At 46.1% G+C, this 72,089-nt stretch overlaps 2 protein-coding genes across 2 annotated transcripts; both read left to right on the forward strand.

Moving 5' to 3' along the window:
• Positions 1 to 10,570: 10,570 nt before the first annotated feature.
• On the forward strand, positions 10,571 to 39,464 carry LOC309553415 (E3 ubiquitin/ISG15 ligase TRIM25-like). Its single transcript, XM_082254604.1, has 2 exons — positions 10,571 to 11,475; positions 39,361 to 39,464. The coding sequence occupies exons 1-2, from the start codon at positions 10,593 to 10,595 to the stop codon at positions 39,375 to 39,377; spliced, it is 900 nt and encodes a 299-aa protein (XP_082110730.1). The 5' UTR covers positions 10,571 to 10,592; the 3' UTR covers positions 39,378 to 39,464.
• LOC309553416 (tripartite motif-containing protein 14-like) lies at positions 11,622 to 12,893 on the forward strand (the record flags this gene model as incomplete). Its single annotated transcript, XM_082254605.1, has 1 exon — positions 11,622 to 12,893. A coding segment is annotated over one exon (567 nt), but the record flags the coding sequence as incomplete, so codon positions are not given.
• Positions 39,465 to 72,089: the final 32,625 nt, after the last annotated feature.

Below are 72,089 nucleotides of genomic sequence, written 5' to 3' on the forward strand. Positions count from 1 at the left end.
ATGTGTATGAACGTGAGATGGGAGATTAGAGTGTCAGCTCCTGGGGACAGGGACTGGTGTGATGTATAATATAGAGGTGTATGAATGTCAGATGAGGAGATTAGAGTGTCAGCTCCTGGGGACAGGGACTGGTGTGATGTATAATATAGAGGTGTATGAATGTGAGATGGGAGATTAGAGTGTCAGCTCCTGGGGACAGGGACTGATGTGATGTATAATATAGAGGTGTATGAATGTGAGATGGGAGATTAGAGTGTCAGCTCCTGGGGACAGGGACTGGTGTGATGTATAATATAGAGGTGTATGAATGTGAGATGAGAGATTAGAGTGTCAGCTCCTGGGGACAGGGACTGGTGTGATGTATAATATAGAGGTGTATGAATGTGAGATGAGGAGATTAGAGTGTCAGCTCCTGGGGACAGGGACTGGTGTGATGTATAATATAGATGTGTATGAATGTGAGATGAGGAGATTAGAGTGTCAGCTCCTGGGGACAGGGACTGGTGTGATGTATAATACAGAGGTGTATGATTGTGAGATGAGAGATTAGAGTGTCAGCTCCTGGGGACAGGGACTGGTGTGATGTATAATATAGAGGTGTATGAATGTGAGATGAGATATTAGAGTGTCAGCTCCTGGAGACAGGGACTGGTGTGATGTATAATATAGAGGTGTATGAATGTTAGATGAGGAGATTAGAGTGTCAGCTCCTGGGGACAGGGACTGGTGTGATGTATAATATAGAGGTGTATGAATGTGAGATGGGAGATTAGAGTGTCAGCTCCTGGGGACAGGGACTGGTGTGATGTATAATATAGAGGTGTATGAATGTGAGATGGGAGATTAGAGTGTCAGCTCCTGGGGACAGGGACTGGTGTGATGTATAATATAGAGGTGTATGAATGTGAGATGAAGAGATTAGAGTGTCAGCTCCTGGGGACAGGGACTGGTGTGATGTATAATATAGAGGTGTATGAATGTGAGATGAGGAGATTAGAGTGTCAGCTCCTGGGGACAGGGACTGGTGTGATGTATAATATAGAGGTGTATTAATGTGAGGTGGAGCCCCCATAGTTACCGCACAGATATCAGCGCCGTGTGGGAGGAGATCAGACACATCCAGGGGGAGGAGTCAACTAACATAACCGACACCAACTGACACCAAAGTCAATCTAACTGATCCCTTCCCCCTCCAATGTCAGTCTCCCGAAACATTCTCCAGTGTATAGGGGGGGGGGGGGGAGGTCACATCACTGTACACACTGAGGGGTGACCTCTGCCTGATTGGACCATCAGAGATAATTCCCTTCCTCAGGGCCGCTGATAGGGGGGGACCACCAGTACTCCTGTAGGGGCCCAGGCACACAGCGGCGCAGCACTGGGAATCGGTGCAGTTGGGGGGGAGGGGGATGAGCAACTACAGAAGGAAGCCCTGTGTGGCTCTGGGCAGCAGCTGAATGCCAGTCTCTCCCCCTTCCACCAGCTTTCAGCTGCTGCAGGGAGAGACACATGCGTACGGCATCATTACTGTAATTGCTTCTGCAACACCCATCCCCCTCCCTGTTCTGCCTGCTCCTAATGGCTTTCCTGTCCTGTAAAAAAAAAATAAAAAAAAATAAATAATAATAAATAAATAATAAATAAAATAATAATAATAATAATAATTAAAAGTTGTAATAAATAACTAAAAAAGGGTGTAAAATAAAATAATTGTAAACATTATTAACATTTAAAAAAAAAAAATTTAAAAAACAATTAAAAATGGTCTAAATCACACGGGTTCTCTGGTATGTTTGTGTCCGCTAATAATTATTTTAATGTATTTTTAGTAAAAATATTGTCCTGTTAAATTTGGGGGGGGGGGGGGGGGGACTGTCAGGTAGGCTGTACGGGGATTTCTATCAGCAGCCCTGCCCCCTCCTCTACTCCACATAAACACATATAATGGATCCCTATATTGCAAATTCTTACATTGTATCTCGACACACAGAGAGCTCTACTGCCACCTTCTGTCCATTTGTCAGAAGTGCGCCACTACAGCCTCCATACTCCCACACTGAGCCCCACTGTTAAAGCGGAGTTCCGGGCACAGAAATTATATTTTGCTGAACATACCCCCGGGACAGTCAGGGTTAGTACATTCCACAATGGCTAGCCTCTGATCTGTCCCGGTTCGCACTTACCTTTTAGAAGAAATACTTACTTAGAAAATTTCTTCCACAGCGTTTCCATCTCTGTTGTGGGCAGCTGAAGCCGGCGCGGTCCTCTTCTCTGTCTTCTTCCGCGTCTTCGTGTCCCAGAATGCACTGCACCGGCCCCTCTCGTCACTTCCGGTGCGGCGCCGCATTCCTAAACAGCTTCTGGGCATTCCCAGAAGCTGTTTAGCAGGGGAATGCAGCGTCGCCCGTAAATGACGTGCGGGGCCGGTGCCGTCGCATTGATTCCTGGGAGCTATGACGTTTAGCTCCCAGGAATCATCGCGAGGCAGGAAGTGACGGGGTGAGCCTCGGCACTGGAGGAGGAAGCAGTCATAGGTGAGTATTTACGATCTTCAATAAAAAGGTGAGTAAACAAAAAAAATAAAAATAACTATCCAATTCCTTTTCAGGTGAGCTCTACCTAGCGGAGGGGCACAAAAAAAAAAAATCGTTTTTATGCCCGGAACTCCGCTTTAAGGCTCCATTCACACCTGGGCGTTTTCAGCTCCAAAAACGCTCAAAAGAAACGCTTCCAAAACGCCCAACAAGTAAAACCCCATTCATTTAAATGGCCCCTGTTCACATCTGAGCGTTTTGCAAAACGCCTGTAGCTGAAAAAAGTACATGAGCTTCTTTTTGGGCTGATTACCAGCGTTTTTGATAGATGTCAATGAAAAACGCCTGAAAAAATCGCGGTAAAATCGCGGTAAAAATCGCGGTAAAAAACGCTACGCTCAAGTGTGAATGCAGCCTAATGGTTTGTCTCCATGAACTGCCACCTTGTGGCCATTTATCAGAAGTGCACTATAATAATAAATGTATAATCTGCACACCTCTACTCAGTTTATTTTACATGAACTGCCACCTTGTGGCCATTTATCAGAAGTGCACTATAATAATAAATGTATAATCTGCACACCTCTACTCAGCTTACTTTACATGAACTGCCACCTTGTGGCCATTTATCAGAAGTGCGCCGTAATCATTTATTTTTAACCACTTCTGGACCAGAAGGATTTGCCCCCTTAACCACTTGCCGACCGCCGTCAGTATATTTACTGCCGCAGTCAGCTCCTCCTGGGCAAACCGATGTTGTACTACGTCACTCGCCCAGGAGCCTGTAGGGGGCGAGCGCACGCCGCCGGAGGCGCGCTTCTGCCCCCGCTCTTTCGAGGGCATCCCCGCGCGTGTGACTGGCGTCTCCGATGTCTGCCGGCCAATCGCAATCTCGCTCAGCAGAGGGAGAAAGACAGATGGCTGATGTAAACACAGCCGTCTGTCATTCTCCCTTAGATCATGACAGAGCCTATGCGATCCCGCTTACAGAGTTTAGACACTGCAGTTCTAATCTGCTATTTAACAAACACCAATTAAGGGGACAATTATTTTTAAGTTTTTCATTCATACGTTACAGTGAGATACACCCATTGCATACTGTTGTTGTATTCCGCTTTGCAAAAAAAAAACCCATTTAGGGAAAAAATAATAATTTGCAGCCTAGTCTGCATATGTTACAGTGAGATACACCCATTGCATACTGTTGTTGTATTCCGCTTATCAATAAAAACCCATTTAGGGATAAAAAAATTAATTGCGGCCTAGTCTGCATATGTTACAGTGAGATACACCCTTTGGATACTGTTGTTGTATTCCACTTATCAATAAAAACCCATTAAGGGGAAGATCCAAAATTAGATAAATATGAGGAGAAGGTCAAATAAGGGACGTGGCCTGGGTCGTGGTGCTGCTGGTGGAGCTCCTGTTACAAGGAGAGGGTGTGGTCAATCTGTGCCAGCTACATGCACAGGTGAAACACCTTTCTCAGCTGCGAGTAGGCGACAGAACCTGCAGCAGTATTTGGCAGGGCCTAATGAGCCTCTACAACTGTTGAGGCCAGAACAAGTACAGGGGATAGTAGATTGGGTTGCTGACAGTGCCTGCAGTTCCTTCACATCGTCTCCCATCCAGTCTTCTGCTGAAAGGTCAGAGTTGGCACCTGCAGCCAATGTCCATCAATCTTTCACCTCACCCCCTTGCAAATCAGCCAAGCAGTCTGAGCCCCAAGTCATGCAGCAGTCTCTTCTTCTTTTTGATGACTCTGTTAGCATTGTTTCCCAGGGCCATCCACCTATCCCTGCCCCAGAAGTGGAAGAGATTGAGTGTACCGATGCCCAACCACTTATGTATCCAGATGAGTACATGGGAGGACCATCGCAGCACGTCTCGGATGATGACGAAACACAGGTGGCAATTCCGAATTGTGGAGACTGACAAGGAGGGCAGGGGTGAAGACTGGGTGGAAGACGATGTGGAGGACGATGAGGTCCTCGACCCCACATGGAATGAACGTCATGCAGGTGACCTGAGTAGTTTGGAGGAAGAGGCGGTGGTCACACAGAGCCACCAGCACAGCAGAAGAGGGAGCAGGGTGCAAAAGCGGAGCAGCCGTGCCCTAGACACTACGCCTTCTACTGCCCAACGTAGCAAGGGACCGAGCTCACCAAAGCCAGCTCAAAGGAGTTCCCTAGCGTGGCAGTTCTTCAGACAATGTGATGATGACAGGACATGAGTGGTTTGCACCCTGTACAATCAGAGCCTGAAGCGAGGCATAAACCTTCTCAACCTGAGCATGACCTGCATGACCAGGCATCTAAGTGCAAAGCACGAGCTGCAGTGGAGTGCACACCTCAAAAACCAAGAAAGGTCTCTGCTTCCTCCTTCTTCCTCTTCTGCTGAAGCGAGGCCTCTTCATCCACCTCTGTAGTGACAGTGGCACCTGCCCCCCTGAAAACAGTGGATCCACCAGCAACACCACCACCTGGGTCACCAACCATCTCCACAATGTCCCGTGGAAGCATTCAGCTTTCTATCTCCCAAACACTGGAGCGGAAGAGGAAGTACCCCCCTACCCACCCGCGATCCCTGGCCCTGAATGCCAGCATTTCAAAATACCTGGCATTTGAAATGCTGGCATTCCGGCTGGTGGAGACGCAGAGTTTTAAAAGCCTTATGTCGGTGGCTGTCCCACAGTACGTCGTGCCCAGCCGCCACTACTTTTCCAGGCAAGCCATCCCTTCCCTGCACAACCAAGTGGGGGAAAAAATCAGGTGTGCACTGCGCAACGCCATCTTTAGCAAGGTCCACCTAACTACCGATACGTGGACCAGTAAGCACGGTCAGGGGCATTATATCTCCCTAACGGCACACTGGGTAAATGCAGTGGTGGCTGGGACTGAGGCGGATAGCAGTTTGGCGCATGTCCTTCCACCACCGAGGATTGCAGGGCGCTTCAGTTTGCCTCCTGTTCCTAAATCCTCCTACTCCGCTTCCTCATCCTCTACCGCCTCCTCTTCCGGTCAGCGTAACTCCTTCACCACCAACTTCAGCACAGCCAGGGGTAAACGACAGCAGGCAGTTTTAAAACTTGCCTGTTTGGGTGAAAAACCACACACCACGCAGGAGTTGTGGAGGGGCATTAAACAGCAGACCGATGAGTGGTTGCTGTCAGTGAGCCTCAAGCCCGGCCTGGTGGTGTGCGATAACGGGCAAAATCTCATAGCAGCTCTGGGCATAGCCGGTTTGATGCACATCCCTTGCCTGGCACATGTGCTGAATTTGGTGGTGCAGAGGTTCCTTAAAAATTACCCCGATATGTCAGAGCTGCTGCAGAAAGTGCGGGCCGTCTGTGCGGACTTTCAGCGTTCTCACCCTGCTGCTGCTCGCCTGTCAGCGCTGCAGCGTAACTTTGGCCTTCTCGCTCACCGGCTCATATGTGACGTGCCCACAAGGTGGAACTCCACCTTGCACATGCTGGCCAGACTGTGCAAGCAGCAGCAGGCCATAGTGGAGTTTCAGCTGCAGCACGCACGCGTGAGTCGCTCTGCGGAACAGCACCACTTCACCACCAATAACTGGGCCTCCATGCGAGACCTGTGTGCCTTGTTGCGCTGTTTGAGTACTCCACCAACATGGCCAGTGCCGATGACACCGTTCTCAGCTTAACAATCCCACTTCTATGCCTCCTTGAAAAAACACTTTGGGCGATGATAGAAGAGGATGTGGCACAGGATGACGAGGAGGTAACATTTCCAAGGCTTTCAGGGCAGTCATTCGCAAGGGGCTCCGAGGGTGGGTTCCGGCACACACAAACGGCAGGGACACAATTGTCCAGCAGGGGCACAGTTCTGGAGGATGACGAGGATGAGGAGGAGGAGATGGAGGAGGATATAGAACCATGTTCACAGCAGGGTGGCACCCAGGCCAGCTCATGGCCATCACTGGTGCGTGGCTGGGGGGATACGGAGGACACAGAGGATACACCTCCCACAGAGGACAGCTTTTCGTTGCCTCTGGGCAGCCTGGAGCACATGAGCGATTACATGCTGCAGTGTCTCCGCAACTACCGCTGAGTTTTCCACATAGTAACTTGTGCTGATTACTGGGTGGCCACGCTGCTGGAGCCCCATTACAAGGACAACGTACCGTCCTTATTTCCCTGACTGGAGTGTGATCGGAAGATGCGCGAGTACAAGCACACGCTGGTAGACGCGCTGCTGGTGGCATTCCCACCTGACAGTGGGGGCACAGTGGAAGCACAAGGCCAAGGCAGGGGAGGAGGAGGAATAGGTCGCCAACGCAGCCAGGGCACTGCCAGCACCTCAGAAGGCAGGGTTAGCATGGCCGAAATGTGGAAAAGCTTTGTCAGCACGCCACAACAAGCAGCAGCACCACCAGCTGATATGGAACGTCTTAGCAGGAGGCAGCATTTCACCAACATGGTGGAGCAGTATGTGTGCACACGCCTAGAGGGTCTGCCCCCTTCAACTTCTGGGTCTCCAAGTTGGGCACATGGCCTGAGATAGCCCTTTACGCCTTGGAGGTGCTGGCGTGCCCTGCAGCCAGTGTATTATCTGAACGGGTATTTAGCATGGCTGGGGGCGTTATCACAGACAAGCGCAGCCGCCTGTCCAGAGACAATGTGGACAAGCTCACATTCATTAAAACGAACCAGGCATGGATCCCACGGGACTTTTCCATACCTTGTGCAGAATAGACATGTATACCGGCCTTACCCAGCCATTGCTGGATTTGATCTTTCTTACTCTTTTGGGGTGTACCCTAATTTAAAAAAAATTAATCAAAAACAAAAACCAGTGTTGGCTACCTCGTCCTCCTCCTCCATCGCCGCCGCTTCCACCTACACCGCCATATCCTCCGCCACCTCAACCTCCTACTCCATATGGGCCTCGTCCTCCTCCTACATCATTCAAGATTATTATTTTTTATTTTTCTGTTTTTTATGTTATTTTAAGTTATTTTCCAATCCACGTTTGTTTGCAGAGCACTTGCCATGCTCTTAAGATGATTTTGCTGCCATTTGCAGCCCTGTAGCCCTTTCTATGTTTGTTTTAGAGGCATTTTAGTGCTCAAAAGTTGGGGTCTCCATTGACTTCAACGGGGTTTGGGATCGGGCTAAAGTTCGGGTTAAGTCCGGGTCACGTACCCGTACTTTTTTTTCAAGTTTGGCCGGACCCGCCGAACCAGGACATCCAGGTGTTTACTCAACTCTAATTATGAACTATGGTACGGTGCAATAATGCAAATACAAGAAGGTGTGGGAGTAAGGTGCATATAATTATTTACAGTACTCTGTGCAATTTATGAGAAAAAAACTATGAATCAATCTATAGTTCCAAAAAATTGTGTTGTGCAACAAAATAATAGTGCATAAATGGATCAAGGTGTCGGTGCTGTTACAATATTAGTAATCCATTAAAACAGTGCAAATAATCAATAAATAAATAAAGTCCATATATTCTTCTGATTTAAAGAGGAAGTAAACTTTTACCTATAAAAGTACCTGGAAAACGGTACCCAGAGCCCTGCAGAAAGTGAAGCGATCCCACTGGAAATAATAGAAAAGCGTATTATTTACAGTAATAAGGTGAGCGGCTTGCACACCTAGAGGTGATTAAACACTGAAGAGCCCCCACACTGCAAAGAGGTGTAATAGAGGATTTTGGATTATTTATTGGGATACCACCGCATGTTTTAACACTAAAGCACTGAAAAAATCAATTGGTTTTAAATCAGAAGAATATATGGACTTTATTTATTTATTGATTATTTTCACTGTTTTAATGGATTACTAATATTGTACCAGCACCAGCACCTTGATACATTTATGCACTATTATTTTGTGCAAAACACAATTTTTTGGAACTATAGATTGATTCATAGTTTTTTTTTCTCATATATTGCACAGAGTACTGTGTATAATTCTATGCAGGGCCGTCTTTCCGAATGGGCACGCCCGGCGGTTGCCCGGGGGCCCCACTTGCCAAGGGGCCCCACGTAGGGTGACAATTTACCCCGATCTGCCCCCCCCAGTTTAATTTACCTGGTGGTCTAGCCCCCCAGACCAGTTTGTTTCTCCGTGGGCGCCAGCTGCTGTAGTTTCAAGCTCTGAGCTACACTGGTTGCTAGGATGGCCAGCCGACTGGCATCTAGCAACCAGTGACGTCTGGAGGATAGGACCCGGCATGCACAGCGGGGGAGGATCCTCCTCGTCCTCCTCCGTGCCTAAAATGGCTCCACCCACCTCCTCCATTCATGTTCTGTGTGCGGCCGCTGTGGGAAGGTAATGACACTGCTGCTTTTTTTCAGGATGGCGGCCTTCCTCTTTCTGTGCTCAGAAGTGTGGCTCGGGTCCCCCTGGTAGTGAGGTATTTCGGGAGTCGAATAGGATAGCTGCAGTGGCAGCTCCTTCAATCCACGCTGCTCGCGGGAGGGGGCGGCGGCTGGCGGGAAGAAGGTGAGCTGCCTTGTGTGTGAGACTGGATAGGAGAGGGGATGGGACAGTTGCATATAGAGGAATTCATCTTTCAGTATTTCTCCTGCTGCCACTGAATGGCTGATTCTCCTCTCCTATGGAAAGATCAAATCATCTATATGCAGCTGTCCCATCCCCCTCCTATACAACTTGCTGGCCCCCTAGTGCTTTACAGCCCCCCCCCCCAGTGCTCTTAACACCCCCCAGTGCTCTTAACACCCCCCTAGTGCTCTTAACACCCCCCCTGCTCTTAACACCCCCCTCCCCAGTGCTCTTAAACACCCCCCCCATTCTCTAAACACCCCCCACCTGCTCTAAACACCCCCCTGCTCTTAACCCCCCAGTGCTCTTGCCCTCCCCAGAACTCTTTAGCCCCCCCCAGTGCTCCTTAGCCTCCGTGCTCTTTAGCCCCCCCAGTGCTCTTTAGCCCCCCCTCGTGCTCTTTAGCCCCCCCAGTGCTATTTAGCCCCCCGGTGCTCTTCAGCTCCCCCCTATGCTCTCTGGCTCCCCCAGTGCTCTCCACCTCCTGTGCTCTCTGGCAACCCCCAGTGATTTCCAGTTCCCCCCCTTCCCCCCGTGCTCTCCACCCCCCCTGGTTTTCCCTGTTCCCCCCCCCCCCCCCAGTGCTCTCCACCCCAATCGGAGCCGCCTTACCCACGCATCGGCTTCCCTGCTGCCAAGTGGGGGCAGGAGCGCGCCGCCGGCAGCGCACGCTTGCACCCTAGCTTCCTGCGCGCGACCGACGTACATCTACCAATAAATATCGCCTTATCGATAATTTGCATTTTTATTCTCGTGGGTGATTGTGTAGGCAGGGCCACAATGCACTGCATTGTCCAGGGGCCTACAAGGCTCTTAAGATGGCACTGATTCTATGCACTATATACGCACCTTACTCCCACACCTTCTTGTATTTGTATTATTGTACAGTACCACAGTTCATAATCGCTATAGGCACTTTATATTTATTATTGATTTATTATTTATTTATTACACTCAAGTCACTTTGTATGATCACCATATATATTCATTGAGTTTTATATATATATATATATAAGGAAAGCATTTTGCAATAATAATGAAGAGTTTTTTTAAATTTATTTATTTGATTAATTAACTTGGCGTGTACACCAACATCAGTTTAGAGAGTGTGACTGCACTGATTACACACAATATCCCTGAAGCGCACTATTCCCCAACAATATACTTATTACCAGACCGGTCTCTCCTATAGGGTGAGTCACAAGTGATCTGTTTCATACGAGTCATCCATTCACTGAAAAGAATCGATTCAAAAGAACGATTCCTTCCTGAACTGGACATCACTACTTTTATTGTCAATTGTTAGACGGACAATCTGGTTGTATTACAGGCTGGCTGGTCAGTGTGCTGGGAAATCTTCTGTTTGTGATGTGTAGGAGGATGTCACCCTTCCCCCCTCCCAATGCATTCCTCTCCGGTGTCACCCCTCCCCCCTCCCAATGCATTCCTCTCCGGGGTCACCCCTCCCCCATCCCATGGTGTCAGAGACTTTCAGTTTCGTTTCTCTTCTGCTGTCAGCGATGGCGTCTGCAGATCTGAGAGCTGAGCTGGAATGTTCCGTCTGTCTGAACATTTATACAGATCCTGTAACCCTGAGATGTGGACACAACTTCTGCCGGGTCTGTATTGATGGTGTGCTGGATACACAGGAGGGGTCTGGAGGATATTCCTGTCCTGAATGCAGAGAGAAGTTTCCGGATCGTCCTGCACTGCACAGGAACATAACACTACGTAACATAGCAGAGACTTTCCTGTCTGCTCAGCCAGATCGGGAGGAGTCCGGGGTCTTCTGTACTTACTGTGTGGACTCTCCTGTACCTGCTGTTAGATCCTGTCTGCTCTGTGAGGCCTATCTGTGTGAGAAACACCTGAGAGTCCACAAAAAGTCCCCAGAACACATCTTATGTGACCCCACCTTGTCCATGGAGAGCAGGAAATGCTCCGTCCATAAGAAGATCCTGGAGTATTACTGCACTGAGGATGAGATTTGTATCTGTGTGTCCTGCAGTTTGGCCGGAGAACATCGGGGACACCAGGTGGAGATGTTGGATGAGGCTTCTGAGAAGAAGAAGGAGACACTGAGGAATGTTCTGCAGCAACTTCTGACAAAGAGAGAGGAGACGGAGGAAAGAGTCCAGAGTCTGGAGGAGCACAGGAGGAAAGTAGAAGAAGAAGCAGCTGGTGACACCGAGAGAGTCACTGCCCTGTTTAGAGATCTCAGGAGACGTCTGGAAGACCTGGAGAAGAGAGCCCTGAGGGAGATCTCCGGGAGGGCAGAGCAGATCTCCATCTCCATCCGGGATCTGGAAATAAAGAAGGAGGAGCTGTCCAGGAAGATGGTGGACATTGAGGAGCTGTGTAACATGACGGATCCACTGACTGTCTTACAGGAATCAGACACAGGTGACTTGTGTGATACTGAGGATGGAGATAATGAGGACAGAGAGAGACATGAGGATCTCCTCCATGATGGAGGGGGTCTGGGTGTGGCGGGGGTCTTACACACAGGTTTATCTGATATAATAAGAGAGGTAAATGTATACTTCTATATACAGGGAGCTGCAGACATATTACTGGATGGAAATACAGCTAATAATTATCTACAGATATCAGATGACAGGAAAACTGTATCCAGGTCAGATAGGAAGCAGAATCACCCAGAAACACCGGAGAGATTCCAGGATTGGTCTCAGGTGATGAGCAGTCAGAGTTTCTCCTCAGGGAGACATTACTGGGATGTGGATGTCGGGGGGTCAGATTGGTGGACAGTCGGGATGTGTTACCCCAGTATAGACAGGAGAGGGAGGGACTCAGTGATTGGAAGGAATAAGAAGTCCTGGGGATTGGACAGGTATAATAATCAGTATTCGGTGATACATGACAGTAATAGGACCCCCTTACCCCCCAATCTCTCCAGTAACAGAGTCAGGATAGATCTGGATTATGAGGCCGGGCAGATCTCCTTTTATGATCTGTGTGACCCGATCCGACACCTCCACACCTTCACCACCACCTTCACTGAGCCCCTCCATGCTGGGTTATATGTATGGAGAGGTTGTATAAAGATATGTGGGGGGAGGGGGGGAGATGTGAGAACTCCGCCCACAGTGTGCTGACATCACAGGGATGGGCAGTGGGATTGGTTCATTGATCAGCCAATGATTGGAGGAAGTGGTGACTCCTGGGAGAATTATGATGGCTGCCATTGCAGGCCTCATTCTGAAAATGCTAGTTCCCTGGCTGTGTGTAATGTAAGAACATATAAAGTGATAGTAAAGAGAAAATAAAAAATGACAGATATGATGGCGTCTGTCACTGACATGAACACCGCAGTCTTTGTTTCTCGGAGTCCCCCTGTAACTTCCTTCTTTTACCTGTTTGGTTCTGCTGTTATTTCCCAGCTTCCTATAACAGAACAATCTGTCCAGCAGAAGTGGCAGTTAGAGGGTTGGGACAAACCATTTACCACTGACAGGGGTGCTTACAATGATCAGCTTTTATTCATTGATGTAAATCCTTTATCCCAAAAGGAGACACAAATGTTGGTGTAACGGCTTATAAAGTTATCTGGAGTTCTGCTTTTATTTGTTAGTCACTTATGTAAAGTTCATCTAAATCTACGAATCCATCCAACACCCCCCTCTCCAGACAATGCTGCTGTCCAAGGGGATCTCCACTGCCCCTCCCCCATAGATAGAGGAGCCACCCTAAGACAGGAAGTGTGTTACTGGCAGGATCACCAGGGGGAAATAAAGGGGAAAACAGAAAACTAATGCAGCCACCACATCTAAGGATTGGTAAGATCCAATATATCTTATTTTTGTTTTTTATTCCACTTTGAGTTTCCAACCCGGAACAAGCATGCTGGGAATAAGAATCAGAGAAGAGTCAGAATTCCTTATATCTATACTTGTTCCGGGTCTGAGACTGAGACAGTATCAGCATGACAGCCAGGGAACTAGCATTCTCACAAGGAGAGTTCATCAATGTCAGCCTCCATGATTCTCCAATGACAGCCAGGGAACTAGCATTCTCACAAGGAGAGTTCATCAATGGCAGCCCCCATGATTCTCCCATGACAGCCAGGAAACTAGCATTCTCACAAGGAGAGTAATCATAACAATGGCAGCCCCCATGATTCTCCCATGACAGCCAGGGAACTAGCATTCTCACAAGGAGAGTAATGGTAACAATGGCAGCCCCCATGATTCTCCCATGACAGCCAGGGAACTAGCATTCTCACAAGGAGAGTTCATCAATGGCAGCCCCCATGATTCTCCCATGACAGCCAGGGAACTAGCATTCTCACAAGGAGAGTAATGGTAACAATGGCCGCCCCCATGATTCTCCCATGACAGCCAGGGAACTAGCATTCTCACAAGGAGAGTAATGGTAACAATGGCAGCCCCCATGATTCTCCCATGACAGCCAGGGAACTAGCATTCTCACAAGAAGAGTAATGGTGACAATGGCAGCCCCCATGATTCTCCCATGACAGCCAGGGAACTAGCATTCTCACAAGGAGAGTAATGGTAACAATGGCAGCCCCCATGATTCTCCCATGACAGCCAGGGAACTAGCATTCTCACAAGGAGAGTTCATCAATGGCAGCCCCCATGATTCTCCCATGACAGCCAGGGAACTAGCATTCTCACAAGGAGAGTAATGGTAACAATGGCCGCCCCCATGATTCTCCCATGACAGCCAGGGAACTAGCATTCTCACAAGGAGAGTAATGGTAACAATGGCAGCCCCCATGATTCTCCCATGACAGCCAGGGAACTAGCATTCCCACAAGGAGAGTAATGGTAACAATGGCAGCCCCCATGATTCTCCCATGACAGCCAGGGAACTAGCATTCTCACAAGAAGAGTAATGGTGACAATGGCAGCCCCCATGATTCTCCCATGACAGCCAGGGAACTAGCATTCTCACAAGGAGAGTAATGGTAACAATGGCAGCCCCCATGATTCTCCCATGACAGCCAGGGAACTAGCATTCTCACAAGAAGAGTAATGGTGACAATGGCAGCCCCCATGATTCTCCCATGACAGCCAGGGAACTAGCATTCTCACAAGGAGAGTAATGGTGACAATTGGACCCCCATGATTCTCCCATGACAGCCAGGGAACTAGCATTCTCACAAGGAGAGTAATGGTAACAATGGCCGCCCCCATGATTCTCCCATGACAGCCAGGGAACTAGCATTCTCACAAGGAGAGTAATGGTAACAATGGCAGCCCCCATGATTCTCCAATGACAGCCAGGGAACTAGCATTCTCACAAGGAGAGTAATGGTAACAATGGCAGCCCCCATGATTCTCCCATGACAGCCAGGGAACTAGCATTCTCACAAGGAGAGTTCATCAATGGCAGCCCCCATGATTCTCCCATGACAGCCAGGGAACTAGCATTCTCACAAGGAGAGTAATGGTAACAATGGCCGCCCCCATGATTCTCCCATGACAGCCAGGGAACTAGCATTCTCACAAGGAGAGTAATGGTAACAATGGCAGCCCCCATGATTCTCCCATGACAGCCAGGGAACTAGCATTCTCACAAGGAGAGTAATGGTGACAATTGCACCCCCATGATTCTCCCATGACAGCCAGGGAACTAGCATTCTCACAAGGAGAGTAATGGTAACAATGGCAGCCCCCATGATTCTCCCATGACAGCCAGGGAACTAGCATTCTCACAAGAAGAGTAATGGTGACAATGGCAGCCCCCATGATTCTCCCATGACAGCCAGGGAACTAGCATTCTCACAAGGAGAGTTCATCAATGGCAGCCCCCATGATTCTCCCATGACAGCCAGGGAACTAGCATTCTCACAAGGAGAGTAATGGTAACAATGGCAGCCCCCATGATTCTCCCATGACAGCCAGGGAACTAGCATTCTCACAAGGAGAGTAATGGTAACAATGGCCGCCCCCATGATTCTCCCATGACAGCCAGGGAACTAGCATTCTCACAAGGAGAGTAATGGTAACAATGGCAGCCCCCATGATTCTCCCATGACAGCCAGGGAACTAGCATTCCCACAAGGAGAGTAATGGTAACAATGGCAGCCCCCATGATTCTCCCATGACAGCCAGGGAACTAGCATTCTCACAAGAAGAGTAATGGTGACAATGGCAGCCCCCATGATTCTCCCATGACAGCCAGGGAACTAGCATTCTCACAAGGAGAGTAATGGTAACAATGGCAGCCCCCATGATTCTCCCATGACAGCCAGGGAACTAGCATTCTCACAAGAAGAGTAATGGTGACAATGGCAGCCCCCATGATTCTCCCATGACAGCCAGGGAACTAGCATTCTCACAAGGAGAGTAATGGTGACAATTGGACCCCCATGATTCTCCCATGACAGCCAGGGAACTAGCATTCTCACAAGGAGAGTAATGGTAACAATGGCCGCCCCCATGATTCTCCCATGACAGCCAGGGAACTAGCATTCTCACAAGGAGAGTAATGGTGACAATTGGACCCCCATGATTCTCCCATGACAGCCAGGGAACTAGCATTCTCACAAGGAGAGTAATGGTAACAATGGCCGCCCCCATGATTCTCCCATGACAGCCAGGGAACTAGCATTCTCACAAGGAGAGTAATGGTAACAATGGCAGCCCCCATGATTCTCCCATGACAGCCAGGGAACTAGCATTCTCACAAGGAGAGTAATGGTAACAATGGCAGCCCCCATGATTCTCCCATGACAGCCAGGGAACTAGCATTCTCACAAGGAGAGTTCATCAATGGCAGCCCCCATGATTCTCCCATGACAGCCAGGGAACTAGCATTCTCACAAGGAGAGTAATGGTAACAATGGCCGCCCCCATGATTCTCCCATGACAGCCAGGGAACTAGCATTCTCACAAGGAGAGTAATGGTAACAATGGCAGCCCCCATGATTCTCCCATGACAGCCAGGGAACTAGCATTCTCACAAGGAGAGTAATGGTGACAATTGCACCCCCATGATTCTCCCATGACAGCCAGGGAACTAGCATTCTCACAAGGAGAGTAATGGTAACAATGGCAGCCCCCATGATTCTCCCATGACAGCCAGGGAACTAGCATTCTCACAAGAAGAGTAATGGTGACAATGGCAGCCCCCATGATTCTCCCATGACAGCCAGGGAACTAGCATTCTCACAAGGAGAGTAATGGTAACAATGGCAGCCCCCATGATTCTCCCATGACAGCCAGGGAACTAGCATTCTCACAAGAAGAGTAATGGTGACAATGGCAGCCCCCATGATTCTCCCATGACAGCCAGGGAACTAGCATTCTCACAAGGAGAGTAATGGTGACAATTGGACCCCCATGATTCTCCCATGACAGCCAGGGAACTAGCATTCTCACAAGGAGAGTAATGGTAACAATGGCCGCCCCCATGATTCTCCCATGACAGCCAGGGAACTAGCATTCTCACAAGGAGAGTAATGGTAACAATGGCAGCCCCCATGATTCTCCAATGACAGCCAGGGAACTAGCATTCTCACAAGGAGAGTAATGGTAACAATGGCAGCCCCCATGATTCTCCCATGACAGCCAGGGAACTAGCATTCTCACAAGGAGAGTTCATCAATGGCAGCCCCCATGATTCTCCCATGACAGCCAGGGAACTAGCATTCTCACAAGGAGAGTAATGGTAACAATGGCCGCCCCCATGATTCTCCCATGACAGCCAGGGAACTAGCATTCTCACAAGGAGAGTAATGGTAACAATGGCAGCCCCCATGATTCTCCCATGACAGCCAGGGAACTAGCATTCTCACAAGGAGAGTAATGGTGACAATTGCACCCCCATGATTCTCCCATGACAGCCAGGGAACTAGCATTCTCACAAGGAGAGTAATGGTAACAATGGCAGCCCCCATGATTCTCCCATGACAGCCAGGGAACTAGCATTCTCACAAGAAGAGTAATGGTGACAATGGCAGCCCCCATGATTCTCCCATGACAGCCAGGGAACTAGCATTCTCACAAGGAGAGTTCATCAATGGCAGCCCCCATGATTCTCCCATGACAGCCAGGGAACTAGCATTCTCACAAGGAGAGTAATGGTAACAATGGCAGCCCCCATGATTCTCCCATGACAGCCAGGGAACTAGCATTCTCACAAGGAGAGTAATGGTAACAATGGCCGCCCCCATGATTCTCCCATGACAGCCAGGGAACTAGCATTCTCACAAGGAGAGTAATGGTAACAATGGCAGCCCCCATGATTCTCCCATGACAGCCAGGGAACTAGCATTCCCACAAGGAGAGTAATGGTAACAATGGCAGCCCCCATGATTCTCCCATGACAGCCAGGGAACTAGCATTCTCACAAGAAGAGTAATGGTGACAATGGCAGCCCCCATGATTCTCCCATGACAGCCAGGGAACTAGCATTCTCACAAGGAGAGTAATGGTAACAATGGCAGCCCCCATGATTCTCCCATGACAGCCAGGGAACTAGCATTCTCACAAGAAGAGTAATGGTGACAATTGGACCCCCATGATTCTCCCATGACAGCCAGGGAACTAGCATTCTCACAAGGAGAGTAATGGTAACAATGGCCGCCCCCATGATTCTCCCATGACAGCCAGGGAACTAGCATTCTCACAAGGAGAGTAATGGTGACAATTGGACCCCCATGATTCTCCCATGACAGCCAGGGAACTAGCATTCTCACAAGGAGAGTAATGGTAACAATGGCCGCCCCCATGATTCTCCCATGACAGCCAGGGAACTAGCATTCTCACAAGGAGAGTAATGGTAACAATGGCAGCCCCCATGATTCTCCCATGACAGCCAGGGAACTAGCATTCTCACAAGGAGAGTAATGGTAACAATGGCAGCCCCCATGATTCTCCCATGACAGCCAGGGAACTAGCATTCTCACAAGGAGAGTTCATCAATGGCAGCCCCCATGATTCTCCCATGACAGCCAGGGAACTAGCATTCTCACAAGGAGAGTAATGGTAACAATGGCCGCCCCCATGATTCTCCCATGACAGCCAGGGAACTAGCATTCTCACAAGGAGAGTAATGGTAACAATGGCAGCCCCCATGATTCTCCCATGACAGCCAGGGAACTAGCATTCTCACAAGGAGAGTAATGGTGACAATTGCACCCCCATGATTCTCCCATGACAGCCAGGGAACTAGCATTCTCACAAGGAGAGTAATGGTAACAATGGCAGCCCCCATGATTCTCCCATGACAGCCAGGGAACTAGCATTCTCACAAGAAGAGTAATGGTGACAATGGCAGCCCCCATGATTCTCCCATGACAGCCAGGGAACTAGCATTCTCACAAGGAGAGTAATGGTAACAATGGCAGCCCCCATGATTCTCCCATGACAGCCAGGGAACTAGCATTCTCACAAGAAGAGTAATGGTGACAATGGCAGCCCCCATGATTCTCCCATGACAGCCAGGGAACTAGCATTCTCACAAGGAGAGTAATGGTGACAATTGGACCCCCATGATTCTCCCATGACAGCCAGGGAACTAGCATTCTCACAAGGAGAGTAATGGTAACAATGGCCGCCCCCATGATTCTCCCATGACAGCCAGGGAACTAGCATTCTCACAAGGAGAGTAATGGTAACAATGGCAGCCCCCATGATTCTCCCATGACAGCCAGGGAACTAGCATTCTCACAAGGAGAGTAATGGTGACAATTGGACCCCCATGATTCTCCCATGACAGCCAGGGAACTAGCATTCTCACAAGGAGAGTAATGGTAACAATGGCCGCCCCCATGATTCTCCCATGACAGCCAGGGAACTAGCATTCTCACAAGGAGAGTAATGGTAACAATGGCCGCCCCCATGATTCTCCCATGACAGCCAGGGAACTAGCATTCTCACAAGGAGTGTAATGGTAACAATGGCCGCCCCCATGATTCTCCCATGACAGCCAGGGAACTAGCATTCTCACAAGGAGAGTAATGGTAACAATGGCCGCCCCCATGATTCTCCCATGACAGCCAGGGAACTAGCATTCTCACAAGGAGAGTAATGGTAACAATGGCCGCCCCCATGATTCTCCCATGACAGCCAGGGAACTAGCATTCTCACAAGGAGAGTAATGGTAACAATGGCAGCCCCCATGATTCTCCCATGACAGCCAGGGAACTAGCATTCTCACAAGGAGAGTAATGGTGACAATTGCACCCCCATGATTCTCCCATGACAGCCAGGGAACTAGCATTCTCACAAGGAGAGTAATGGTAACAATGGCAGCCCCCATGATTCTCCCATGACAGCCAGGGAACTAGCATTCTCACAAGGAGAGTAATGGTAACAATGGCCGCCCCCATGATTCTCCCATGACAGCCAGGGAACTAGCATTCTCACAAGGAGAGTAATGGTAACAATGGCCGCCCCCATGATTCTCCCATGACAGCCAGGGAACTAGCATTCTCACAAGGAGTGTAATGGTAACAATGGCCGCCCCCATGATTCTCCCATGACAGCCAGGGAACTAGCATTCTCACAAGGAGAGTAATGGTAACAATGGCCGCCCCCATGATTCTCCCATGACAGCCAGGGAACTAGCATTCTCACAAGGAGAGTAATGGTAACAATGGCCGCCCCCATGATTCTCCCATGACAGCCAGGGAACTAGCATTCTCACAAGGAGAGTAATGGTAACAATGGCAGCCCCCATGATTCTCCCATGACAGCCAGGGAACTAGCATTCTCACAAGGAGAGTAATGGTGACAATTGCACCCCCATGATTCTCCCATGACAGCCAGGGAACTAGCATTCTCACAAGGAGAGTAATGGTAACAATGGCAGCCCCCATGATTCTCCCATGACAGCCAGGGAACTAGCATTCTCACAAGGAGAGTAATGGTAACAATGGCCGCCCCCATGATTCTCCCATGACAGCCAGGGAACTAGCATTCTCACAAGGAGAGTAATGGTAACAATGGCAGCCCCCATGATTCTCCCATGACCGGTGCCCTTTATATATAATAAATGTGATTTATGATGATCTCCTTCCAGGGACAGTCCCGGGATTTGGAGGATTCTCCCGGGAAATGTTGCTGATTTTATGAATAATTCTCCATATTTTTCTATTATGATTTATATTACAGAGTCAGTTCACCTTCATGGTAATAATAATCGGTGACGGATATTTTATTCCTCATTTTCCTCTTTCTATCGATGTCGGCTGTTTTCAGTCCTGGAAATTCTGTAAAACTCCAGAAATAAATCTGCAGATCGGTGTCTGGGATTATTGTTTGTGGATGTGCTGCTTGGCAGAATGGTGTCACCGAAAGAAAAATGTCCCTGTGTCTATGGTGTCACCGAAAGAAAAATGTCCCTGTGTCTATGGTGTCACCGAAAGAAAAATGTCCCTGTGTCTATGGTGTCACCGAAAGAAAAATGTCTGTGTGTCTATGGTGTCACTGAAGGAAAAAAATGTCCCTGTGCTATGGTGTCACCTAAAGAAAAATGTCCCTGTGTCTATGGTGTCACCGAAAAAATGTCCCTGTGTCTATGGTGTCACCGAAAAAATGTCCCTGTGTCTATGGTGTCACCGAAAAAATGTCCCTGTGTCTATGGTGTCACCAAAAGAAAAATGTCCCTGTGTCTATGGTGTCACCAAAAGAAAAATTTCCCTGTGTCTATGGTGTCACCGAAAGAAAAATGTCCCTGTGTCTATGGTGTCACCGAAAGAAAAATGTCTGTGTGTCTATGGTGTCACTGAAGGAAAAAAATGTCCCTGTGTCTATGGTGTCACCGAAATAAAAAAAAATTCCCTGTGTCTATGGTGTCACCGAAAAAAAAAATGTCCCTGTGTCTATGGTGTCACTGAAAGAAAAATGTCTCTGTGTCTATGGTGTCACCGAAAGAAAAAAAAATGTCCCTGTGTTTATGGTGTCACCGAAAGAAAAAAAATGTCCCTGTGTCTATGGTGTCACTGAAAGAAAAATGTTCCTGTGTCTATGGTGTCACTGAAAGAAAAATGTCTCTGTGTCTATGGTGTCACCGAAAGAAAAAAAAATGTCCCTGTGTTTATGGTGTCACCGAAAGAAAAAAAATGTCCCTGTGTCTATGGTGTCACCGAAAAAAAAAATGTCCCTGTGTCTATGGTGTCACTGAAAGAAAAATGTCTCTGTGTCTATGGTGTCACCGAAAGAAAAAAAAATGTCCCTGTGTTTATGGTGTCACCGAAAGAAAAAAAATGTCCCTGTGTCTATGGTGTCACCTAAAGAAAAATGTCCCTGTGTCTATGGTGTCACTGAAAGAAAAATGTTCCTGTGTCTATGGTGTCACCGAAAGAAAAATGTCTGTGTGTCTCTGGTGTCACCGAAAGGAAAATGTCCCTTTGTCTATGGTGTCACCGAAAGAAAAATGTCTGTGTGTCTATGGTGTCACCGAAAGAAAAATGTCCCTGTGTCTATGGTGTCACTGAAAGAAAAAATGTCTGTGTGTCTATGGTGTCACTGAAAGAAAAAAATGTCCCTGTGTCTATGGTGTCACCGAAAAAAAAATGTCCCTGTGTCTATGGTGTCACTGAAAGAACAAATGTCTGTGTGTCTATGGTGTCACTGAAAGAATAAAATGTCTGTGTGTCTATGGTGTCACCGAAAAAAAAATGTCTGTGTGTCTATGGTGTCACCGAAAGAAAAATGTCCCTGTGTCTATGGTGTCACTGAAAGAAAAATGTCTCTGTGTCTATGGTGTCACTGAAAGAAAAATGTCCCTGTGTCTATGGTGTCACCGAAAGAAAAATGTCCCTGTGTCTATGGTGTCACCGAAAGAAAAATGTCTGTGTGTCTATGTTGTCACTGAAAGAAAAAAATGTCTGTGTGTCTATGGTGTCACCGAAAGAAAAATGTCCCTGTGTCTATGGTGTCACCGAAAGAAAAATGTCTCTGTGTCTATGGTGTCACTGAAAGAAAAATGTCCCTGTGTCTATGGTGTCACCGAAAGAAAAATGTCCCTGTGTCTATGGTGTCACCGAAAGAAAAATGTCTCTGTGTCTATGGTGTCACTGAAAGAAAAATGTCCCTGTGTCTATGGTGTCACTGAAAGAACAAACGTCCCTGTGTCTATGGTGTCACTGAAAGAATAAAATGTCTGTGTGTCTATGGTGTCACCGAAAAAAAAATGTCTGTGTGTCTATGGTGTCACTGAAAGAAAAAGTGTCTGTGTGTCTATGGTGTCACCGAAAGAAAAATGTCTGTGTGTCTATGGTGTCACCGAAAGAAAAATGTCCCTGTGTCTATGGTGTCACCGAAAGAAAAATGTCTCTGTGTCTATGGTGTCACCGAAAGAAAAATGTCTCTGTGTCTATGGTGTCACTGAAAGAAAAATGTCCCTGTGTCTATGGTGTCACCGAAAGAAAAATGTCTGTGTGTCTATGGTGTCACCGAAAGAAAAATGTCCCTGTGTCTATGGTGTCACCGAAAGAAAAATGTCCCTGTGTCTATGGTGTCACCGAAAGAAAAATGTCTCTGTGTCTATGGTGTCACTGAAAGAAAAATGTCCCTGTGTCTATGGTGTCACTGAAAGAAAAATGTCCCTGTGTCTATGGTGTCACCGAAAGAAAAATGTCTGTGTGTCTATGATGTCACCGAAAGAAAAATGTCCCTATGTCTATGGTGTCACCGAAAGAAAAATGTCCCTGTGTCTATGGTGTCACCGAAGGAAAAATGTCCCTGTGTCTATGATGTCACCGAAAGAAAAATGTCTGTGTGTCTATGGTGTCACTGAAAGAAAAATGTTCCTGTGTCTATGGTGTCACTGAAAGAAAAAATGTCCCTGTGTCTATGGTGTCACTGAAAGAAAAATGTCCCTGTGTCTATGGTGTCACCGAAAGAAAAAATGTCCCTGTGTCTATGGTGTCACTGAAAGAAAAATGTTCCTGTGTCTATGGTGTCACTGAAAGAAAAATGTCCCTGTGTCTATGGTGTCACCGATGGAAAAAATGTCCCTGTGTCTATGGTGTCACCGAAGGAAAAATGTTCCTGTGTCTATGGTGTCACTGAAAGGAAAAATGTCTGTGTGTCTATGGTGTCACCGAAAGAAAAATGTCCCTGTGTCTATGGTGTCACTGAAAGAAAAAATGTCCCTGTGTCTATGGTGTCACCGAAAGAAAAATGTCCCTATGTCTATGGTGTCACCAAAAGAAAAAAAATGTCCCTGTGTCTATGGTGTCACCGAAAGAAAAAAATGTCCCTTTGTCTGTGGTGTCACTGAAAGAAAAATGTCTCTGTGTCTATGGTGTCACTGAAAGAAAAATGTCCCTGTGTCTATGGTGTCACTGAAAGAAAAATGTCCCTGTGTCTATGGTGTCACCGAAAGAAAAATGTCTGTGTGTCTATGATGTCACCGAAAGAAAAATGTCTGTGTGTCTATGATGTCACCGAAAGAAAAATGTCCCTGTGTCTATGGTGTCACCGAAAGAAAAATGTCCCTGTGTCTATGGTGTCACCGAAGGAAAAATGTCCCTGTGTCTATGATGTCACCGAAAGAAAAATGTCCCTATGTCTATGGTGTCACTGAAAGAAAAAATGTCCCTGTGTCTATGGTGTCACTGAAAGAAAAAATGTCCCTGTGTCTATGGTGTCACTGAAAGAAAAATGTCCCTATGTCTATGGTGTCACCGAAAGAAAAAATGTCCCTGTGTCTATGGTGTCACCGAAGGAAAAATGTTCCTGTGTCTATGGTGTCACTGAAAGGAAAAATGTCTGTGTGTCTATGGTGTCACCGAAAGAAAAATGTCCCTGTGTCTATGGTGTCACTGAAAGAAAAAATGTCCCTGTGTCTATGGTGTCACTGAAAGAAAAAATGTCCCTGTGTCTATGGTGTCACCGAAAGAAAAATGTCCCTGTGTCTATGGTGTCACCAAAAGAAAAAAAATGTCCCTGTGTCTATGGTGTCACCGAAAGAAAAAAATGTCCCTTTGTCTGTGGTGTCACTGAAAGAAAAATGTCTCTGTGTCTATGGTGTCACCGAAAGGCTACGGTAAAATGGCGCAGGGAGTGGAAGTGACGTTCCCCCCACATCATTTTGAATACAGAATTAAGGGGATGGAAAAGAAACACCAAAACGAAGCCCCAGACGAATGGATTTTGCTGGAAACATGCTGGGCATGGTCGCCCCCTGAAGACTTTATTGTTACCACCCCTTTGGGAGTATTATACGGATCTTCAATGTCAGGGACTTCTATTCTTCACTGCTGTGATTTTTATCAGTTTATCCACTTTAAGACCGAAGGATTTTCCTGCTCAATGACCAGGCCACTTTTTTCAACTTGGCGCTGTGCGACTTTAACTGACAATTGCGCGGTCATGCGACGCCGTACCCAAACGAAATTTATATCCTTTTTTTGCCACAAACAGAGCTTTCTCTTGGTGGTATTTGATCACCTCTGCGCTTTTTATTTTTTGTGATATTAATATTAAAACGCAAACATTTTGCCAAAAATTGACATTTTCTACTTTGACAGTTAAAAAATATCCAATATATTCAATTTTTGTCATATATTTTGGCCAAAATATATTTAGCTACATGTCTGTGACAAAAAAAAAATGTCAATGAGCGTATTTTTATTGGTTTGCGCAAAAGTTATAGCGTCTACAAACTATGGTGTAAATACTGAAATTTACGCAGCTTTAATTTCTGACTGCCTATCTCATTTCTTGAAGTGCTAAAATGGCAGGGCAGTACAACCCCCCCCCCCCCCCCAAACTACCACTTTTTGGAAAGTAGACATCCTAAGGAATGTTCTGAGAGACATGTTGAGCTCATTGAATATTTCATTTTTTTGTCACAGGTGTTTGAAAAATGACTAAAAAAAAGTTGTCATTGAAATGATATATTGCTCACACATTCCATGGGTATATGTGTAATTACACCCCAAAATATATTCTGCTGCTTCTCCTGAGTACAAGGATACCACATGTGTGAGACTTTTTGGGAGCCTAGCTGTGTACGGGACCCCAAAATCCAATCACCACCTTCAGAATTTTAAAGAGCGTAAATTTCTCATTGCACTTTCTCACTGCCTATCACGGCTTCGGAGGCCCTGAAATATCAAAATAGCACAAACCCCCCCCCCCCCCCAAATGACCCCATTTTGGAAAGTAGACACCCCATGTTATTTGCTGAGAGGCATGGTGAGTCCATGGAATATTTTATATTTTGCCACAAGTTTTGTGAAAATTATATTTTTTTTTTTAACACAAAGTTGTCACTAAATGATATATTGCTCACGCATGCCATGGGCATATGTGGAATTACACCCCAAAATACATTCTACTGCTTCTCCTGAGTACAGGGATACCACATGTGTGATACTCTTTGGGAGCCTAGCTGTGTACGGGATTGTGCTATCTTGGCATTTCATGGCCTTCAAAACTGTGATAGGTAGTGAGGAGTGAAATCAACAATTTATGCCCTTAGAAAGCCTGAAGGTGGTGATTTGTTTTTGGGGTCCTGTACAGTGCTGTATCTTGGCCTAGGCCAACAAGGCCCAGGCCTAGGGCAGCACTTTGTAGGGGGGCAGCAAAAAATTTGGACTTGTGTTTGCTGCCACTGATTATTTCACTTATTTGTATAGGGACTATGGACTTTCTATTTATTATACAAATAAGTTACATAATCCTAGGATTACAATCAGTGGCAGCAAACACAAGTTCAAATATTTTAAAAGAACTGATGGGACTGCACTGATATGGCAGCACTGATATGCTGCACTAATGGTCGCTAATATGCTGCTCTGATGGCCACTAATGAGTTGCCAATGGTGGGTACTGATAAACTGCACTGATGGGCACTAATGAGGCTGCATTGATGAGGCTGCACTGATGGGCACGAGGCGGCACTGATAAGCTTCACTGATGGGGCTGGACTGATACGGTGCCCTGATGGGCATTGATATGTTGCACTGATGGGCACTAATAGGCTGCACTGATGGCCACTTATGAGGCGGCACTGATAAGCTGTACTGATGGGCACTGATATGATGCACTGATAGGCTGTACTGGTGGCCACTGATGGGGCTGCACTGTTGGCCAGTGAGGAGGCTGCACTGATGGGCTCTGATAGACTGTGGTTGTGGTTTGTGATTAACAAATGACAGGGCGGGTCATAAACAGGAAGGAGTGTTGCCTTTACAGGAAGGGGTCGGTCATATTTCAAATAGGGGGTGCACAAGTTTTGTCAGGCCTAGGGCAGCACAAAACCTAAATACACCACTGGTCCTGTACGCGGCTAGACTGCCAAAAAGTCTCACACATGGGGTATCCCTGTACTCAGGAGAAGCAGCAGATTGTATTTTGGGGTGTCATTTCACGTATACCCATGGAATGCGTGAGCATTATATGATTCAGTGACAACTTTGTGTAAAAAAAAAAAACAAATTGTCATTTTCTGAAACTTAGGGCAAAATATAAAATACTCCATGGACTCAATATGCCTCTCAGCAAATAGCTTTGGGCGTCTGCTTTCCAAAAAGGGGTCATTTGGGGGGTGTTTGAACTGTCCTGGCATTTTATGCTCAATCTTAGACACATATCACCCACTCTTCTAACTACTTGAAGACCAAGCCTTTTCTCTGACTTTTTGTTTACATGAAAAAATATTTTTTTTTTACTAGAAAATTACTTTGAACCCCTCAAACATTATATATATATATATATTTTTTTTTTAAGCAGAGGCCCTACAGAATAAAATGGTGGATGTTGCAATTTTTCATCAGATCAGGCCTGACTCTGCTAACGCAGCGGTTTTGTGTGATTTGTGTTTTTTGTAAGTGACAGTAATCTATTGATTACTGCACTTGCCTGGGTAGGGTGGGCTGGGAGGAGGGGCTAAATGCAGGTGCTGGCAGGAATCAGTGCTGATCGTGCAAACACCGCGTTTTGGGAACACTAAACTATGGGTACGCTAGTATAGTTCTGATTAGATATTGATCTGTTCAAACGCTATACTAGTAATGGAGGTGTGTGTGTGTGTGTGTGTGTATGTATGTATGTGTGTGTGTATGTGTGTTAGTGTAATTGACTCTAACTGACACTAAATAACGGTGGTGTGGTGGGACCCTGACGCTAACTAGCCTAACTAGCATCACCCGTGATACTAATACAGTGTTCGGTAATCACTGTATATAGTGAACACTGTGACAGGGCAGTGAAGGGGTTAACTGGGGGAGATCAAGGGGTTAAACCTTTTTAAGGGATGTATGGCGGGTAGCCTAAACTTATTTGGGCCTAGCGCAAGCGCAAACTGGGGTCACAAGTGACACTAATACAGTGATCAGTAGTTATCTGACATACTGTATATATTAGTGCACTGTGTGATAGGGAGTGAAGGGGTTAACTGGGTGAGATCAAGGGGTTAAAAGTTTATTAGGAAATAGATGGCGGGTGCCCTAAACCTATTTGGGCTTAGCGCAAGCGCAATTTAGGGTCACAAGTGACACTAAATACAGTGATCAGTAGTTACCTATATACTGTATTTAGTGCACAGCGTGATAGGGAGTGAAGGGGTTAACTGGGGGCGATCAAGGGGTTAAAACTTTATTAGGGGATAGATGGTGGGTGCCCTAAACCTATTTGGGCCTAGCGCAAGCGCGATTCAGGGTCACAAGTGACACTAAATACAGTGATCAGTAAAAGATCTGTATACCAATGTATATAGTGTACACTGTGAGGGGTTTGGAGGGTGATCAGGGGTGATCAAGGGGTCAAAGTGTGTCTATGTGAGGTGGTGTTAGTGTGGTGTTGGTGGAACTCACATTTTTTATGTCTCTCTGTCTTTTCCTGGAACCAAAAGGGCTCCAGGAGGGAAAATTACATCACTTCCCCTGCCTGTGTTTACATTACACAGGCAGGGGACATGATGCCATTGGGCAGGACCGATCACCAGATCCAGACCAAAAATAATTGGTCTGCATCTTGTGACTGATTAGTTCTGAGACCAATCACACCAGGATCAGCTCGCAGGGCACACGGGAGCGTGCCCTGGAGCCGTGAATGCGCGTGACGTAGGTCTACATCGCCAGAGCTAGCCGAGCCGCTCTGCTGCAGTAGCAGCAACGTGAGCAGTCGGCAAGTGGTTAAATTCAGCCTTCAAAGCTGCCAATTTCTCATCCTCTTTATCAATCCGCATCAGCTTATAAACAATCCTCCGTCTAAAGGCAGACAGTGACTCATCTCCCCTTGGGCCATGCCTAGTATCTTCCACGGACTGAGGCCTAGTCGCAGGCCTATGTAGGGGGCCCTTGCCAGGGTCCTCCCCAGGATCCAGCATCCCTCCTGGGACAGAGAAGCAACTCTGGCCCCCGTTTTCTGGAAGCACACGAGCTAAGGAACCAGCAACCTCACGCCTCACTGGCAAGTAGAGTTGCAGTTTCCCACCATTTCTGTGCTGAGTTCCCAGGTCTGTACACCTGCTGTGCCCATTATTAGGGGTTCCCACCATCCCTGGGATGAGTTCCCAGGTCTGTACACCTGCTGTGCCAATTATGAAAGGGTTCCCACCATCCCTGTTCTGAGATCCAGGGTGTGCACACCAGCTGTGCCCATTATGAGGGGTTCCCACCATCCCTATGCTGGGTTTCCTGGGTCTCTACAGCATGCTGCCTCCATAATTCCTTCTCCTCTTGGTCAGCATTATCTCAATCTAGTGGTAACCAAACCAAAGATTCTGAAGACCATTTCATTTCACCCTCCTGGAGGTACATGAAGAAGAAGGGGCTCATCACAACAACATCTGAATGTGGGAGGAAGGTGCGGAGGAAGAAGGGGGAGGGACATGTTTAAGGACTGAACTACCACAAAGATGCCTCTTGGTAACCAGCATGTCAGCACAATGCATTTCAATGCACATTATGTGTAATGTAGTGTGTTGTGTTTAGAATGGCGCCTTAAAGCAATAAACTAACCCCAAGAACAAATATGTCATTTATTATGTCTTACCTGTCCTTACATGGGTGACTGCATTCGTTTTCTTTTTCAGGTATTTTTTTCTTTATTTTTACATGATTATTCTGCCAGTGATACACATCCTGTCCTAAAATGACAACACTCACTCACCATACTCTATACAAGAGCAGTCACCTGGGGACAGGACTATAGAGCATAGCCTCCTTTCTTCATCTCCATAACATAGGGTATGTGTTCTGTAGTCCTCAGAGATAACTGGGAACAATGTAACTGAGAGGAGGAGGGGGCTGATAAGGTTGGGTTCACTGGAGGGGAAGGAATTCGGAAGGATGGATGAGGAGGAGCCTAAGTAGGATCGGTGCACCAAAGGTAAGGACACTGAATAGGATAGGTGCACTGATGGGGAGGGGAGTGAGAAGGATAGGTGCCATACAGGGGAGGGTTCTGAAGACAGGTGCACTGCAGGGAAGGGTTCTGAGAAGGACAGGTGCACTGCAAGGGAGGGTTCGGAGGAGGATAGGGTCACTGCAGGGGAGAAGAAAGGAGGGTAGTGAAGTTGCGATGATAGGAAAATATCAAGAGTCTAGTATTGATGGTACTTTAAAGGTGCTTTGAAGGAGCTTGGACTGCAGGGAGACTTTGTAGAGGTTCTATGCTTGGCATTTACCGCGGTCCAAGAGAGATCCACAGTAGTGTAGTACAGGACATTATGGCATGGTTCATAGATAAACTGTAAGAGGAAGTTTATCCAAGAATGGGGACCATTTATGCTGGAATCTAAGACGTGTGCGCTGGTCGGCAAAGAGCAAGTCCAGTTTCTCCAATCCGAGGAGGTTTGTGAGATCCATTTTTTAAATCGTTTATATTGGGGCAATCCTGGGAAATCCATTTTTTGAGAATAGTCCTCCTGGCTGACATGTAGCATGTAGTGATCCATGCTTTATTGTGATGGAGAACTCTGAGTTGAGGGACTTAAAGGTAATGTTTCACATTGTCAAATGAGCCAAACAGCAGAAGAAATAAGTCGTCATGTGGATCTAAACCATTGATGGGGTGACAAATAGTTCTACTTGTTTCCAAAAGTTCCGGATTTATGAGCAACACCAGAGTTTATGAAGGAGGGACGGTTTATGATCTCCACACAGTTGACAAAGTGAAGGTTCAGGGGCCTCTTTAGAGCGTAAATATGGTATATAGCTTCAGTGGAGAATTTTAAACTGCTGCTCTCCCAGGAATTAGTTGGATACAATATTTCAGGTGGTGTTGTAACCCGAGAGTATGAACTTATGGGTATCCGGGTGTTGTAGGTCTTTGATCCAGGTAGAAGGGAAAATATAGGTCGTGGTAGACAACAAGGTATTGGACAACGATTTGTAGAGTTCTGATATTTTATGAAAGCCTCTATCTACAAAGGTGTCCAATATTGAGCTTTTGAAGCGTTGGTCTCTGGGTGGGCACAAAGCTGAGGCTCTGCTTGTTGCCTGAAGAATGTAGAGTAGATGTGATCTAGGTAGGTCAAATCTGGATAGAGTCTGTATGGGGAGTAGAGGTTTCCCAATTGGGATATCAAAGAGCTGGGCAAATTCCGAAAGGCCCTGTTGTGTCCATGAGGCAAAAGGTGAGTATTGTTGGGCTTGCGGAAACAGAGGGTGACCACAGATTGGGAGATGGATGGACATGTGAGGGGAAATCCCCAGCAATTTCTCTCCAAACTATAACAGTGTCTTGGATCATGAGGGTTTGTTTTAAGTGCAGAAGTACATCTCTGATCCTGCAATGCAACAATGCGGATAACTCATAAGGGCTAGACAACTAAGCTTCAATATCATAGTTTGAGTGTTTAGAGGTTTTGTTAATCCAGTCAAACCCCGCTCTCAGAAGGCAAGCAAGATTGTAGAGTCTAACATTGGGAAGATTAACCCCTCCTGCATGTTTAGGCAATTCCAATTTTTGTAGGCCTATGCGGGTTTTGCGACCTTTCCACAAGAAGGTCGACAGAGCCTTGTGTAATTTCTGTATGTCCTTGTGTTTCAACAAAAGAGGTATGGTTTGATGGGGGTACAAAAGTTTTGGGAAGCTAACCATTTTATAAAGATGACTCCTACCGAATAGAGACAAGGGAAGCTCTGACCATTTTTCCAATTCGGAGGTAATTTTGTGTATGACGGAAGGAAGTTAAGTTGGTATAGGGGGGAGGAGGATTTTCCTATCTTTATTCCCAGATATGTAATACACTGTTTGGCCACAGAGAAGACCGACGGCGGGACCCAATCTGGGGTACGTGATCGATAGAGTGGGGGAATTTCACTTTTTGCGTAATTAATTTTTAAGCCCGAGCAATGGCGAAAAGTGTCAAAAAATATTTTGGATGTGCAACATATCTGCTGAGGGATTAGATGTAGAAATCAGTATGTCATCTGCAAATAGTGCCGTGCAAAGCTCCTGATAACCCAACTTAACACCATGGAGGTCAGGGTTGGAGAGTAAATATCTGGAAAGGGGTTCTATGGCCACATTGAATAGCAAAGGGGAAAGGAGGCAGCCTTGCCTTGTACCTTTTGTGTAACCTAATCGTGTTGGAAACGAGCCCGTCAGCCACTATCCTAGCTGAAGGGGCAGAGTACAATGTGTGAATAAGGTGGATGAAAGGACCTGAAAAGCCAAATTTCGATAAGACCAGGTCAAGCCACTGAAAACTGATGTTATTGAAGGCTTTCTCGAGGTCCATTGAGATGATGGCCATATCCCTCGTTGGATTTGTTCTAGCCATTTCGAGAACAGTTAAAACTTTTCTGATGTTTGAAGACGCAGCTCTGCCCTGTGTGAAACCTGCCTGTGTTGGGTAAATGAGGGAAGGCATGATATGTGCCGGTCTGTTAGCAATGATTTTAAAGAGCAGTTTAGAGTCTAGATTGAGGAGGGAAATAGGAAGGTAGGACCCTGGATCTGTCAGGTCTCTACCCTGGTTTGGGATAAGTTTGATGTGTGCTTGCAGACCAGTAGGTAAATAAGGGTGACCGTCAGGGATATTTTGAAATACAGATTGAAGAGTCAGTGCCAGGGTGTCAAGCGTCGATTTGTAGAAGTCAGGTGTATAACCATCAGGGCCCGGAGCTTTACCTGGGGACAAGGCTTTAACAGTCTTACAGATTTCATCCATGAAAATCGGGGAGTTTAGGGTAGCTAGAAGCCAGTCAGTGATAACGGGGAGGGAAACTTTGTCTAGAAATTGCTTAGCAAGGGGTTCATTAATTGGGTCTTTCCCGTATAACGCGGCATAGAATTGCTTCGGAATTGAGTTGACGTCTTTAGGGGTATCAACCAAATTGCCCTGATTACCTCTCAATTTGGCGATGTGGGCGGGGGGGGGGGGGTATGGGGGCCTTTGCAAAGTCGTGCTAGTAATTTCCCTGGTTTATTGCCAAATTTATGGTACTTGAGATCTAGAAAAGATCTGTGAATTTTCTCCTGCGCCTCTGCCCATAAGTCGAATCGGTCTTTGGCCTTACGCCAATCTTCTCTATGCGAGTTATGAATGGCCAGTGAAGCCTGTGACAGGCGCAGAGATTTACTCGCCTCCAGATATTCTTTTTGGATCTTCTTCTTATGGTTAGAGGCACACAAGATGATTTTACCCCTCAGTACCGCCTTTCCTGTTTCCCAAAAGGGAATAGGGTTATTGATATGCTTGCAGTTTGTGTCAGTGTATAACTCCCAGGCGTCCTTGATAATTAGCCTGAGGGTTTCCTCTTGTGCCAAGTACCAGGGGAACCACCATGTCTTCAAGGGAGTCCGGGGCGATAAACCTAAGAGCGTGACTGAGATTGGTAAATGGTCAGAGATGGCCATGTCGTGGAGACAGGAGTCCGAAGCTTTGGTCAGGAGAAGAGGGTTTAGGATGGAGTAGTCAATCCTGGAGAGTGAATTATGTGGTGGGGAGAAAAAGGTATACAGTATTCTCTTTCTGTAGGATGCAATATCCTCTAAATGTCTAGAAGTTGCAGACTGTCTGACAACTGCAATAGGTGAGATGTAGTCTGCGGGGATTGCATTGTGGTTCGGTGGGCGTCTGGGGATCTGTCTTCCTGTGTGTTTAAAACCAAATTAAAATCCCCTGCTACCATAGAGGGTAAATGGATATGGGGGGCTAAGTGGGACATCAGCTTTTGAAAAAACTGTTTGGTAGGGGAATTGGGAGCGTATACCATGGGCAAAGTCCATTCCTGGTTACATATCCACAAGTGAGCTGTGAAGATTCGACCTTCATTATCAGCATGTGTCTGTAGTATTTCACAAGGAAGATTTTTATGTATTAGGAAAAGGACCCCTGCTTTGCCTTTCAAAGCAGGAGATCCAGTAACCTGCCCTACCTACAATTTACACATACGAAGGAAGTCAGTGGTGGTAAGGTGTGTTTCCTGTAGAACCACTATATCAGCTTTCAGACGTTTTAGATGTCTAAGAATTGCCATACATTTGTTGGGTGATCTCAATTCTTTTACATTCCATGAAGTAACTTTCATAAATCTAGTATCATGTCAGGGGGGCTTATTATCATGTTGGGGTACAGTGTGATGTCTATGAAGAGAAAGTGCGGGTCTTGGCCTAAAAGTAGTGTCTAAATGGTATGAAGGGGTAAGTGGAAAGAGAAAATAGTGAGAGATGGGGGTTGTGAGAGGGATAACTAAACAGTACATAGGCAGCAAACTAATACAAAACAAAAGGGTACAAACCCTGTGAAGGTCGTACTTCTCTTATTTCCACATGTAATACACCAGTACAAGCAGCATTAACGGGGGAAGCTGTAATTCTTGCCCACATGCGGCGGGTGAGTCCCAGCAATAGTCAGATCAAGCAGACAGAGGAAGAACGGAGCCGGAAACAGCTCCGATGGTTAGAATTTGGGAGAGGCAGAATATGGCGTCCCGTGGTTATGCAGAACCTGTGCAACAAGGGAAAAATAAGAAAAATCAAAAACAAATATCAAACGTAACAGACAACCATACTGGATGAAAGCCTAGAACAACGGGAGAAATTAACCGAGCTATTTAGCCCTACAAGGAGCCCCTGACAGCAGTGTATGCCAGGTTTCTCTGCTAGGGGAAGACAAACTTGGATAATATTGGGGTTCTAATATAACAGGTCAGCATGTAACATTGTTGCGGCTTAGGGAGCCAGAGAGACGCAGTTTCTTGGACGGATATTTTCTTGGGCTATGTTGATCTCTCGGGTTACCAGAGAGTTTCTTTGAAACCTCTTGGGGAAATAGTCGGCGAATAGGAGCAGTTTGAATCCACCCAGTTGTAGAGATTTGGAGTTCCTGAACGATTTCAAAATGTTAATTCTGTCAGAGTAGTTCAAGTATCTAACAATGACTGGGCGAGGAGTGGGCCTTTCATTGGAGGGTGCTCCTAAACGGTGGACTCTTTCCCCAGGCCCTGGGTATGCGTGTAGCCCATATATTAGTTAGTGTATCCGCACTGAACGATTCTAGGAGGTCTATTACTCGCAGATTATTACACCTCGATTGTTTTTTCCAAGTGATCCAATTTGTCCAATATGTATTGCTGCATCTGTTTAGTCTGTTGTTCTGTGGTAAAGGAATGTTGCACCTCATCTTCTATCTCTGAGACTCTGTGCTCCAGCTCCGAGGGCAGTATGGCATGCTCACCTTACTGCTTCCTCAGCTGTGTGATCCCTGCTGCTATGGCTCTGTGTACAGCAGACGTTATGGTAGGGGACAAGAGAGCTGCCACTGCCTGAGCTATGCCTGCATATTGGTCTTCGGGAGGTGTTGTTGGCATGACTGCTGGCTGTGCTTGATCTTGAGGGGCTGACCGGCCATGGGAAGCATCCACCCCGTCTGCCATGATGGCAGGAGTCGGGCCCTGTGAGGAGCTGTCTGTGCGAGCGCTCGTAGTGGCAGCAGGGGGGCCATGGAGCGCAAATTTGTCCATCCGCCAGCAGCCCCAGAAGTTTGTGTGACAGTAGGTGAAGGATCGAGACTCACCCACCGTACAGCAGCTCAGTTGTACCAATTTCATAGGCTGGATCAGCCGTAGCCGTTGCTTCACACTCCCTCACATGCGGCGCCGGAACCGGAAGTGCAGGGGAGGGTTCTGAGGATAGTTGCACTGTAGAGGATGATTCTTAGGATAGGTGCACTGCAGAGGAGGGTTCTGAGAAGGATAGCTGCTCTGTAGGGGAGGGTTCTGAGAAGGATAGGTGCACTGCAAAGGAGGGTTCTGAGGATAAGTGCACTGCAGAGGAGGGTTCTGGAAAATGTAGGTGCACTGCAGAGGAGGGTTCTGAGAAGGATAGCTGCTCTGTAGGGGAGGGTTCTGAGAAGGATAACTGCACTGTAAGGGAGGGTTCTAAAAAGAACAGGTGCACTGCAGGGAAGGGTTCTGAGAAGGACAGGTGCACTGCTGGGGAGGGGAGTGAGAGGTATTGGTGTACTGAAGGGGAGGGGACTGTGGTGGATGGGTGCACTGCAGGGGAGGGGACTGGGAAAGATACTGAAAGTGGCCTTTTCTTTGAAAGTGAACTTGTCACAAACCCGGGCAGTCCCTTCTGAGTATACAATTAAATACCCAGAAACCTCCTTTAGTGGATGTGTTCTGTAGATCCAGACAGACTGACAGCTAAAGCAACATCTGGACTATTCCTATACCCTCCGCCTACACCTTGCCAATCCTCCCTATTGGTTCCTAAATAATATGGGTGTCAAATTTTGTATGTCACTCCCGGACAGACCCTTTGTTGATGCGCTTATCATCCTCTGCAGTGCATCCGGAAAGTATTCACTGGATTAGGCCCCGTTCACACTGGGGCGATCCGACTTCCCGGGGCGACCTCTGAAGTTGTGGTGCGAGCAGCGCGCCGCGACCTCGGAGCGGCCGGCACGGACTTCATAACATTGAAGTCTATGACGGTCGCTCCGGGTTGCCCCAAAGAAGCTCCGGACCCTTTTTCTAAGTCGGAGCGACTTGTGTCGCTCCTAATAGAACGGGTCCGCAGCTTCTCTATGGAAGGCGACCTACGGCGACCAGGTCGCCTCACAGGTCGCCCCAGTGTGAACGGGGACTTAAATTCATTATTTCCCTTAAAATTCCAAAAACAATCCCTCATAATGACAACATGAAAGAAGTTGGTTTGAAATCTTTGTTAATTTATTAAAAATAAAAAATGAAATAAATCCCATGTATATAAGTATTCACACCCTTTGCTCAATACTTTGGTGAAGCTCCTTTGGCACCAATTACAGCCTCAAGTATTTCTGAGTATGATGCTACAAGCTTGGCACTCCTATTTTTGTGCAGTTTCTCCCATTCTTCTTTGCAGGACCTCTTAAGCTCCATCAGGTTGGATAGGGGGGCATCGATGCACAGCCATGTTTTAGATCTCTCCAGAGATGTTCAAGTCTGGGCTCTGGCTGGACCACTCAAGGACATTCATAGAGCTGTCCCGTAGCCACTCCTTTGTTACCTTGGCTGTGTGCTTAGGGTCGTTCTCCTGTTGGAAGATGAACCTTCACCCCAGTCTGAGGTCCAGAGCGCTCTGGAGAAGTCTTTCATTAAGGATGTCACTGTACATTGCTGCATTCATCTTTCCTTTGATCCTGACTAGTCTCCCAGTTCCTCTCACTGAAAAGCATCCCCACAGCATGATGCTGCCACCACCATGCTTCACTGTAGGGATGGTATTGGCCAGGTGATGAGCGGTGCCTGGTTTCTTCCAGACATGACGCTTAACATTCAAGCCAAAGAGTTCAATCTTTGTTTCATCAGACCAGAATTTTGTTTCTCATGGTCTGAGAGTCCTTCAGGTGTCTTTTGGCAAACTCCAGGTGTTGCTGTCATGTGCCTTTTACTGAGGAATGGCTTCCGTCTGACCACTCTATCATACAGGCCTAATTGGTGGAGTGCTGTAGAGATGGTTGTTCTGGAAGGTTCTCCTCTCTACACAGAGAAATGCTGGAGCTCTGTCAGAGTGACCATCAGGTTCTTGGTCACCTCCCTCACTAAGTCCCTCCTCCCCCGATCGCTCAGTTTGGCTGGGCGTCCCGCCCTAGGGAGAGTCCTGGTGGTTCCAAACTTCTTCCATTTACGGATAATGGAGGTCACTGTGCTCATTGGGACCTTCAATGCTGCAAAAATGTTTCTGTACCCTTCCCCCGATCTGTGCCTCCATACAATCCTGTCTCCGAGGTCTAAAGATAATTGCTTGGACTTCATGACTTGGTTTGTCCTCTGACATGCACTGTTACCTGTGGGACTTGATTTGGAAAGGCACACACCTGTCAATATAATGTCCAATCACCTGAATTTACCACAGGTGGACTCCAATCAAGTTGTAGTAACATCTTGATGGAGGATGATCAGTGTAACAAGACGCATCTGACCTCAATTCTAAATGTCATGGCAAAGGCTGTAAATTATTTTTGTGCTTGGGATTTTTTCGTTTTTTTTATTTTTAATAAATTTTCAAAAATTTCAAACACATTTCTTTCGCATTGTCATTATGAGGGATTGTTTGTAGAATTTTAGGGAAAATAATGAATTTAATTAATTTTGGAATAAAGCTGTAACATAACATAATGTGGAAAAGTGAAGCGCTGTGAATACTTTCCGGATGCACAGCGTTATTTCTGATATACCGCCCCCCTCGCCCCTTTAATCTCCTGCTGTTACCAGGCCCCTGGCATGCAAACACACTGCAGGACAGAGGACCAAAATCTAGACTGTCCCCTCCGAATCGGGACTGTCCCCCCTCCTCTACATGTTTTATTCTAAATAACAGGTTTTTCTTTTCATCATGTGGAGCAGCAATTGCACAAATTTTTATTTATTTATTCTGATCAAAACAAAACAAAAAAAAAATATATATACATATATAAAATATACAAATTTTCCTTTTATTAATCAGATCAATGACACATCATAGATGAATATGTTGGTTTTATTTTCAGCCAGCAGGTGGCGATCTAGTATTCTTTTCCTAGGTAAGCCTTCCATCCTTCTCAGTTGTGCTGAAGGAAATTCCCATTATTTACACAGTTCATATTTTCATTACAGCAGTGACTCCGCCCTCATCCCAGAACTAACTCCACCCTTATCCCAGCACTGACTCCGCCCTTATCAAAACAGTGAACCCACCCTTATCACAGCACTGACTGCACCCTTATCACAGCACTGACTGCACCCTTATCACAGCACTGACCCCACCTTTATCACAGCACTGACTCCACCCTTATCACAGCAGTGAATACACCCTCATCACAGCACTGACTCCACCCTTATCCCAGCACTGACTCCGCCCTTATCACAACAGTGAACCCACCCTTATCACAGCACTGACTGCACCCTTATCACAGCACTGACCCCACCTTTATCACAGCACTGACTCCACCCTCATCACAGCACTGACTCCACCCTCATCACAGCACTGACTTCTCCCTTATTGTATGATAGGAAGTTTCAATAAGACAGACGAGTCTCAAAGCAACCAGTTATACTGTGCGGTCTCTTTAGCTAAGACACAGAGCTCTGGGGGTCCTTTGTTATGTGTGATATTATATATAATAAAATTGACCCCACACCCTTTTCCCTTGTAGGGTTCTCAGATAATTAGGAAAGTTAAAACCAGAGCATCTTCATACATTCTGTTCATTCTATGTATGACAAAAATTATCCTCAGCCAAAGCCCCCTATAGGGGGAGGTGCCACATCCCGGGAGAGCAAATACAACAAAAGAAAGGGGTTCCCCTAAGGGGTTGGGACTTTGAAGGCACTCAGAGTAGTATAAAACAGGTAGAGATATAAGGTTTTTTAGATAAAATGTCAAAATTTTATTAAATAACAGTAGGGGTCTAAAAACAACAAGATATTGAACATGTACATAGAATATAGGCAGGCAGAAAATACAATACAGTACAGCTACAGAGACGTGCAATTGGATTCACAATCAAATACCCAACATACATAGAAGTATGTTAGGAACAATTAGATATATATAATAAGATATATCTAATTGTTCCTAACATACTTCTATGTTTCTATTATAGAAATTTATGTGAAATATTTTATATTACCCCTGAAGAAGAAGCGAACAGCTTTGAAACGCGTTGGGTATTTGATTGTGAATCCAATTGCACGTCTCTGTTGCTGTACTGTATTGTATTTTCTGCCTGCCTATATTCTATGTACATGTTCAATATCTTGTTGTTTTTAGACCCCTACTGTTATTTAATAAAATTTTGACATTTTATCTAAAAAACCTTATATCTCTACCTGTTTTATACTACTCTGAGTGCCTTCAAAGTCCCAACCCCTTAGGGGAACCCCTTTCTTTTGTTGTATTCTATGTATGACAGGTACATATTTCATATGATCCATTATAAAAGAAAAGTCCATGGATTGGCTGGGATATCCTCCAATCAGTGATTGCTCGCAGCTTGGGACTGTTGTTGGCGCCTGCGCTCTTCAATCAGAAGGTCCTGAAAGAAACAGAGGAGTTCCGGTCACCTGATATAAATATCCAATAACTTCCAAATGTCAACTTTAGGGGGTTTTAATCTAAAGGAAAAATTGTGTTTCTTTTTGATGGAACAGGGCAGGGTTGGACCCTCTGTCAGGATGGTGACTGTCCCCAGTGAGGAGATTCCCCCCCCCCCAAATTTGTCCTGGTAAAGTGATGGGAAAATCCCATATTTTGAGTTGTCACCAGAAAAGGAAAAGAGAGGAATCACATAATGGGGACACCTGTTCTGGTGACAACTGTCTCAGATACAGTAAGTGTACAGAGGACACGGGACAGATAACACAGGAAGTATACAGAGGACACAGGACAGATAACACAGGAAGTGTACAGAGGACACGGGACAGATAACACAGGAAGTGTACAGAGGACACGGGACAGATAACACAGGAAGTGTACAGAGGACACGGGACAGATAACACAGGAAGTGTACAGAGGACACGGGACAGATAACACAGGAAATGTACAGAGGACACAGGACAGATAACACAGGAAGTGTACAGAGAACATGGGATAGATAACACAGGAAGTATACAGAGGACACAGGACAGATAACACAGGAAGTGTACAGAGGACACGGGACAGATAACACAGGAAGTGTACAGAGAACACGGGACACATAACACAGGAAGTGTACAGAGGACACAGGACATATAACACAGGAAATGTACAGAGGACACGGGACAGATAACACAGGAAATGTACAGAGGACACAGGACAGATAACACAGGAAGTGTACAGAGAACATGGGATAGATAACACAGGAAGTGTACAGAGGACACGGGACAGATAACACAGGAAGTGTACAGAGGACACGGCACAGATAACACAGGAAATGTACAGAGGACACGGGACAGATAACACAGGAAGTGTACAGAGGACACAGGACAGATAACACAGGAAATGTACAGAGGACACGGGACAGATAACACAGGAAATGTACAGAGGACACGGGACAGATAACACAGGAAGTGTACAGAGGACACGGGACAGATAACACAGGAAGTGTACAGAGGACATGGGACAGATAACACAGGAAGTGTACAGAGGACACGGGACAGATAACACAGGAAATGTACAGAGGACACGGGACAGATAACACAGGAAGTGTACAGAGGACACGGGACAGATAACACAGGAAGTGTACAGAGGACACGGGACAGATAACACAGGAAGTGTACAGAGGACACGGGACAGATAACACAGGAAGTGTACAGAGAACACGGGACAGATAACACAGGAAGTGTACAGAAAACACGGGACAGATAACACAGGAAGTGTACAGAGGACACGGGACAGATAACACAGGAAGTGTACAGAGAACACGGGACAGATAACACAGGAAGTGTACAGAAGACACGGGACAGATAACACAGGAAGTGTACAGAGGACACGGGACAGATAACACAGGAAGTGTACAGAGGACAGATAACACAGGAAGTGTACAGAGGACACGGGACAGATAACACAGGAAATGTACAGAAGACACGGGACACATAACACAGTGTTATCTCAATCCTCACACACATTGCAGTGTTTTAAGGCTCAGACTCACAATGAGCAAGGTGCAGGCCATCAGCATGGCTTTCATGGAGACATGGAGGTCTATCGGGAAATTGATAGCATAGTTGTCTTTATAGCTGAATATCTCCTTGGATAACCCCCGCCACACACGTGTGATGACCCCAATTTGTGTGGTTTTGTCAGCAGATAGAACCTGGAGAGAGAAGACCGGGGATAATGATGACCACCGGAGTGTTTACATGGAGAACCTCAACCATAAGAGGTGAGGACATCACACTTCTCCTATATAAATATTACAGTTCCTATTCCCAGTAAACTCTCCAAATATATTTGAAACTGCATATACTGGACTAAGTATGAAACTTTCCATAAAGGATTCCCATACCTCATAATTATCCCATTTTGGGGAGACGCATTCAGTTTTATAGAGCCCCTCCCCCATTAATTAATCTCTCCTTTCTAAAATCTCTCAGAGCAATGTCCATGAGTAAGACTGCTTCCCACCTTTATAAATCTCCATACTTCCTTCTCCTCCCTTTCACACAATGAAGGACATTATAATGTTGGAGAAGAAGGTTAAAGCTGACGAGTTAAAGTCAAAAAATCTTCATTTTGGAAGATTTCCCCTCTATTCCTCTATTCTCAACTCAATTTTTTGGTATTCATAACATTTTCTTGACTTTGCCATAAACATGTTTCCTGTGGTGGAGGTGACTGCAACTTTTTACTGATTATCTTCAATGGACATCATTCCAAAAAGTACCAAACCTGAAGGTTCAGAGGTGACCAGAATGGTGAACAACACAGAGAACTGGAAAGTGCATTCTGGCAATTGAATATGACTGTACTATATAACACAAATATTTCTGGATCCCTGACCATCACACCTATATGAGCTTGTTGGACATCCCATTCAAAACTCATGGCATTTAATGTAGAGCTGTCCTATCAGCTTTAACACCCTCCACTTTTCTGGGAAGACTTTCCACAAGATTTTGGAGGGTGTCTGTGGCAATTTGTGTCCATTGTCGAGGTCAGGTACTGATGTTGGATGAGAAGACCTGGCTCACAGTCAGTGTTCCAATTCATCCCAAAGGTGTTCAGTAGGGTTGAGTTCAGGGCTCTGTGCAGGACACTTGAGTACCTCCCTCCCATCACTCCAATATGAGCTTGTTGAACATCCCATTCCAAAACCATGACCTTTAAAATGGAGTTGCACCCCCCCTCCCCCCCCCCCCATCTTCAAGGCTATTAAAATGGAGTTGCTCCCTTCCCCCCATGACCATCAATATGGAATTTTCCCACTCCCTCCATGATATGTAATATGGAATTATCCCACTTTCTCCATGATATGTAATATGGAATTATTACCCTCTCTCCACAGCCATTTAATATGGAGTTACCCCTCCCCCAAGGGACATCAATATGGAATTACCCCCCTCTTTCCATGGCCCTTAATATGGAATCATCCCACTCTCTCCATGGCCAGTAATATGGAATTATCCCACTTTCTCCATGATATGTAATATGGAATTATTAACCTCTCTCCTCAATCATTTCATATAGAGTTACCCATTCCCTCCCCAAGGGACATCAATATGGAATTACCCCCCCCCCCCTTTCCATGGCCATTATTATGGAATTATCCCCCTCTCTCCATGGCCAGTAATATGGAATTACCCCCCTCCCTCCATGGCCAGTAATATGGAATTATCCCACTCTCTCCATGGCCAGTAATATGGAATTATCCCCCTCTTTCCATGGCCAGTAATATGGAATTATCCCCCTCTCTCCATGGCCAGTAATATGGAATTATCCCCCTCTTTCCATGGCCAGTAATATGGAATTACCCCCCTCTTTCCATGGCCCTTAATATGGAATCATCCCACTCTCTCCATGGCCAGTAATATGGAATTATCCCACTTTCTCCATGATATGTAATATGGAATTATTAACCTCTCTCCACAGCCATTTAATATGGAGTTACCCATCCCCTCCCCAAGGGACATCAATATGGAATTACCCCCCCCCCCCCTTTCCATGGGCATTAATATGGAATCATCCCACTCTCTCCATGGCCAGTAATATGGAATTATCCCCCTCTTTCCATGGCCAGTAATATGGAATTATCCCCCTCTTTCCATGGCCAGTAATATGGAATTATCCCCCTCTCTCCATGGCCAGTAATATGGAATTATCCCCCTCTTTCCATGGCCAGTAATATGGAATTACCCCCCTCTCTCCATGGCCAGTAATATGGAATTATCCCACTTTCTCCATGATATGTAATATGGAATTATTAACCTCTCTCCACAGCCATTTAATATGGAGTTACCCATCCCCTCCCCAAGGGACATCAATATGGAATTACCCCCCCCCCCCCCTTTCCATGGGCATTAATATGGAATCATCCCACTCTCTCCATGGCCAGTAATATGGAATTACCCCCCTCCCTCCATGGCCAGTAATATGGAATTATCCCCCTCTCTCCATGGCCAGTAATATGGAATTATCCCACTCTCTCCATGGCCAGTAATATGGAGTTGCCCCTTTGTGGCTATACCTCCTCTACTCTTCTGGGAAATCTTTCCACAAGATTTTGAAGGGTGTCTGTGGAAATTTGTGCATGTTGGTAAAGTCAGTCCATAATGTTGGATGAGAAGACCTGGCTCACCATCAGTGCTCCAATTCATCCCAAAGGTGTTCAGTAGGGTTGAGTTCAGGGCACTTGTGTTCCTACACACCAAACTGGTCAAACTACATCTCTATGGGGCTGGCTTTGTACACAGGGGCACAGTCATGCTGGAACATAAGAGGGTCTTCCCCAAACTGTTACCACAAGGTTGGAAGAACACAATTGTAATTGTATTATACAGTGCCTTTTACCATGTATTATTAACAGGACCCTTTACTGGAGACACCTAAATACAATCATTTATGGAGGTTCCAAGTACAACTGACCATATAACATACATACAATGGGGAACAGGGATGGACTGGAACACAATAGATGGGGTAACCGGTAACAAGTGACCACAGCAGGTAGTGGGACAGGTCAGGAACTTGAGTTAAATGCTGTCCTGACAGCAAGGCTGGGTGGAGTTATAATGTCTCCCAGTAGTCATAATCAATTCACAATCAATGTTTTTAAGCCAGCTGCATGGAGACTTCACCTGGAGGCTACATGACTTGGACACCTATTAATAATGGAGAGTGGACCGCCTATTCTCTGCAGGGCTGTGTACACCACAGCCAACATTCTCCAGCCCATTCATTAAATGAAGGCTGCAGTGCATAGTCTACAGTAGTACACAGATTGCTCTATTATACAGCAGAGAGAGCTCTTACAGAACTGCTCATGCCCACTAGCTGCTGTTGGTTGTTGCCTTGCGCTATAACATTTCAAGAATAATCAACTTGTTCTTTACTTCCCAGCTAAGGCTACAAATGTTGTTAACAAATAAGACTCCTAAAAACCCATGAAGGCATTTAAAATGTTTTTGTAGTTTTTAAATCTGAGTCGTTATAAAAATGGGGGATTTGTGTGGAAAATGAATGGTGAAGATGTTTCTCCTCCTTTCCATGGACAACAAAACAAGAGAAGGCCACAGTGGGCAGGAAGCATGACAGATATTCAGACCTCAGCCACATGCCATTTTCTACAAGTATTATTTCTAAAGAAAAATGCATTTCACACTTGATGATAGACTGACCTTATAATGGAGGTCAGACATGAAGCCTTCCCCCCATCCTGGACCTTTCACTTTCAGACAAACAAGTCCTGATGGATCCAAGATGTCGAAGCTTAAGGAAAAACTTGACCACTCTTTGATTATGTAGCCGAGGAGCTCCCCGGAGGAACTGGAGACCTGCAACTATAATAATACATTGTCACACGAGGTTGTCTAATAAGTTTGGTCACCATATCCAGAACTGTACTTGGACTTTCCAGAAAGTTTATTTCGGCCCGTTACTTGTCCTAAAGAAAAGGAACATATATAACCAGCTTTAGTGGAACGCATCTTGTAACCAGCTCCACCTAGATGACCATTATTTTTTATATTTCATCAGTTTCTATAGTCCACAAAGTTGTGCATTAGTTCTCACCAGTCTCAGAGGACCATATATTGTATCACAACAGTCCTAGAGGCCTGTGCCTTGTACTTCCTACCGGTCCAAGAGGTCCATGGCTTTCATATAACCAGCTCTATATACTTGTGCTTTATATCTAACTAGTCTTAGAAGACCAAGACTTTTGTCATCAAAGCTTTAGTGCCTCAGGTCTTAGCTCACCAGTTGATGAAGATCATCCAACTAGCTAACCATACATCATATCTACTGTAACTAGTCCTAGAGGACCGTACCTATATAACACGGAGAACAGTCGGAGGATCATGTCTTGAATCTTACCTAAAAAGTAAATATCTTGTATTTTCCAATACCCTGATTTCAGCTGTTATGTCTTAAAAGTTATGAGTCCTAGAAGACCATGTCTTGTATCTCACCAGTCCTAGAGGGCCATGTCTTGTATCTCAATAATCCTAGAAGGCAATGTCTTGTATCTCACCAGTCCTAAAGGGCCATGTCTTGTATCTCAATAATCCTAGAAGGCAATGTCTTGTATCTCACCAGTCCTAAAGGGCCATGTCTTGTATCTCACCAGTCCTAGAGGGCCATGTCTTGTATCTCAATAATCCTAGAAGGCCATGTCTTGTATCTCACCAGTCCTAGAGGGCCATGTCTTGTATCTCAATAATCCTAGAAGGTCATGTCTTGTATCTCACCAGTCCTAGAGGGCCATGTCTTGTATCTCAATAATCCTAGAAGTCCATGTCTTGTATATCACCAGTCCTAGAGGTCCATGTCTTGTATCTCAATAATCCTAGAAGGCCATGTCTTGTATATCACCAGTCTTAGAGGGCCATGTCTTGTATCTCATTAATCCTAGAAGGCCATGTCTTGTATCTCACCAGTCTTAGAGGGCCATATCTTGTATCTCAATAATCCTAGAAGGCCATGTCTTGTATCTCACCAGTCCTAGAGGTCCACGCCTTGAACCATAATCCCTACCCCTATCAAGGCTTACAGCCTAGGTGGCCTGGAAAGGTGTAAAACATACCAGGCAACATGCCCTTCAGACCAAAGAAAAATGGTGTAGGTCCTCAAAATCCATACCAGGCTCCTATCCTAAATATGGGTCTCATATAGATTTTTAATGGGGAGCCCACACACATACAAAAATATATAAACTTGTGGGATTCATCTAAAAAAATCATATCTAGACATGCATTCTACTGGCCAGGAAAAGGGGACAGTGGTTGTGCACCCCCTTCCTCTGGTATCATACCAGGCAACATGCCCTTAACATTGGGAGGGTACCTTGCAAGGAAGGGGGCCTATGACAAGGCACCTTGTTCCCTTGTTCCTGGGGACAAGGGCCTCATTACCCCATCGCTAGCCCAGTGGATAAAGGGATCTGCAACTAATCCTAGAGGTCCATGTCTTGTATGTTACCGTTGTATCATATAAGAAATGGACATAGACATGGGACATACAATGTATGCTACTAAAAGGGTTGTCACTGATCTCACAGGTCCACTCTGTGTGGCTAATCAGTGTTTCACACCTTGATATCACAGCTACAGCAGCCAGGAAAGGGGGGCAGTGAAGGTCTGTGGCAAGGCACCTTGTCACCATGTTATTGGGGACAAGAGCCTCATCACCACATTCATGGCCCAGTGGATGTAGGGGTCTGCAACTAGTTCTAGAGTTCCATGTCTTGTATGTTATTAGAGGGTTGTAGCGTATAGGAAATGGGCCTAGACACGGAGCTTACAATCAATGCTACTTAAAGGGTTGTCACTCATTTCACAGGTCTCCACTGTATGGCCAGTCAGTTTTTCATACCTTGGTGTCACAGTTACAGCCAGGGGAGGGCTGGCAGCCTTAAGCCTGGGGGGCAAGTCCAGTCAAGTGGCCCGTTGCACCACCGAATCAACTCACCATCCATGCCCACCTGGTTTTAAAACGGATATTCATGTTATATAGCAAGACAAATTTGATACAATGTGGTATCATAATTAAATTTTAATAGCAACAAAGGGGTTTAACAAAAATAAAATCTACAGTTGTAACAAATGAATGTATTGTATGTACACAATACACTTAAAGAATATGTGATACAGAAAATACAGAAGCCAGAGAAAGAAATATCTGTATAAAACTTGTAAACTAAATATTTGTTTAAACAGTTAGCAAAGACCTCATCAAGGAAGAACTTTGACGAATAATTTCTAATACATCAAGAAACTGGACCAGTTCCAGAAGATCTCTCTCCACTGACATGAGCATTAGGGCATCAAGCAGTTCTTGTCCCATTGTGGCTCGGAGTCGGTTCTTGATGATTTTCAGCTTGCTGAATGCTCTCTCACATGACACTTGTGTAAAAGAAAGGGTCAACAGGTACTCGTAGGTGATTGACAGATTTTCATAAGCTGTAGAATAAAGGTTGTATTTTAGCAACAACCTGTGACAGCAAAAAAAGCACTGCCTGCAAGAACCACACTTCGATTCTTTTTGTACCTCGACTAGTTTTTCGGTAGGGGAAATCCTGTCATCTTCATCCTCCTCATTATCATCAAGAATTATTTCCACTTTCTGTGTCTCATCTTCAGAAAGACATCCTGTAAGACTGGGAAATAAGTTGGCAAAACTTATTAATTCAGTTTTGAGAGAACATTCGTTTACTCTGGCTAACTTAGAAATTCTCTCCAGTGCCCCTCCATCCAGCACTTTGGGATCTGTCCTAATTTTCAGAAAAGTGCGAGGATCCAAAAAGTGGGAATCCATAACCAATTGCTTATTTTCTGAAAATCTCTCTATTAAACTTTGTATGATTTGGTCCAGAATTGGTCTGAACACACTAGCTCGAAAGTATTGCATTTCATCTTCAGGTCGTTCATCGTGTGAAGATTCTCCAGCCATGCGTTTTTTTCGTGACACTCTTCGAACTGGAAGCACAGTCTCAACTTCCAAGGAGCTGAGAATGTCACTTTCATCCATCAACTCATTTGTTTTTATTGCAAAGTGTTCAGCCTTTTGTTTTAGATAGTTGAAATCTATTTGTTTCAGTTGTTCAACTGCACTTTCAATCATTTGCCATGCTACCATGAAGTCAAGGCCACTGGTTTGTAGATATTTCGAAACTGGCCCTATAACATCAAAAACCTGCAAAAATATGTTTGCTGTTAAGATAGTCTTAAACTGACAAAGATTTTGAAAAAGGGATGAGGCTTCAGAAGTGGTTTTTGATTCAAACAAGTTGCTCTGGGAAATTACGTATAAAACTTCAAGGGTGTCCAAATAAAGAGAATGTTTCTCGCCAAAAATCCAGTTCAGGGCCTTTTCTTTTGCCCACCATCTTGTCTCTCCAAGTTTTTGCAATTTTAGAAGTTTTTCTTGTCCATGTCTTTTATCCAGTTGATCTTTCCAGATATTCATTCTCTTGTGGGAGTCTCCAATAAAGGTTGCCAAACGATTTAGGAGACCAAAAAGATTTTTTGCTTCCAATACTTGACAGCAATCTGAGACACACAGGTTAAGGATATGACTATAGCACCAAATATAGACCGCATCTGGCACTACCTTCGCAATCTGTGCACGTAGTCCCACATACTCACTCCTCATATTTGCTGCACCATCAAATGATTCACCAGCAATTTTTTGGAAATCTAATCCAAGTACATCAAAACAGGACACTAGAAGTTCATGAAATCCTTTTCCTGTAGCATCTTTAACAGGGAGAATGGCCACAAGCCGTTCCTTAATCTCTTCATCTTTCACATATCTCACAACCACAGTTGCTTGATCTACAATTCCAACATCCTGTGTGGAGTCAACCTGTATACTGAAACGTTTCTCTCCGATTTCAGACACAATTAAGGTTTTCATGCATCGAACTATTGCTACAAATACTTTCTTTACTGTCTTACTGGACAAAAATGTTACAAGAGATCCCCGTCCAGTTGTCGGTTTTCCTGATGTTTTTCTGTCTTTCAATCGCGGTTTTCTTTTTTCACTGTCCTGAATACTTTTATCAAGGTGATTTTTAAGAGGAACATCATATTGTGATAAAAGTAGGACAATTTCCAGAAAGTTCCCATGGTTTATTTCACTGTTATTTAAATTGTACAGTGATTCATTAGTGCCATGGGCACGAAATGGCAAACCCTGTTTTCCAAGCAGTTTTACAATATCAAATATAAGGTTTAATACCTCAATATTTTGAAGTATCTCCTTTTTTCTTCTGGAAGCATGAGCTTGATTTATTAATGTGTCAATGCTTCTATTCTTTTTCACAGTGAAATAAGCACTAACAGCATCACAATGGCTTTTAGAAGATTCATGCTTATTTGCTGCCTGATAGCAATGCCGAAAATTAGTACAACCACTAGTGAACGAGGAAGAGGAATCAGAAAAGGCAATGCATATGCTGCAAAAAAATGCTTCTAACTTCCGATTCTTCATCTTACAACTTAGCCATGAACGCTTAATACGATCCCCATTAGGCTTTTTGCGGTAATAAAAGTCCGCTTCTTGAAAAGGAAGATCTTCGCATTCAGTCCTGGTTGGCTGAAAAGGGTGTTTTTCAACAAAATTTATTTTTTCTCCTATGGAACATGCAGGAGGAAGACAAAAAAGTATTTCTAATGGATCACTCATCACACTCTCTGATATGTCTTCTGGTGCGATACATTCTAATTCAGGAAGGATCTGGATCATTCATATGTGCTTGCTCTCTGCATTCTGACACCAGCTCTTCCTCATCCACCTGCATTTCTGCTTGTTCACTCACATCCTCTTCACCAGATACAACTGGCATGCTTGAAGAATGACTTGGTCCAGCAGAAACCTCATCAACAGGAGTTCTTTCATGTATACCATCAGCCTAAAACAAATTTTTTTTTTGTCAACCTACTTTAAACTTCCCAAAAAGATCTAGATCAGGGTTTCTCAACCAGGTTTCCTTCTGAGGTTGCTAGTTCCTTGAGCAATGGGCAATTTCTGCCTCTCAGATAAGTTCCCAATGACACCATTGTTCCTTTTAGCTTTCTGTAAGGGGGGTAATTCTTCCCAATGATGACAAGTGTAAGGAGCATTCTTCCCACTGACTGTCACACTAATATGAGTTGTATATTTTTAATTTTTAGCAGGGGTTCCCTGAGACCAGAAATTTATTCAAGGGTTCCTCTGTGTTGAAAAGGTTGAGAAATGCTGCTCTACATGTAACCAAGAAACTCCGGGAACTCCATGCATGGTAACACAATAAAAAAAAAAAAAAAAAACTCATGCAAACAAATGAGATAATCAATACTTACCTTACATGTAAGATTTTATGTGATTTCAAATAGGTAAAAATATATATAAAAAATAAAACTGTGATCATGGAAAGTCAAGTGTGCACACTCCTTGATAATCCATCTTGAATCTTAAATGTAAAACTCATCATGCACATGCAAACAGACTAGGTATAGTCACTCTTGTTATCAAAGAGTGAATATACACTTCTGCACCATAAAATGTAAGAACCAGCCTTAACTTTTGAACTTTTTACATACCACCAAAAAAGATTGTTTCATCTGCTTAGGATCCCTTCCTGCTAACTCAAGTTCTTTCCACCGTTTTTCTCGTGTTTTCTGAGCACCGCCCTTCTCTTTAGATTTTATTTTACTCCTCTCCATATTTATCAATATGAAAACAACTGTAAAATGTATGAAATACCAAAACATGACAATGAGCTACATAAAACCAGCAAACTTTTACTAATTCTGCAATCCAAAACTTCACTAATCACATGATAATATAGGGATAAAAACAAAAGTAAAACACATATCTAATGTAGGACTCTGCTCACTTTAGGTGCAAAACGTATGTGTAGAATGAAGAATCTGCCTGAAACAGTGGGCCACAAAATACCAGTAACATATGGCACTTTTCCACTGCAAGTACCGGCTGGGCTCTACTCGGCCCTGCTTGGCCCGGTTTGCTTTTCCACTGCTGGTACTGCATGGTATAGTGTCGGAACGGTTCGGTACGGTACGGTATAGGTTTGCTTTTCCACTAAAGTAGTACTAAAGTTAAGTGGGTGGGATAACAATGGGGTGGGTGGGATTCTCTGACCAATCAGTGGCTAGTAGTGACTGCATGCAAAGGATTGTGGGATATGGTTCCAGTTTGGTACCTGTTGGAACCACAATCGAGTAGGTACTGTTTTTTCAGAGCCGTACCGTACCGTACCATTCGGTTCCATGCAGTGGAAAAGCAAACCTATACCGTACCGTACCGAACCGTTCCGACCCTATACCATGCGGGACCAGCAGTGGAAAAGCACAAAAGCGTGCCGAACCGGTACGGTTCCATGCAGTGGAAAAGCGCCAATAGAAACATGGAATGTGTCGGCAGATAAGAACCATTGGGCCCATCTAGATTGCCCAATTTCTGCCTAAAAAAAATAGCATACAGTAAAACCTTGGTTTGAGAGCGCTTTGCAAGACAAGCACATTTTTTAAATAAATTTTGACTTGATATACAAGCGATGTCTTGATATACAAGTAGCGTCATGTATAAAAAAGAAGAGAGGAGCCTCTAAAGTGTAGCAATATGGTTACATTTAATGAAGGTTCAATATTTAGCAACTCACATGGTTGATGATTAAAACAGGCACATCTAAGTATGCAGGCATCTGGGGTAAAGCTGTGCACATAGACCATCCTCTGCACAACCATCTTCATCATCCCTTCCCTGCTGCACTCCATGAGTGATTCAAAGCCTCACTTTCAGATCACTCTACTGCAGGCTATTCTTCCCGGTCATGATTGCAGACTGACAGTGGTGAGAGCCGGTGGTTCAGAAGATAGTCTATGTTGACAGCTTTACCCCGGATGCCTGCATACTTAGATGTGCCTCTTTTAATCATCAACCATGTGAGTTGCTAAATGTTGAACCTTCATTAAATGTAACCATATTGCTACACTTAGAGGCGCCTCTCATCTCTCTTATATTCTGTAGCTCTGCTAGATTTTGCTTCTAATCCCCTTGGGAAGACTACATATTGTGGATGGACATTTTATGGTTACATAACCAATCACATTGCTATAATATTAGTATATAGACTTTAAACTGAAGGACTTGTGGAACAAATCATCTGAGTTTCCATTATTTCTTATGGGGAAATTTGCTTTGATATAAGAGTGCTTTGGATTACAAGCATGTTTCCAGAACGAATTATGCTCGCAATCCAAGGTTTTACTGTACTTCTATTAGCCCCTGGCCTCATCTTATATCTAGAATAGCCCTATGTCTACCCCCATGCATGATTTAACTGCTTCACTGTATTCCCCTCTACAATTTCTGCAGGAAGCGTGCATCCACCACCCTCTCACCAACTACTTCCTGATCTTGCCTAAACACAACAATATCATAATGATAATATAATGCAGGATTGTATCCAATGCCATGTATTATAATACAGTAACAAAAATATGCAAAGTGCTGCTAAGGCTGGCCATACACTATACAATTTTCTTGTTCAACTTTCCTTTAGATTTACCAAAACCATGTAATATAGGGTTAAACCTAAACACTTTCAATTCGTATGCAGTCAGGTAGGCCCTTGCACTACATAGTTTAAGGTAAATCTAAAGGAAATGGAATAAGAAAATTGTATAGTGTATGGCCAGCCTTAATTGTGACTTTTACATTAACGGGAAATACACACAAAGAGCAAAGTTCTTTTATAGAGAATTCGAATGTTGAACAGATGATTAAAGGGATACAGTTATTTGGATATCACCAAAACAACTTTAGCTTAGTAAAGCAGTTTGGATTTACAGATCATGCCTCTGAAGTCTCACTGCTCATTTGCCATTTAGGCGGCAAATCACTTTTTTTCTGTCCATGCAGCCCTGGCCACACTTCCCCTGACTGTGACTGACACAGCCTGCATGAAAAAAATGGTTCCATTTTCAACCAGATGTTACTTTCTTTAGAAGTTTCTATGTCCTGCTCTGTAAATTGAAATTTAATCACGCAAAGTTGTTTCAGTGACTAACTATGGTGTCCCTTTACTCCTTCATGCTTGAGCCTTTTTCTGACACTTGTTGCTTACGCGTTAAAATCAGTATTATTTGCTAGAAAATTACTTAGAACTCCCAATTATATATATATTAGCATAGACCCTTGAGAATAAAATGGTGGTTGTTGCTGTTTTTTTTGTCACACTGTATTTGCGCAGCGGTCTTTCAAATGCAATTGTTTTGGAAGAAATACACTTTCATGAATTAAAAAAAAATCTAAACAGTAAAGTTAGCCCAATTCTTTGTATATTGTGAAAGATGATGTTATGCTGAGTAAATAGATACCCAACATGTCATACTTTAAAATTACATGAACTCATGGAATGGCAAAAAACTACAGTACTTAAAAATCTCCATAGTGAAGCTTTAAACATTTGTAATGGTTACCTTTTTAGAGGTCTGGTGCTGGATTTATTGCTCTCGCTCTAATAATGGTGGCGATACCTCAAATGTGTAGTTTGAACATCGTTTATATTTGCAGGTGTGACATAGGTATGTGTTCACTTATGTGTGAAAGCACGGAGGGATGGAGCACTTTAAATGTATTTTTTTCTTATTTATGTTACTGTATTTTTTTAATTTTTACACTGTACCTTTTATTACTTGCCTACCGGGCATTTCCACCCCCTTCCTGCCCAGGCCGATTTTTAGCTTTCAGCGCTCTCACGCTTTGAATGACAATTGCGCGGTCATGCTACACTCTACCCATATGAAATTTTTATCATTTTTTTCACACAAAGAGATTTTTTTGGTGGTATTTAATTATCTCTGGGTTTTTTATTTCTTACAAAAAAAAAAAAAGAAAAAATACAGAAAATTTGGAAAAAAAAAAAAAAAATTCTCCTTCAATGATGTGCGCTGATAAGGCGGCACTGATGGGCACTGATAGGCTGCACTTTTGGGCACTGATGAGGTGGCACTTATGAAGAGGTAATAATATGCCGCACTTATGAGCACTTATTGGATGGCGCTGCTGGGCACTGAGAGGTGGCACTGCTGGGCACTGAGAGGTGGCACTGCTGGGCACTGAGAGGTGGCACTGAGAGGCGGCACTGCTGGACGCTGATGGGTGGCAATGATGGACACTGATGGGTGGCACTGATGGACACTGATGGGTGGCACTGATGGACACTGGTGGGCAGCACCATCAGTGCCCACACTCAGTGCCCATAGTGCTGCCAGTCAGTGCTCATCAGTGCCTAGATGAGCAGGCACTGATGGGTACTGACTGGCAGCACTATGGGCACTGATTGTGGGCACTGATGGGGGGCACTGATGGAGGGCACTGTGGGCACTGATGGTGGGCACATTGTATTTTATTTACCTCTGTAGTAATCAGGGCACTGGTGATCAGTGCCCTGATTACATTCTTCTGTGTCCCCGGCGGCTGATCGGCTCTCCTCCTTCCTCATACTGCAGTCTCTGTGTGAGGAAGGAGCGCTGGCGATGAGAGATGATCTCATGGTAAATGGCCGCTGTGATTGGCCATTTACCACGATCTGTGATTGGCTGTGTCCAAGGGAAACGGCAGACACAGATTTTCCCCGATGCGCGCTCACGGGAGCGCGTGGGGAGCCTGTCAATGGGAGTTTAAAGATGGCCTCCCTGAAATTAGAGCCTGCGCTGCAGCCGTCTTTCGGCTATAGTGCGGGCCGGAAGTAGTTAAAAAAAAAAAATTATTGATCACTTTTATTGCTGTCACAAGGAATGCAAACATCCCTTGGTGACAGTAATAGCAGTGACAGGTACTCTTTATGGAGGGATCGGGGGAATGTGACAGTAATAGGCAGTGACAGGTACTCTTTATGGAGGGATCGGGGAGGAATGTGACAGTAATAGGAGTGACAGGTCCTCTTTATGGAGGGATCGGGAGGAATGTGACAGTAATAGGCAGTGACAGGTACTCTTTATGGAGGGATCGGGGGGAATGTGACAGTAATAGGAGTGACAGGTACTCTTTATGGAGGGATTGGGGGGAATGTGACAGTAATATGCAGTGACAGGTACTCTTTATGGAGGGATCGGGGGAATGTGACAGTAATAGCAGTGACAGGTACTCTTTATGGAGGGATCGGGGGGGGAATGTGACAGTAATAGGCAGTGACAGGTCCTCTTTATGGAGGGATCGGGGGAATGTGACAGTAATAGGCAGTGACAGGTCCTCTTTATGGAGGGATCGGGGGAATGTGACAGTAATAGGCAGTGACAGGTACTCTTTATGGAGGGATCGGGAGGAATGTGACAGTAATAGCAGTGACAGGTACTCTTTATGGAGGGATCGGGGGAATGTGACAGTAATAGCAGTGACAGGTCCTCTTTATGGAGGAATCGGGGAGGAATGTGACAGTAATAGGCAGTGACAGGTACTCTTTATGGAGGGATCGGGGGAATGTGACAGTAATAGGCAGTGACAGGTACTCTTTATGGAGGGATCGGGGGAATGTGACAGTAATAGGCAGTGACAGGTCCTCTTTATGGAGGGATCGGGGGGAATGTGACAGTAATAGCAGTGACAGGTCCTCTTTATGGAGGAATCGGGGAGGAATGTGACAGTAATAGGCAGTGACAGGTCTTCTTTATGGAGGGATCGGGGGGAATGTGACAGTAATAGGAGTGACAGGTACTCTTTATGGAGGGATCGGGGGAATGTGACAGTAATAGCAGTGACAGGTCCTCTTTATGGAGGAATCGGGGAGGAATGTGACAGTAATAGGCAGTGACAGGTCTTCTTTATGGAGGGATCGGGGGGAATGTGACAGTAATAGCAGTGACAGGTACTCTTTATGGATGGATCGGGGGAATGTGACAGTAATAGGCAGTGACAGGTCCTCTTTATGGAGGGATCGGGGGGAATGTGACAGTAATAGGCAGTGACAGGTACTCTTTATGGAGGGATCGGGGGGGAATGTGACAGTAATAGCAGTGACAGGTACTCTTTATGTAGGGATCGGGGGGAATGTGACAGTAATAGGAGTGACAGGTACTCTTTATGGAGGGATCGGGGGGGGGGGGGGAATGTGACAGTAATAGGCAGTGACAGGTACTCTTTATGGAGGGATCGGGGGGAATGTGACAGTAATAGGCAGTGACAGGTACTCTTTATGGAGGGATCGGGAGGAATGTGACAGTAATAGGCAGTGACAGGTCCTCTTTATGGAGGGATCGGGGGAATGTGACAGTAATAGGCAGTGACAGGTCCTCTTTATGGAGGGATCGGGGGGAATGTGACAGTAATAGGAGTGACAGGTACTCTTTATGGAGGGATCGGGGGGAATGTGACAGTAATAGGAGTGACAGGTACTCTTTATGGATGGATCGGGAGGAATGTGACAGTAATAGGCAGTGACAGGTACTCTTTATGGAGGGATTGGGGGGAATGTGACAGTAATAGGAGTGACAGGTACTCTTTATGGAGGGATCGGGGGAATGTGACAGTAATAGGCAGTGACAGGTACTCTTTATGGAGGGATCGGGGGAATGTGACAGTAATAGGAGTGACAGGTACTCTTTATGGAGGGATCGGGGGAATGTGACAGTAATAGGAGTGACAGGTACTCTTTATGGAGGGATCGGGGGAATGTGACAGTAATAGGCAGTGACAGGTACTCTTTATGGAGGGATCGGGGAGGAATGTGACAGTAATAGGAGTGACAGGTACTCTTTATGGTGGGATCGGGGGGAATGTGACAGTAATAGGCAGTGACAGGTACTCTTTATGGAGGGATTGGGGGGAATGTGACAGTAATAGGAGTGACAGGTACTCTTTATGGAGGGATCGGGGGAATGTGACAGTAATAGGCAGTGACAGGTACTCTTTATGGAGGGATCGGGGGAATGTGACAGTAATAGGAGTGACAGGTACTCTTTATGGAGGGATCGGGGGAATGTGACAGTAATAGGAGTGACAGGTACTCTTTATGGAGGGATCGGGGGAATGTGACAGTAATAGGCAGTGACAGGTCCTCTTTATGGAGGGATCGGGGAGGAATGTGACAGTAATAGGCAGTGACAGGTACTCTTTATGGAGGGATCGGGGGAATGTGACAGTAATAGCAGTGACAGGTCCTCTTTATGAAGGGATCGGGGGAATGTGACAGTAATAGGAGTGACAGGTACTCTTTATGGAGGGATCAGGGGTAATGTGACAGTAATATGCAGTGACAGGTACTCTTTATGGAGGGATCGGGGAGGAATGTGACAGTAATAGGCAGTGACAGGTACTCTTTATGGAGGGATCGGGGGGAATGTGACAGTAATAGGAGTGACAGGTACTCTTTATGGAGGAATCGGGGGGGAATGTGACAGTAATAGCAGTGACAGGTACTCTTTATGGAGGGATCGGGGGAATGTGACAGTAATAGGCAGTGACAGGTACTCTTTATGGAGGGATCGGGGGGAATGTGACAGTAATAGGAGTGACAGGTACTCTTTATGGAGGGATCGGGGGAATGTGACAGTAATAGGAGTGACAGGTACTCTTTATGGAGGGATCGGGGGAATGTGACAGTAATAGGAGTGACAGGTACTCTTTATGGAGGGATCGGGGGAATGTGACAGTAATAGGCAGTGACAGGTCCTCTTTATGGAGGGATCGGGGAGGAATGTGACAGTAATAGGCAGTGACAGGTACTCTTTATGGAGGGATCGGGGGAATGTGACAGTAATAGCAGTGACAGGTCCTCTTTATGAAGGGATCGGGGGAATGTGACAGTAATAGGAGTGACAGGTACTCTTTATGGAGGGATCAGGGGTAATGTGACAGTAATATGCAGTGACAGGTACTCTTTATGGAGGGATCGGGGAGGAATGTGACAGTAATAGGAGTGACAGGTACTCTTTATGGAGGGATCGGGGAGGAATGTGACAGTAATAGCAGTGACAGGTACTCTTTATGGAGGGATCGGGGGAATGTGACAGTAATAGGCAGTGACAGGTACTCTTTATGGAGGGATCGGGGGGAATGTGACAGTAATAGGAGTGACAGGTACTCTTTATGGAGGGATCGGGGGGAATGTGACAGTAATAGGAGTGACAGGTACTCTTTATGGTGGGATCGGGGGGAATGTGACAGTAATAGGCAGTGACAGGTACTCTTTATGGAGGGATCGGGGGGAATGTGACAGTAATAGGAGTGACAGGTACTCTTTATGGAGGGATCGGGAGGAATGTGACAGTAATAGGCAGTGACAGGTACTCTTTATGGAGGGATCGGGGAGGAATGTGACAGTAATAGCAGTGACAGGTACTCTTTATGGAGGGATCGGGGGGGAATGTGACAGTAATAGGAGTGACAGGTACTCTTTATGGAGGGATCGGGGAGGAATGTGACAGTAATAGCAGTGACAGGTACTCTTTATGGAGGGATCGGGGGGGAATGTGACAGTAATAGGAGTGACAGGTACTCTTTATGGAGGGATCGGGGGGAATGTGACAGTAATAGGAGTGACAGGTACTCTTTATGGATGGATCGGGAGGAATGTGACAGTAATAGGAGTGACAGGTACTCTTTATGGAGGGATCGGGGAGGAATGTGACAGTAATAGGCAGTGACAGGTACTCTTTATGGAGGGATGGGGGGAATGTGACAGTAATAGGCAGTGACAGGTACTCTTTATGGAGGGATCGGGGGGGGAATGTGACAGTAATAGGCAGTGACAGGTACTCTTTATGGAGGGATCGGGGGGGAATGTGACAGTAATAGGCAGTGACAGGTACTCTTTATGGAGGGATCGGGGGGGAATGTGACAGTAATAGGAGTGACAGGTACTCTTTATGGAGGGATCGGGGGGAATGTGACAGTAATAGGCAGTGACAGGTACTCTTTATGGAGGGATCGGGGGGGATGTGACAGTAATAGGAGTGACAGGTACTCTTTATGGAGGGATCGGGGGGGATGTGACAGTAATAGGCAGTGACAGGTACTCTTTATGGATGGATCGGGAGGAATGTGACAGTAATAGACAGTGACAGGTACTCTTTATGGAGGGATCGGGGGTAATGTGACAGTAATAGGAGTGACAGGTACTCTTTATGGAGGGATCGGGAGGAATGTGACAGTAATAGGCAGTGACAGGTACTCTTTATGGAGGGATCGGGAGGAATGTGACAGTAATAGCAGTGACAGGTACTCTTTATGGAGGGATCGGGGGAATGTGACAGTAATAGACAGTGACAGGTACTCTTTATGGAGGGATCGGGAGGAATGTGACAGTAATAGGAGTGACAGGTACTCTTTATGGAGGGATCGGGAGGAATGTGACAGTAATAGGCAGTGACAGGTACTCTTTATGGAGGGATCGGGGGGAATGTGACAGTAATAGGCAGTGACAGGTACTCTTTATGGAGGGATCGGGGGGGATGTGACAGTAATAGGCAGTGACAGGTACTCTTTATGGAGGGATCGGGGGGAATGTGACAGTAATAGCAGTGACAGGTACTCTTTATGGAGGGATCGGGGGGAATGTGACAGTAATAGGAGTGACAGGTACTCTTTATGGAGGGATCGGGGGAATGTGACAGTAATAGGCAGTGACAGGTACTCTTTATGGAGGGATTTGGGGGAATGTGACAGTAATAGGAGTGACAGGTACTCTTTATGGAGGGATCGGGAGGAATGTGACAGTAATAGGCAGTGACAGGTACTCTTATGGAGGGATCGGGGGAATGTGACAGTAATAGGAGTGACAGGTACTCTTTATGGAGGGATCGGGGGAATGTGACAGTAATAGGCAGTGACAGGTCCTCTTTATGGAGGGATCGGGGGAATGTGACAGTAATAGGCAGTGACAGGTCCTCTTTATGGAGGGATCGGGGGGAATGTGACAGTAATAGGCAGTGACAGGTACTCTTTATGGAGGGATCGGGGGGAATGTGACAGTAATAGGCAGTGACAGGTACTCTTTATGGAGGGATCGGGAGGAATGTGACAGTAATAGGCAGTGACAGGTCCTCTTTATGGAGGGATCGGGGGAATGTGACAGTAATAGGCAGTGACAGGTCCTCTTTATGGAGGGATCGGGGGGAATGTGACAGTAATAGGCAGTGACAGGTACTCTTTATGGAGGAATCGGGGAGGAATGTGACAGTAATAGGCAGTGACAGGTACTCTTTATGGAGGGATCGGGAGGAATGTGACAGTAATAGGAGTGACAGGTACTCTTTATGGATGGATCGGGAGGAATGTGACAGTAATAGGCAGTGACAGGTACTCTTTATGGAGGGATCGGGGGAATGTGACAGTAATAGGCAGTGACAGGTACTCTTTATGGAGGGATTGGGGGGAATGTGACAGTAATAGGAGTGACAGGTACTCTTTATGGAGGGATCGGGGGGAATGTGACAGTAATAGGCAGTGACAGGTACTCTTTATGGAGGGATCGGGGGGAATGTGACAGTAATAGGAGTGACAGGTACTCTTTATGGAGGGATCGGGAGGAATGTGACAGTAATAGGAGTGACAGGTACTCTTTATGGATGGATCGGGAGGAATGTGACAGTAATAGGCAGTGACAGGTACTCTTTATGGAGGGATTGGGGGGAATGTGACAGTAATAGGAGTGACAGGTACTCTTTATGGAGGGATCGGGGGAATGTGACAGTAATAGGCAGTGACAGGTACTCTTTATGGAGGGATTGGGGGGAATGTGACAGTAATAGGAGTGACAGGTACTCTTTATGGAGGGATCGGGAGGAATGTGACAGTAATAGGCAGTGACAGGTACTCTTATGGAGGGATCGGGGGAATGTGACAGTAATAGGAGTGACAGGTACTCTTTATGGAGGGATCGGGGGAATGTGACAGTAATAGGCAGTGACAGGTCCTCTTTATGGAGGGATCGGGGAGGAATGTGACAGTAATAGGCAGTGACAGGTACTCTTTATGGAGGGATCGGGGGAATGTGACAGTAATAGCAGTGACAGGTCCTCTTTATGAAGGGATCGGGGGAATGTGACAGTAATAGGAGTGACAGGTACTCTTTATGGAGGGATCGGGGGTAATGTGACAGTAATATGCAGTGACAGGTACTCTTTATGGAGGGATCGGGGAGGAATGTGACAGTAATAGGCAGTGACAGGTACTCTTTATGGAGGGATCGGGGGGAATGTGACAGTAATAGCAGTGACAGGTACTCTTTATGGAGGGATCGGGGGGAATGTGACAGTAATAGCAGTGACAGGTACTCTTTATGGAGGGATCGGGGGGAATGTGACAGTAATAGCAGTGACAGGTACTCTTTATGGATGGATCGGGAGGAATGTGACAGTAATAGGCAGTGACAGGTCCTCTTTATGGAGGGATCGGGGAGGAATGTGACAGTAATAGGAGTGACAGGTCCTCTTTATGGAGGGATCGGGGAGGAATGTGACAGTAATAGGAGTGACAGGTACTCTTTATGGAGGGATCGGGGGGAATGTGACAGTAATAGGAGTGACAGGTACTCTTTATGGAGGGATCGGGGGAATGTGACAGTAATAGGCAGTGACAGGTACTCTTTATGGAGGGATCGGGGGAATGTGACAGTAATAGGCAGTGACAGGTACTCTTTATGGAGGGATCGGGGGGAATGTGACAGTAATAGGAGTGACAGGTACTCTTTATGGAGGGATCGGGGGGAATGTGACAGTAATAGGAGTGACAGGTACTCTTTATGGTGGGATCGGGGGGAATGTGACAGTAATAGGCAGTGACAGGTACTCTTTATGGAGGGATCGGGGGGAATGTGACAGTAATAGGAGTGACAGGTACTCTTTATGGAGGGATCGGGAGGAATGTGACAGTAATAGGCAGTGACAGGTACTCTTTATGGAGGGATCGGGGGGGAATGTGACAGTAATAGGAGTGACAGGTACTCTTTATGGAGGGATCGGGGAGGAATGTGACAGTAATAGCAGTGACAGGTACTCTTTATGGAGGGATCGGGGGGAATGTGACAGTAATAGGAGTGACAGGTACTCTTTATGGAGGGATCGGGGGGGAATGTGACAGTAATAGGAGTGACAGGTACTCTTTATGGATGGATCGGGAGGAATGTGACAGTAATAGGAGTGACAGGTACTCTTTATGGAGGGATCGGGGAGGAATGTGACAGTAATAGGCAGTGACAGGTACTCTTTATGGAGGGATGGGGGGAATGTGACAGTAATAGGCAGTGACAGGTACTCTTTATGGAGGGATCGGGGGGGAATGTGACAGTAATAGGCAGTGACAGGTACTCTTTATGGAGGGATCGGGGGGGATGTGACAGTAATAGGCAGTGACAGGTACTCTTTATGGAGGGATCGGGGGGAATGTGACAGTAATAGGCAGTGACAGGTACTCTTTATGGATGGATCAGGAGGAATGTGACAGTAATAGGCAGTGACAGGTACTCTTTATGGATGGATCGGGAGGAATGTGACAGTAATAGGCAGTGACAGGTACTCTTTATGGAAGGATCGGGGGAATGTGACAGTAATAGGAGTGACAGGTACTCTTTATGGAGGGATCGGGAGGAATGTGACAGTAATAGGCAGTGACAGGTACTCTTTATGGAGGGATCGGGGGGGATGTGACAGTAATAGGAGTGACAGGTACTCTTTATGGAGGGATCGGGAGGAATGTGACAGTAATAGGCAGTGACAGGTACTCTTTATGGAGGGATCGGGGGGGATGTGACAGTAATAGGAGTGACAGGTACTCTTTATGGAGGGAACGGGAGGAATGTGACAGTAATAGGAGTGACAGGTACTCTTTATGGATGGATCGGGAGGAATGTGACAGTAATAGGCAGTGACAGGTACTCTTTATGGAGGGATGGGGGGAATGTGACAGTAATAGGCAGTGACAGGTACTCTTTATGGAGGGATCGGGGGGGAATGTGACAGTAATAGGCAGTGACAGGTACTCTTTATGGAAGGATCGGGGGAATGTGACAGTAATAGGAGTGACAGGTACTCTTTATGGAGGGATCGGGAGGAATGTGACAGTAATAGGCAGTGACAGGTACTCTTTATGGAGGGATCGGGGGGGATGTGACAGTAATAGGAGTGACAGGTACTCTTTATGGAGGGATCGGGGGGGAATGTGACAGTAATAGGAGTGACAGGTACTCTTTATGGAGGGATCGGGGGGAATGTGACAGCAATAGCAGTGACAGGTACTCTTTATGGAGGGATCGGGAGGAATGTGACAGTAATAGGCAGTGACAGGTACTCTTTATGGAGGGATCGGGGGGAATGTGACAGTAATAGCAGTGACAGGTACTCTTTATGGAGGGATCGGGGGAATGTGACAGTAATAGACAGTGACAGGTACTCTTTATGGAGGGATCGGGGGGAATGTGACAGTAATAGGAGTGACAGGTACTCTTTATGGAGGGATCGGGGGGGATGTGACAGTAATAGGCAGTGACAGGTACTCTTTATGGATGGATCGGGAGGAATGTGACAGTAATAGACAGTGACAGGTACTCTTTATGGAGGGATCGGGGGAATGTGACAGTAATAGACAGTGACAGGTACTCTTTATGGAGGGATCGGGGGGAATGTGACAGTAATAGGAGTGACAGGTACTCTTTATGGAGGGATCGGGAGGAATGTGACAGTAATAGGAGTGACAGGTACTCTTTATGGAGGGATCGGGAGGAATGTGACAGTAATAGGAGTGACAGGTCCTCTTTATGGAGGGATCGGGGGGAATGTGACAGTAATAGGCAGTGACAGGTACTCTTTATGGAGGGATCGGGGGGGATGTGACAGTAATAGGCAGTGACAGGTACTCTTTATGGAGGGATCGGGGGGAATGTGACAGTAATAGCAGTGACAGGTACTCTTTATGGAGGGATCGGGGGGAATGTGACAGTAATAGGAGTGACAGGTACTCTTTATGGAGGGATCGGGGGGATGTGACAGTAATAGCAGTGACAGGTACTCTTTATGGAGGGATCGGGGGGAATGTGACAGTAATAGGCAGTGACAGGTACTCTTTATGGAGGGATCGGGGGGAATGTGACAGTAATAGGCAGTGACAGGTACTCTTTATGGAGGGATCGGGGGGGAATTTGACAGTAATAGGCAGTGACAGGTACTCTTTATGGAGGGATCGGGGGGGAATGTGACAGTAATAGGCAGTGACAGGTACTCTTTATGGAGGGATCGGGGGGAATGTGACAGTAATAGGAGTGACAGGTACTCTTTATGGAGGGATCGGGGGGGAATGTGACAGTAATAGGAGTGACAGGTACTCTTTATGGAGGGATCGGGGGGGAATGTGACAGTAATAGGCAGTGACAGGTACTCTTTATGGAGGGATCGGGGGGAATGTGACAGTAATAGCAGTGACAGGTACTCTTTATGGAGGGATCGGGGGGAATGTGACAGTAATAGCAGTGACAGGTACTCTTTATGGAGGGATCGGGAGGAATGTGACAGTAATAGGCAGTGACAGGTACTCTTTATGGAGGGATCGGGGGGGAATGTGACAGTAATCGGCAGTGACAGGTACTCTTTATGGAGGGATCGGGGGGAATGTGACAGTAATAGCAGTGACAGGTACTCTTTATGGAGGGATCGGGGGGAATGTGACAGTAATAGGAGTGACAGGTACTCTTTATGGAGGGATCGGGAGGAATGTGACAGTAATAGGCAGTGACAGGTACTCTTTATGGAGGGATCGGGGAGGAATGTGACAGTAATAGCAGTGACAGGTACTCTTTATGGAGGGATCGGGGGGGGAATGTGACAGTAATAGGAGTGACAGGTACTCTTTATGGAGGGATCGGGGGGAATGTGACAGTAATAGTAGTGACAGGTACTCTTTATGGAGGGATCGGGGGGGAATGTGACAGTAATAGGAGTGACAGGTACTCTTTATGGAGGGATCGGGGGGAATGTGACAGTAATAGGCAGTGACAGGTACTCTTTATGGATGGATCGGGAGGAATGTGACAGTAATAGGCAGTGACAGGTACTCTTTATGGAGGGATCGGGGGGGAATGTGACAGTAATAGGCAGTGACAGGTACTCTTTATGGAAGGATCGGGGGAATGTGACAGTAATAGGAGTGACAGGTACTCTTTATGGAGGGATCGGGAGGAATGTGACAGTAATAGGCAGTGACAGGTACTCTTTATGGAGGGATCGGGGGGGATGTGACAGTAATAGGAGTGACAGGTACTCTTTATGGAGGGATCGGGAGGAATGTGACAGTAATAGGCAGTGACAGGTACTCTTTATGGAGGGATCGGGGGGGATGTGACAGTAATAGGAGTGACAGGTACTCTTTATGGAGGGATCGGGGGGAATGTGACAGTAATAGGAGTGACAGGTACTCTTTATGGAGGGATCGGGAGGAATGTGACAGTAATAGGAGTGACAGGTACTCTTTATGGAGGGATCGGGAGGAATGTGACAGTAATAGCAGTGACAGGTACTCTTTATGGAGGGATCGGGGGGAATGTGACAGTAATAGGAGTGACAGGTACTCTTTATGGAGGGATCGGGAGGAATGTGACAGTAATAGGAGTGACAGGTACTCTTTATGGAGGGATCGGGAGGAATGTGACAGTAATAGGCAGTGACAGGTACTCTTTATGGAGGGATCGGGGGGAATGTGACAGTAATAGGCAGTGACAGGTACTCTTTATGGAGGGATCAGGGGGAATGTGACAGTAATAGGCAGTGACAGGTACTCTTTATGGAGGGATCGGGGGGAATGTGACAGTAATAGGAGTGACAGGTACTCTTTATGGAGGGATCGGGGGGGAATGTGACAGTAATAGGAGTGACAGGTACTCTTTATGGAGGGATCGGGGGGAATGTGACAGTAATAGGCAGTGACAGGTACTCTTTATGGAGGGATCGGGGGGAATGTGACAGTAATAGGCAGTGACAGGTACTCTTTATGGAGGGATCGGGGGGAATGTGACAGTAATAGGAGTGACAGGTACTCTTTATGGAGGGATCGGGGGGGATGTGACAGTAATAGGCAGTGACAGGTACTCTTTATGGATGGATCGGGAGGAATGTGACAGTAATAGGAGTGACAGGTCCTCTTTATGGAGGGATCGGGGGAATGTGACAGTAATAGACAGTGACAGGTACTCTTTATGGAGGGATCGGGGGGAATGTGACAGTAATAGCAGTGACAGGTACTCTTTATGGAGGGATCGGGGGGAATGTGACAGTAATAGACAGTGACAGGTACTCTTTATGGAGGGATCGGGGGAATGTGACAGTAATAGACAGTGACAGGTACTCTTTATGGAGGGATCGGGGGGAATGTGACAGTAATAGCAGTGACAGGTACTCTTTATGGAGGGATCGGGGGGGAATGTGACAGTAATAGGAGTGACAGGTACTCTTTATGGAGGGATCGGGGGGAATGTGACAGTAATAGGAGTGACAGGTACTCTTTATGGAGGGATCGGGGAGGAATGTGACAGTAATAGGAGTGACAGGTACTCTTTATGGAGGGATCGGGGGGAATGTGACAGTAATAGGAGTGACAGGTACTCTTTATGGAGGGATCGGGGGGGAATGTGACAGTAATAGGAGTGACAGGTACTCTTTATGGAGGGATCGGGGGGAATGTGACAGTAATAGACAGTGACAGGTACTCTTTATGGAGGGATCGGGGGGGAATGTGACAGTAATAGACAGTGACAGGTACTCTTTATGGAGGGATCGGGGGAATGTGACAGTAATAGACAGTGACAGGTACTCTTTATGGAGGGATCGGGGGGAATGTGACAGTAATAGGAGTGACAGGTACTCTTTATGGAGGGATCGGGGGGAATGTGACAGTAATAGGCAGTGACAGGTACTCTTTATGAAGGGATCGGGGGGGATGTGACAGTAATAGGCAGTGACAGGTACTCTTTATGGAGGGATCGGGGGGAATGTGACAGTAATAGCAGTGACAGGTACTCTTTATGGAGGGATCGGGAGGAATGTGACAGTAATAGGAGTGACAGGTACTCTTTATGGAGGGATCGGGGGGGATGTGACAGTAATAGGCAGTGACAGGTACTCTTTATGGAGGGATCGGGGGGAATGTGACAGTAATAGCAGTGACAGGTACTCTTTATGGAGGGATCGGGGGGGATGTGACAGTAATAGGCAGTGACAGGTACTCTTTATGGAGGGATCGGGGGGAATGTGACAGTAATAGCAGTGACAGGTCCTCTTTATGGAGGGATCGGGGGGGAATGTGACTGTAATAGGCAGTGACAGGTCCTCTTTATGGAGGGATCGGGGGGAATGTGACAGTAATAGGCAGTGACAGGTACTCTTTATGGAAGGATCGGGGGAATGTGACAGTAATAGGCAGTGACAGGTACTCTTTATGGAGGGATCGGGGGGAATGTGACAGTAATAGGAGTGACAGGTACTCTTTATGGAGGGATCGGGGGGATGTGACAGTAATAGGCAGTGACAGGTACTCTTTATGGAGGGATCGGGGGGAATGTGACAGTAATAGCAGTGACAGGTACTCTTTATGGAGGGATCGGGGGTAATGTGACAGTAATATGCAGTGACAGGTACTCTTTATGGAGGGATCGGGGAGGAATGTGACAGTAATAGGCAGTGACAGGTACTCTTTATGAAGGGATCGGGGGAATGTGACAGTAATAGGAGTGACAGGTACTCTTTATGGAGGGATCGGGGGTAATGTGACAGTAATATGCAGTGACAGGTACTCTTTATGGAGGGATCGGGGAGGAATGTGACAGTAATAGGCAGTGACAGGTACTCTTTATGGAGGGATCGGGGGGAATGTGACAGTAATAGCAGTGACAGGTACTCTTTATGGATGGATCGGGAGGAATGTGACAGTAATAGGCAGTGACAGGTACTCTTTATGGAGGGATCGGGGGAATGTGACAGTAATAGGCAGTGACAGGTACTCTTTATGGAGGGATCGGGGGGAATGTGACAGTAATAGGAGTGACAGGTACTCTTTATGGAGGGATCGGGGGGAATGTGACAGTAATAGGAGTGACAGGTACTCTTTATGGTGGGATCGGGGGGAATGTGACAGTAATAGCAGTGACAGGTACTCTTTATGGAGGGATCGGGAGGAATGTGACAGTAATAGGCAGTGACAGGTACTCTTTATGGAGGGATCGGGGGGAATGTGACAGTAATAGCAGTGACAGGTACTCTTTATGGAAGGATCGGGGGAATGTGACAGTAATAGGAGTGACAGGTACTCTTTATGGAGGGATCGGGAGGAATGTGACAGTAATAGGCAGTGACAGGTACTCTTTATGGAGGGATCGGGGGGGATGTGACAGTAATAGGAGTGACAGGTACTCTTTATGGAGGGATCGGGAGGAATGTGACAGTAATAGGCAGTGACAGGTACTCTTTATGGAGGGATCGGGGGGGATGTGACAGTAATAGGAGTGACAGGTACTCTTTATGGAGGGATCGGGGGGAATGTGACAGTAATAGGAGTGACAGGTACTCTTTATGGAGGGATCGGGAGGAATGTGACAGTAATAGGAGTGACAGGTACTCTTTATGGAGGGATCGGGAGGAATGTGACAGTAATAGCAGTGACAGGTACTCTTTATGGAGGGATCGGGGGGAATGTGACAGTAATAGGAGTGACAGGTACTCTTTATGGAGGGATCGGGAGGAATGTGACAGTAATAGGCAGTGACAGGTACTCTTTATGGAGGGATCGGGGGGGAATGTGACAGTAATAGGCAGTGACAGGTACTCCTTATGGAAGGATCGGGGGAATGTGACAGTAATAGGAGTGACAGGTACTCTTTATGGAGGGATCGGGAGGAATGTGACAGTAATAGGCAGTGACAGGTACTCTTTATGGAGGGATCGGGGGGGATGTGACAGTAATAGGAGTGACAGGTACTCTTTATGGAGGGATCGGGAGGAATGTGACAGTAATAGGCAGTGACAGGTACTCTTTATGGAGGGATCGGGGGGGATGTGACAGTAATAGGCAGTGACAGGTACTCTTTATGGAGGGATCGGGGGGGAATGTGACAGTAATAGGCAGTGACAGGTACTCCTTATGGAAGGATCGGGGGAATGTGACAGTAATAGGAGTGACAGGTACTCTTTATGGAGGGATCGGGAGGAATGTGACAGTAATAGGCAGTGACAGGTACTCTTTATGGAGGGATCGGGGGGGATGTGACAGTAATAGGAGTGACAGGTACTCTTTATGGAGGGATCGGGAGGAATGTGACAGTAATAGGCAGTGACAGGTACTCTTTATGGAGGGATCGGGGGGGATGTGACAGTAATAGGAGTGACAGGTACTCTTTATGGAGGGAACGGGAGGAATGTGACAGTAATAGGAGTGACAGGTACTCTTTATGGAGGGATCGGGGGGAATGTGACAGTAATAGCAGTGACAGGTACTCTTTATGGAGGGATCGGGAGGAATGTGACAGTAATAGGCAGTGACAGGTACTCTTTATGGAGGGATCGGGGGGAATGTGACAGTAATAGCAGTGACAGGTACTCTTTATGGAGGGATCGGGGGAATGTGACAGTAATAGACAGTGACAGGTACTCTTTATGGAGGGATCGGGGGGAATGTGACAGTAATAGGAGTGACAGGTACTCTTTATGGAGGGATCGGGGGGGATGTGACAGTAATAGGCAGTGACAGGTACTCTTTATGGATGGATCGGGAGGAATGTGACAGTAATAGACAGTGACAGGTACTCTTTATGGAGGGATCGGGGGTAATGTGACAGTAATAGGAGTGACAGGTACTCTTTATGGAGGGATCGGGAGGAATGTGACAGTAATAGGAGTGACAGGTACTCTTTATGGAGGGATCGGGAGGAATGTGACAGTAATAGGAGTGACAGGTCCTCTTTATGGAGGGATCGGGGGGAATGTGACAGTAATAGGCAGTGACAGGTACTCTTTATGGAGGGATCGGGGGGGATGTGACAGTAATAGGCAGTGACAGGTACTCTTTATGGAGGGATCGGGGGGAATGTGACAGTAATAGCAGTGACAGGTACTCTTTATGGAGGGATCGGGGGGAATGTGACAGTAATAGGAGTGACAGGTACTCTTTATGGAGGGATCGGGGGGATGTGACAGTAATAGGCAGTGACAGGTACTCTTTATGGAGGGATCGGGGGGATGTGACAGTAATAGGCAGTGACAGGTACTCTTTATGGAGGGATCGGGGGGAATGTGACAGTAATAGCAGTGACAGGTACTCTTTATGGAGGGATCGGGGGGGAATGTGACAGTAATAGGCAGTGACAGGTACTCTTTATGGAGGGATCGGGGGGGAATGTGACAGTAATAGGCAGTGACAGGTACTCTTTATGGAGGGATCGGGGGGAATGTGACAGTAATAGGAGTGACAGGTACTCTTTATGGAGGGATCGGGGGGGAATGGGACAGTAATAGGAGTGACAGGTACTCTTTATGGAGGGATCGGGGGGAATGTGACAGTAATAGGAGTGACAGGTACTCTTTATGGATGGATCGGGAGGAATGTGACAGTAATAGGCAGTGACAGGTACTCTTTATGGAGGGATGGGGGGAATGTGACAGTAATAGGCAGTGACAGGTACTCTTTATGGAGGGATCGGGGGGGAATGTGACAGTAATAGGCAGTGACAGGTACTCTTTATGGAGGGATCGGGGGGAATGTGACAGTAATAGGAGTGACAGGTACTCTTTATGGAGGGATCGGGGGGAATGTGACAGTAATAGGCAGTGACAGGTACTCTTTATGGAGGGATCGGGGGGGAATGTGACAGTAATAGGCAGTGACAGGTACTCTTTATGGAGGGATCGGGGGGAATGTGACAGTAATAGGAGTGACAGGTACTCTTTATGGAGGGATCGGGGGGGAATGTGACAGTAATAGGAGTGACAGGTACTCTTTATGGAGGGATCGGGGGGAATGTGACAGTAATAGGAGTGACAGGTACTCTTTATGGATGGATCGGGAGGAATGTGACAGTAATAGGCAGTGACAGGTACGCTTTATGGAGGGATGGGGGGAATGTGACAGTAATAGGCAGTGACAGGTACTCTTTATGGAGGGATCGGGGGGGAATGTGACAGTAATAGGCAGTGACAGGTACTCTTTATGGAAGGATCGGGGGAATGTGACAGTAATAGGAGTGACAGGTACTCTTTATGGAGGGATCGGGAGGAATGTGACAGTAATAGGCAGTGACAGGTACTCTTTATGGAGGGATCGGGGGGGATGTGACAGTAATAGGAGTGACAGGTACTCTTTATGGAGGGATCGGGGGGGAATGTGACAGTAATAGGAGTGACAGGTACTCTTTATGGAGGGATCGGGGGGAATGTGACAGCAATAGCAGTGACAGGTACTCTTTATGGAGGGATCGGGAGGAATGTGACAGTAATAGCAGTGACAGGTACTCTTTATGGAGGGATCGGGGGGAATGTGACAGTAATAGCAGTGACAGGTACTCTTTATGGAGGGATCGGGGGAATGTGACAGTAATAGACAGTGACAGGTACTCTTTATGGAGGGATCGGGGGGAATGTGACAGTAATAGGAGTGACAGGTACTCTTTATGGAGGGATCGGGGGGGATGTGACAGTAATAGGCAGTGACAGGTACTCTATGGATGGATCGGGAGGAATGTGACAGTAATAGACAGTGACAGGTACTCTTTATGGAGGGATCGGGGGAATGTGACAGTAATAGACAGTGACAGGTACTCTTTATGGAGGGATCGGGGGGAATGTGACAGTAATAGGAGTGACAGGTACTCTTTATGGAGGGATCGGGAGGAATGTGACAGTAATAGGAGTGACAGGTACTCTTTATGGAGGGATCGGGAGGAATGTGACAGTAATAGGAGTGACAGGTCCTCTTTATGGAGGGATCGGGGGGAATGTGACAGTAATAGGCAGTGACAGGTACTCTTTATGGAGG

Source organism: Pelophylax lessonae, assembly GCF_965119305.1.
Source record: "Pelophylax lessonae genome assembly, chromosome: 4".
NCBI classification, from domain to species: domain Eukaryota; kingdom Metazoa; phylum Chordata; class Amphibia; order Anura; family Ranidae; genus Pelophylax; species Pelophylax lessonae.

What these genes read in the sequence shown, in the direction of transcription:
- LOC309553415 (XM_082254604.1), top strand. Translation starts at nt 10,593, where the DNA reads ATGGCGTCTGCAGATCTGAGAGCTGAGCTGGAATGTTCCGTCTGTCTG.